This window comes from Miscanthus floridulus, chromosome 15 (assembly GCF_019320115.1).
Source record: "Miscanthus floridulus cultivar M001 chromosome 15, ASM1932011v1, whole genome shotgun sequence".
Classification (NCBI taxonomy): Eukaryota; Viridiplantae; Streptophyta; class Magnoliopsida; order Poales; family Poaceae; genus Miscanthus; species Miscanthus floridulus.
Genome location: NC_089594.1, coordinates 9,565,012 through 9,637,100, shown reverse-complemented (window position 1 = coordinate 9,637,100; position 72,089 = coordinate 9,565,012). Strand labels below are relative to the sequence as shown.

At 43.3% G+C, this 72,089-nt stretch overlaps 2 protein-coding genes and 2 pseudogenes across 2 annotated transcripts in view; 3 read left to right on the top strand and 1 right to left on the bottom strand.

Annotated features, from left to right (window-relative positions):
• The window catches only part of LOC136506824 (sister chromatid cohesion protein PDS5 homolog C-like), a 6,517-nt gene extending 1,346 nt beyond the window's left edge, over window positions 1-5,171 (top strand). The window contains exons 3-14 of the mRNA XM_066501734.1: window positions 1-116; window positions 377-503; window positions 583-771; window positions 1,373-1,423; window positions 1,505-2,344; window positions 2,690-2,785; window positions 2,869-2,951; window positions 3,377-3,428; window positions 3,564-3,632; window positions 3,713-3,747; window positions 4,335-4,406; window positions 4,495-5,171. The exon at window positions 1-116 is cut by the window's left edge and continues 66 nt beyond it. Coding sequence (XP_066357831.1) covers window positions 1-116; window positions 377-503; window positions 583-771; window positions 1,373-1,423; window positions 1,505-2,344; window positions 2,690-2,785; window positions 2,869-2,951; window positions 3,377-3,428; window positions 3,564-3,632; window positions 3,713-3,747; window positions 4,335-4,406; window positions 4,495-4,891 — 2,127 coding nt within the window. The 3' untranslated portion in view covers window positions 4,892-5,171. The remainder of the gene's footprint in view (window positions 117-376; window positions 504-582; window positions 772-1,372; window positions 1,424-1,504; window positions 2,345-2,689; window positions 2,786-2,868; window positions 2,952-3,376; window positions 3,429-3,563; window positions 3,633-3,712; window positions 3,748-4,334; window positions 4,407-4,494) is intronic.
• A 13,422-nt stretch (window positions 5,172-18,593) lies between these two features.
• On the top strand, window positions 18,594-25,064 carry LOC136506823 (sister chromatid cohesion protein PDS5 homolog C-like; annotated as a pseudogene).
• Window positions 25,065-38,521: 13,457 nt separating this feature from the next.
• Window positions 38,522-43,846, top strand: LOC136506961 (sister chromatid cohesion protein PDS5 homolog C-like; annotated as a pseudogene).
• Window positions 43,847-45,384: 1,538 nt separating this feature from the next.
• LOC136506960 (uncharacterized) lies at window positions 45,385-46,354 on the bottom strand. The gene is made up of 2 exons (XM_066501835.1): window positions 45,842-46,354; window positions 45,385-45,393 (listed from the first exon to the last, which is right to left on the bottom strand). The coding sequence occupies exons 1-2, from the start codon at window positions 46,352-46,354 to the stop codon at window positions 45,385-45,387; spliced, it is 522 nt and encodes a 173-aa protein (XP_066357932.1).
• Window positions 46,355-72,089: the final 25,735 nt, after the last annotated feature.

Here is a 72,089-nt window from a genome sequence, read left to right as displayed (position 1 = left end):
AGGAGGGTTTCGATCCTTGATTCTGTTGCAAGGGTTCGTTGTTGTGTTCTGATGTTGGATCTTGACTTGGACCATATGATACTGGACATGTTCCGTCATTTCTTCAAAACCGCCTCGTAAGAAACTTCCTTCACATTCATTTTTAATCATAATTTTGCATACACTTGGTGCCATGTTTTTTAAGATCTGACAAATGGACTGGGGTAATAATGTAATTGTGACATCTTTAAAGCCCAAAGAAGGATTTCATTGCTGTGATGGTAGTCATAGAATGCATGTGTTATATATGTTCCTGTCGTGCATGAATGCTATCCTTATTTATCTAGTGTGGATTTTTTATTTCTCTTCTTATTCATTCCCTTTTTGTATATTTCAGCACCAGGCATTCAGAACAAGTCACCCACTGTATGGAAATTATAATGATGTTTGTAATTCAGGAGAGCGATGATGTCCATGCTGAACTGGCATCGTGCCTGCTTCAGAACCTTAAAAAAGAAGAACAAGTAATCCCATCCCTCTGTTGTTTGCATTAACAGCTAGTTATTGTCACCTTTTACTAAAATCTCTGTCCTTACTTTACAGGAAACTCTCCCAGCATCTTTTGGACTTGCAGAGAGGGTACTAGGCCTATGCAGGGACAAGCTCAAACCAGTGCTTCATGAGTTACTTAAGGGCACTCCCTTGGATGAATACAGCAATGTTGTTACAATGTTGTTCCAAGATGCTTCAGATGCTGGAGAAAACAATGTTGATGCATCAGGAAAAGACATGGTTAGTTAAATCACCAGTATATTACAAATTGAGTTTATGGACTGATGAATACATGTTGGAATTTTGTTGGCCTAAGTATTAGTTCTTTTTTGTGGCATGGTTGATCTATTTTTAGATGCGTAATCAAATGAGAAAGGCTGCTTTTGTAAGAGTTTGACAGAAAAGGGTGCTATTTCTTCTGTTATTGAGATACTGGTAGGAGAGGAACATGTGATCTATACTGTTATTACAGACACGTATTCAGTTATGGGTGGTATTGAATGCATCTTGACTTAAAATTCAGGCCATTCTTCAAAAAGGGACGTGGTCAGAATTTTTAAACCCTGCTATCTGGAAAGGGAACTATATTAACCATAATATAACATGTGAAATTTCAAAGAAACATTTTTGTTATGTACTGATTCCTTTGGATAGTGTATTGTGCACAGATATGATGGTATGTATAGTCATGTTGGATTCTGGTACTATCAGTAGCATGATCCACCATTATTTTTAATGCATATAATCTCTTCAATGTGATAGTACTAAGAGTCCCCCCCCACCTCCTGGTATGAATATGTTTCAATTGTGTGCTAAGTTTGTCTAAAATATTGTTATGCAGGCAGCTGAAGGTAAACTTTCTGAAAAGTCTGTTCCTGAAGAGTCACCACAGGTATACATCTACAGATGTTCAGTATCTAATGTTCTATAGAGTGAGGTAGATACCACAAGTTTATATTTTCTTATTTTTCAGGAAACTTCAAAGGTGGACCAAAATGTCATTTGCCTAGGCCAAGAAGGTACTAGTCCAAGCAGTACTCCCACAACTGCCATTAGCAATGGTGCTGCTCCAGTTGACAATGTCAAGTCTCCAGATGGACCAGATTCTTCAAAACAGAAGCAAGAACTGACTTCTGGTGACGAGCAGACACCAGATTCTTCTAAACAGAAGCAAGAACTGACTTTTGGCGATGAGCAGACACCGGATTCTTCTAAACAGAAGCCAGAACTGACTTCTCTCGACAAGCAGGCGAAAAGTTCTGAGCAATTGATATCTTGTGACAAAGAAGTACGAGAACCAGTGATTGTTAAAACTGAAAAGCTATCTGATGTCAATTCAAAGAAAGATCACAAGCTTGGTTCTTCCATTGGATCTGAGATGAGTGAACAATCAAAGGTTGTTAAAGACAATGAGAGTCTAGTAGCATCTGAGTTATCCCCAGAGACAAATGATGGTGATAAAAAGCAGCTATCAGAGACTGGCAATATAACTGCTGAGGAATCATCAAAACCAACTGATACTAAGCCTGCTGTGGTTAAGCCAAAGAGAGGCCGACCTCCAGCAGCAAAGTCTCAGGAGAAAAAGCCTGTTGGAAAGAAACATGCATCGTCAGACCTAAAATCTGCAAAACTTGATCCCGTCACTGATTCTGGAGGGAGAGCTACAAGGCAACTGAATAAAGATGTTGCGAAGTCTTCATCAACTAAGGCTGCTGAAGGAGAATCTGGCAAGAAGCAACATAAAACCAGTATGAAATTGCAGAAAGAAGATGCTGTCTCTGATAAAGACACCGATGAAGATATTCGTTTGAAGGTAGCTTTCTTGTTCTCAATTGACTACAGTACATGCATTAAAGTTGTTTCTCTGTACTTAAGCCATGCTTATATCTTACTAGCTGAAGATTGGGTTTCTATAGTGATAGTGCCTATTTATAGTTTCATGTTTACATGCTTTTATTCTCTATAATAAGATAGTCGATAGGCAAAGCATTACTAACGGTTGGCCAGTAACTCAACTGGTCTTTTCAACGGATTAACTTATATCACCCTTGGTTGTCGTTCATCATGTTTTTGACCTTTTCTGTTTACACTCTTTTTTTCCTCCTAATGTGGTCTTCCACAATGACTTGACTTTTTTTTATCAATTATCATAATTCAGGAAATGGTGTCCCCAACAAGGATCGATAAATCAAAAGGCCAACAAGAGGATAGTGGGGCGTCATCAAAAAGGAAACGTTTGCAGGAAGCTCAAGAGGTATGCATGCTTGACACACAGTGAATTGTCTTCAACCTTATTTCTGTTTCAGTTTATCAGAACCTTTTCTGTTGTGTTGGCAGACCCCTCTATCAAAGAAAAACAAAATGCTTGATGAAAACCTTATTGGCTCAAGAATCAAAGTTTGGTGGCCAGATGACAAAATGTAAGTCTGATGATCAACATGTGCTTCTTATCAGTATAATGGTGTTCTTACAGTAGTTAATATATATTATTTTTTGCACCAATGTTTTTTTTGTCTGTGGCAATGCCATGGATATTTCTATAGTGAAGCATTTGGTTATTTGTGAGCATATATTTATTGCTGACCACCTTCTGGATGCACTGTGGTCGCTATTTCTGAAGGCTTCCAAGTCTGCATTGTGGTTGCTATTTGTTCCTTTTTTATATACAAATAATATGTGCTTGGTGAATTATTCTTCTGGTTGGAACTTTACACCTATAGTCTTTCTTTTTGTTTTCTTAAATCTTCTTTTTGATAACAGTGTTGACAGCTGAAAATGACATTTGCTCCATGAGTTATGCTAGCATGCAGTTTTGTTGGTTTTGAAATTATTTCTTGATTTGCAGGTTCTATGCGGGTGTTGTTGAATCATTCGAGGCTTCTTCAAAGAAGCACAAGGTGCCCATTCACACTTCATTTGTTCCTTAAGTGTTTAGCCTGTCTGAATGAGAAACACTATTAGCGATGGAATTGTTATTTTTCTCTTAAACAAAACTGACTATGATGTTTGGACCCTTTCCTCTTGGCACTCAGGTTTCTTATGATGATGGTGATGTTGAGGTACTAGTGCTTAAGAAGGAAAGATGGGAGTTCATTGCTGAGGTATTTCCATTAGGTTTGAATTTGATGCAGTTATATCTATCCTCCTCTGTTCCTTTTCTGATTCATTTGCCATCCTGCAGGAACAAGACACTGATCCTTCTGCGTCATTTAATATGTAAGAAAAATATCTGCTTTGCGCCTTCTGTATGTTCTGTGTTTGAGATGACAATTATAATTATGCCAGAACGTTAAACAATATAATATGTGATCGTGTGCACAACTGCAGTTTCCCCTACCTCGTATTAAGAACTGCCTTCTGCCTAATGGGTTACTAGTTTCAAAACTCAAAAACAAAGCAGCGGTAGCATGCACACGCTTGATTTTTCAAACAACCAGTGTTTGTCTCATATGTTTTAAGCTTTTATGTGAATTCTTCTATGTGCTTTTGTCGTCCTTATCTCTGACTTAACCTGTTTAGCATGCCTTTAATCTGTTTGATTGTCTAGCTATAATTTTGCTATTTGGTGGTAACCACCAAATGGGAATTCTGAAGTCAATTTATTCCTAATGTGTCTTCTTTTTTTATATCCGTGGAGTTACTTTCTATCCTGATTGATGAACTTTGATTCTTTTGTTCACCCCCCCCCACCCACACACACTGTTCTATGTCAATGTTACCTGATACTCCCATTCATTGTTTAGGTCATAACTTAATGCCAAAGGTTTCATTTGTTAAATTATGAGTCGTTTCTTGTAAACCAGGCGACGTGGCAGAAAAGCTAAAGGGAGCTCGGGTCAACAAATGAAGGAAGGAAAAACAGGAACGCCTCAAAGGTAAAGTGTTTACTATTATGGATGTGCTATCTTGATACATTGTACACTCAGTAGCTTATGTGAAACTACTTAACTGTTTTATGCACAATGGCAGTGATGTTAAGAATCCTCCCAAGAAGAGAGGGCGTCAAAAAGGCGTGCGCTCCAGCAATAATATGCCAAATGCTGGTATCTTTGTGACTCCATCCAGACTGAAGGGAAAAAGTACTGAGAAGGATACTCAAGGGACACCTAAGATTGGCAGCAACTCTAAGAAGGAAGGTGCAAAGCCCTCTCGATCTACTGGAAAGGCTAAGGATGCTGTTGTCAAGGCAAGCAGCAAGGATGAGCCTGATAGCACCGACAACTCAAAGGATGATGCTGGCAGTGAAGACAAGAATTCAAAAAATGAAGTGAAATCCAGTGAAGCTATCGATGGATCCAAGACTAATGGTCTTTCAACCAAAAGGAAGCCTCTGGAGAATGAAGGTGAGTCATCAGAGTAGGAGAAGGGGTCTGCTAAAACTACTACCAGAAAGGAGCGCAGAAGAAAGAGCCGCAACTAGTTGCTCTGAAGCTATGCAGCTCATCATCTCAGGGTATTCCGCCCTTGCAGTCTGAAGTCTCAAGATGTTGGCATGGACATGCCATGTATGCTTTTATATTCCCTGGACCGTTACCAACTTAGCGCTTTGGTGACTCTGGATAAGATATGTCTATATGTTCTTCAGAGGAAAATGACTGACAGATGGCGCTTTTTTACTTCACATTGAAGTTTTGTACCAATGTGCTTCTTGGTGCTCATCCGATGTACATTTGAGCTGGAAGTGGCAAGATTGCAGGCACAACACAGGATATGCACATGTGGGGTCACGGCAGAATTCTGCTTTCGTGTTCAGCCATCAGAGTTGTAGTGAAAGAAAGACATTCTTTTTTCCTGATAAATCATGTCCAAATAAAGGAAAACATCTTCTGGTTATGCAGCTTAGGCATCATTAGCACTTATAAGGTGGATATAGTTACATCCAAATTGAAAGTCCCAACTTCTATGTAACATCTGGCATAAGGGACTGGGGGCAGAAAAATGAAAGTGTTCTTGTAGTAACTTATAGGAAAATATTCTGTCTAAGCTTCTAGGTCTGGATGTACATTATTGATTGCAATTTTTTTCTTTATATCTTCCGTACTGATTTCAGGGATCTCGAATGCTGATTTCATTTAATTCTTTTGTCACTATGCTTTGAGAATTATATGTTATTAGATCTCTACCTTTCTACCTTGATTTTCGCAAGTGTCTGTCTTTGGGATTATATTAGGTTGATGCCCCCATACACTTTTTGATGTTTATTATACTCAAGATAAGGAAAGAAAAGGAGATACATTGGTGATCACACTTTGTTCTGTGATATAACATGTTGTTACTTTGGTTCTTTCTGTTGTCCAACTTTTATTTTCCATTTTGAACAATTTCAATATTTTGTTTCAGAGAGAAGAAAAGATATCTGGTCTCTGGTGTTAATAGCATGAGAATCACAAATAGCAAGGTACGATAATAACGTCAGGACCATACATATACATGTACTATATATATAGGAAACAACAGTAGGAGTAGCAAATAAGGGCCAAGACGATAGCACAAAGATGATGATTACATCATAGTAATGAACAGATACCACCAACACTTAGAATAGGCGGATCACACAAATACATGATACTTTTTTTTTTGAACTTAACAAATACTCCCTCTGTCCCAAAAAGGATGATGGTCATTATTTTTGGGATGGAGGGAGTACATGATACTACTACTACTTAGTGTAGCTTGATCTTGGACAAATTAAACACGTACAAGCTAGCTGCTTGTAAATTATTATTGAACCACCCCTGTGCTTCCTGTCTAGTTCTTCACCACCACCACCTCCTCCTCCTCCTCATCGTCTGTGACCTCCTTTTCGCATTCTCTTTGTGCGTCACGAATGGCCTGACCAAGATCATCAGTGGGCTCATCTTCTGCACCTACCTCTTCTTTAGCTTCCCCCATTGCAGTATCATTGAAGACACCATATTCAGCAATAATGTCATCATCGTCCCATTGTTCTTCTTCACCTTCTTCCATTACAACCCCGGTTTCTCCTTGCTTTGTCCAACAAATATAGTTTGACATGAAACCTGACTTCAACAAGTGTGAATGAAGACTCCTTGAGCTAGCATATTCCTTCAAATTCTTACATATGGCACATGGGCAGCACATGAAACCATCACGTTTGTTTGCCTCGACCACACGTAAGAAAGAATGCACGCCCTCAATGAACTCTTGTGAGCGGCGATCAGCATTGTATATCCAATGCTGGCTCATCTGCATTACATGACATACATACCATATTAAAACCTAGAACATAATTAGTTAATTATACGACATGCATGCCACCACACAAGGTATTAATTTATGAAAGTCTCGCTACAATGTAGACAATTCCAACTACCACTAAAAAACTAAAGCTAAAATGCACTTCAGCAGCATAAGGATTTCGCGACCAATCCCAACTAAAACAGACAGATCATGCGTTTGTTCAACATCTATGGGCTTCTTCCGCAGGATCACTGCCTCATCAGCCGCCGTAGCCGCCTGTGCAAGAGAGTTTTGCACGTGTTCAACATACTCTTCCTCCCAGTACCAGCCTGAATATCCAGTGCCATCCCACTGAAATTAAAACAAAAAATTAGAACTCTAATCACAATCATCATGAAAATAAGTATAAATTAACCATAATCATCAAATGCGATAAAATAACTCACATTGCGATCTGGACACTTGTAGAAGATACGACCCTTGTTGGGACACTCCTTCCTCACCCGGTACTCCATCACAATCTTCTCCTCACACTTGCCGCATGCAACAAGAGGGAGGTCCGGCCTCAGTCGCTTTGGAACCCGATGAGAGGCCGAGGACCCGAAAGCAGTTGCCATCTACTCTCTATACTCAATTTTAATATAATATAAATTTCTCATTTTATAAACAAATAAAATAAAAAAACTCTAAAATTCTCTATATCTCTAAACCATGAAGTGTGCTATGCATGCTAGAAATGAAAGCTGAATACTAGTTTTGAATAACTACTTTAACCTTCCTTCATCCAAATATGCAAACTTTTAAGTGATTTTGTGCTTAAATGGCTTACAAATAAAAAAAAATCCACCATAAAAAACCACATATATCTAGTCCACAAAATGAGATATGCTACTGATGAAACATGAGAGTATAAAGTTGGTAACCTTTAGAACCAAAGAATCGATGGAGGAATCGAAGAAATCTTGTGATTATCGGCGATGAGGAAGAAGAGAGGCCGGCGATGAAGCAAGAATACTAAGCTCGAAGTGGCTCGGGCTCGGGGAGGAAGAAGGGGTATATAGGAGGGGACCTTTAGTCCCGGTTGGAGATAGCAACTGGGACTAAAGGTCACTTTCTAGTCCTGGACGGAGCCTCCAGCCGGGAGTAGACTTTTACTCCCGGTTGGAGGGACCAACCGGGAGTAAAAGTTAACCTTTAGTCCCGATTGGTAGCTCCAACCGGGACTAAAGGTCCCCTGCAGCAAAAGCCTGCCGCAGTAGTCATTGGGCAGGGTCCTTTAGTCCCGGTTGGAGCTACCAACCGGGACTAAAGGTTTCTCTAGTCCTGGGTGCAAAAAATACCGGGACTAAAGCCAAATTTCGAAGTGGATCAAAGGTCGTTTCTCTACTAGTGTTACGCTTCTCCCTAACCCGGTCGTGTCATCTCTAGCTGCCTGAATCGGCCGTACGCCGGAGGTTCGCTGCGGTTGTCCGTCAGCGCCGCCACGAGGATCTCCGTCGTGGCCAGCCCACTACAGTGGCTCTCGTCCTCTCGTCTTTTGTTTTAGCTGCGCCATGGTGCCGTGATGCTTATCGGCTCGTTGGTTGCGATGAGGATACACATGACGCACCGGAACACCGATTCGATCGCCAGTTCTTGTCGCCGTCTCTGTCCTCGACGCCGGCAGCGCCTTCTCTGCCTCCGCTTTAATCGGGTAGCCGACCAAGTCTCGGTGAGCACCTCGGAGCCGTCCTGTCCCTTGGGCGTGTGCACAAGGTCAAGAGGGACATGTAGATGTCATGCAGGTCTCGTCGCCGGCGAGAACCCGCTGGTCAATGCTGTGTACCCACGGCCAATGCGAGGACGCCTAGGGCCCGTGGCTGGCACCCATGGCCATGCCCAAGTCGACGCCGAGGCCCAGTGACGGCGCTTCGCCAAGATGATGATTACACCTGCACCCATAGTAATGGGGACGTTGCATGTGTCAGGGGTTTTCTGCTCAAATCTTGTCCACGTGGATGACCACGTCAGCTTCTAACTCTTCTTGTGTCTATTTTGGACCTAGATGAGATCACTTAAATAGATTAGGGAGCTAAACATGCGAGTTTAATAGTTTTGGGGATCCAAATGAGAACCACTGAATACTTTAAGGACCGATCGTGCAATTTACTCTTTTAGATACGTAGATTTTGCTATATATCTAGATATACACTTACATCTAGATACATAGTAAAATCAATGGATCTAGAAAAGCCAAAACATCTTATAAGTTGGATCGGAGAGAGTAGCAAATATGTCCAAGACGATAACACCAAGATGACGATTACACCTGCACCCATAGTAATGAGCAGACTTAGAAATACTACTACTACTACTACTACTACTTAGGGTAGCTTGATCTTGGACAAATAAAACACAGGCTGCTTGTAAATTATTATTGAACCACCCCTTTGCTTCCTGCCTATTTCTTCACCACCACCTTCTCAGCCTAGTATGTGACCTCCTTTTCGTAGGCAAAGCCAAAAGCTTGGTACTAATTGATGAGGGCTTGATGATATGCGCTGTTCTTAGCATTGATGACCTCGGTAATGGCATACATTTGGGGGAAACGCTCAGGACACTTGGCCATCTCCTCGTAAGAGAGTTCTCTCATCATGCCTGGATTTTCCTTAATGTAATCGATGTAATTATCGGGCAAAACTACCCTGACCACCTTCTTCTTGCCGGCGACGGCGGGCACCTGCGTGGTCTTCTTCCTCTCCAACCAGTGATCCAACGCCTCCGGGACAAGCGCGCTTCTCCCTCCACAGACGCTCCGCCTCCCATAACTCCTCCCTCAGCTTCAGCATCTCACCCTCCTTCCACAAGCTATCACCCTCCTTCTTCTTCTTGAGGGCGGTAGCGTCGTCCTCCGATGGGCTAGTGGCCTCCTTCCTCTTCATCCCAGCCCTAACACATTCCGTCCTGCAGTCGAAATAGATTAACAGACAGAGGGCCATGAATAATTAAGGAAGGCGAGGAGGCGGAGGAAATTGAATTGGATACGTGTGCGATAGTGATACGGATACGGATATGGGTGCGTGAGGGTCTCCGAAAGTTCTAGGATTGGATTGCCGGCCGGGCTGTATATCTACTGCAGCTGCGGCTCTCCTTTCCTTCCCATCTCCGTGTCGCGTCCTCTCCTCGCAGTTAATATAATCCAGCTGAATCATCTTTTTCGAGAGGGAGATCGATCGATCGATCCATCGATCGCGGGCGATAGGGTCCCATCGTCGGTACCACAAGAGGAAGGCGGCGGCGGGCGCTTCCGCATCGTCGGAGGCCGGTGACTCTGTCCCTATACACAAGAGGAAGAAGAACCAGCCGAGCGCGTCGGACTCGGACTCGGATGAAGCAAAGATCCTGAAGCTGGAGGAGGCGGGCGCGTCTGATGAAGGCAAGATCCTGAAGCTGAAGGAGTTTGTCGCTGCGAACCGGGCGGCGTCAGTGGCGAGGATTCCCTTCTTCACGGCGCCGATGGTGGAGGAGGAGGAGGCGGCAGCCCTGGCCCTGGCATAGCCGGACGGTAAGACGAAGAAGATGAAGAAGGTGCTGATCAAGAGGGTTGTGCCGGCGCGGGTCATCGAACATTTCAAGGCGAGGCTCTTCACGATTATCCCCCCGACGAGTGTATTCTCACCGAAGACAAGCTCGCCAAACACTCCCAGCACTTCCAGAAATCCTACACCGAGAACATGGATCTCATGAACAAGATGCGGGCTTGGTAGAAGGCACTCCTTGAGCAGTACGATAAGTTTGGCTATGCCGTTGACGAATCGGAGGCCGAGGTCACCGACGACGAAGACGATGACGACAACATGGTGGTGAAATAAATGGCTAGTTTGACACAGATAGGAGGTTTATTTTTGACACAAATTTCATTTACAATTTCGGCGAAATATCGCCGAAATTTCCAAAATATCGCCTTTTTCGCTGAGGCCCGAAAAAAATTTATATCGGTTAAACTCATCTTCCGCTCCAAAATTACACAAACCACATTAAAATGACCCTCCATATCCTCTAGTCTTATCAAAGCTCTAAATTTCATCAAATTTATTTAATTTCCTCACTCACACATTTGATGGCACTAGCATATGCACCTCGCCCACAGTCAGTCCACTGTATTACCGCGGTGATATATTGTGTTATTTCATTGATGTTATATAAATTTGTGATGGATGATGGACTAGAGAGTTTTTCTAGTGAAATGACGTCAAATTTTTTTAAAAGTCATTTTGAATTTATTTAATTTTGACCCGATATTTCTGAAATTTCATATTTATCATCGGGACCGAAATTTTTTTCCTACAGGTTACTTTGCCTTTTGACTAATTAATTAGGTTTGCTCCCGTGTGTTGCTATGGAAAGATCCATGGTATCCTCATCGATGGCAGTAAAAATGATTGTCACTGTCAACTCATTATGCAGACCAGCGACGCTGGCTTCGGTCACATGCTGATGGTGATAATCATTTTGACCTCTGGTTCCATTACAAGAGGCGGTGGAAATACAATTGCGAAAATGTTTTTTTATTGTAGTGTATAAGAGTCGAGCTTGGCTTCCTGCGGCACCCACGTTGAGGGTCAAGCTTGAGAGGCTTGTTAGCACACGAAACGATCACCAAAAGACTCGCCTCAATGAGGACGTAGGTTGCCGACAAGCAACCGAACCTCGGGGATAAATCTTATCTATCTCTGCCCCCGATGATTTGCACTACTACATTGTACTTTACATTCTTGTACTTAGCTTGTGCAGTTGCTGCTGCTTGAGTAGCTCTCTAGCTGTAGTAGTATCTCTAGTTGTGGTTGAGTAGCTAGTTTAGTTGCTACTCTTGTTTAGCTCAACTAAGAGTAGTCACTAGCCTCTGCTTGTTTGAATGATCTAGTAGTAGTGCGCAGTGTTCGCCTAAATGGCCTAAACAGCCGTTTAAAAGGCCAGTAAACGGTGGTAAACTGTCTTGTTTAGGGGATAAACGGAAATTAAACGGTTGACCGTTTAAATGGTCAAAAAACGGGGAAAACGGTCTAAACGGCCTAAACGGAACATAGATAAATAGCATTAAACGGGCTAAACAGCTGTTTAAATGGCTGTTTAGGCGAACACATGGTAAATATAGTTAAGTTTTGTATGGATAAATTTGTATAGTTAAGTTTATTATATTTATAAATGTGTACACTTGATATGTTACATGCATAAATATCTATATTTGGTTCTTTTCACATGCATAAATATATATACATACCAAAATAATTGATTTTTACTCGGATAAATATGTATAAATACTAGAATACTTGATTTTTTACATGCACATATATAATTATATGTATTTTTTTAAAGTACAAAACCGTTTAGACCGTTTAACTTTGTTTAAACACCATGTAAACAGCCTAAACGCTAAACGAAGGACGACCGTGTAAAGACCGTTTACCGTTTAGGAAAACATTGGTAGTGCGTGTTTTGCTACTAAAATTATTCATAAGGCTTGCTTTGTGGCGAGTAGACTAGACAAATTAGTGGCTATTAGAATTGTGTTTTATTCTAGCCATTTTCTCTTAGCATTGTGAGTTTGTAGAGAAACTTTTAATAGGCTATTCAACATCCCTGCTCTAGTCATCTAGATCCTTTCACATACTTTGACGATGGCAACGACAAGATCATCGGTGCAGGAATTCATTCCATAGGAAGAAAGTCAATTTGTGATTACTAAATGTAAGGACCAGGATGTTCGTGTACACTGCAGCATGTATATAGTAACTCCTTGTCATCGGCCTCACTGTCGATGACCATGGAGAGGAAATCAAGCATTCAACTTAATGGTTCAAGGGTTGGAGGTGTTGGGTCTACATCCTTTGTTGTACTCAACGATCAAACCACCAATGTTTTTTCGTAGATTCATATGTTTTTTGTTCTAGTTCTAGAATGTTGGGTATTGCGATATGTCTAAGATTTTAAGGTTGGTGGACGAATTTGGCATACATATTGTACTCTGGCTTTGCCTGACTCTATTAATCTGGAGAGATGCATCGACCAAAACCACTAGGAAAGAAGACGATGGCAGGACTTGGATAGAATATTCGTTAGCGGGAGAAGCACAAACCATACTAGAATTGGCCTGACAAGAATATTTGGTGGGCTAGGGTTGAATCAAAAGGAAAAAGAAGAAGAAAATAATAAGGTTTTGTGGATTAGGACCAAGGGGTTTCAGCCCAAAACACAATGTAGCAAATTCTATTTTTAATTTTTTTGTAAACTTGTTTTAATGTTTAAATTCAAACCTTTTTGAACAAAATAAGTTTTTAAAACTCATTTATAATCATTAGCATTTTACAATTGACAACCAAATTTTTTGAAATAGGTTTTGATGTTTTGAAATAAAATTTTAATAATTCACTTTTGAATAGAATTAAACATATTTGTAACCTAACTAAGTTTTTTAATAATTAATGTTTCATACAACAAAAATGGATACAGGCAGCACAAATGCAACCACTTTGTAGCCTATGTCAAGATTAATTCAATTTATAAAATATCATTAAATCTAACTTGGAATATGACTTGATAGTGCATTTGTTTTGTATTCTATATGTTACTGTGTTAGTCCAAAATAGAGAAGTTTAATTTACGATAAAACTAGATTACATTTCAGGTCCGAGGGAGTAAGGTTCGTATTAAGGGTGAGTGTGTGCTATTTTAAAGCTTTATTTTTCTAGGCCGTATAGTATAACAAACCCCCATCTTATTTACATGGCGTATTCAAACAAAAAAGTGTTTGGGAGTACACATGAGCACAGATTCGCTCATTGTGCCACGAGGAGTCAAAAAAAGAATGTGGCTAGGTTCAAATTGGACGGGCAATGAAAGATGCAAGCTAAAAAGTTTGGGAGTTGAATATGGAAAGGTATAGAGTAAGTGCGTGAGGCTTGGGCCAAAGATTAAAAGATTATCTGGGCTGGATCAAGAGGCCCAAAGTTATGATCGAACCCTAGAAGCTTACTCATTTCGCAACCCTACCCTATATATCGCCACCTACCCACCCATATATAATAGGCATACGCAACACCTTCCCTACCGCCGCCGGTCCGCCGCCATCCGCAAGTCTTCATCTTCTTATTTGTTCCGCCATATGTGAGCAATTTCTTCACCTTCCCTACTGTCGTCGATCCACCGCCATCCGCAAGTCTTCATCTTCTTCTTTGTTCCGCCATATGTGAGTGATTTCTTCAGCTTCCCTATCCGCCGGTCCGCTGCCATCCGCAAGTCTTCATCTTCTTCTTTGTGTCCACCATATGTGAGTGATTTCTTTCATTCTACTCGAAATAGTTAACTAGTGATGTGTGTTCTAATAGAGAATTGCACGCAACAAGAGAAGGAGAACTAAATATTGATGTTTGGTCCTTGCAATAGGGAGGAATGGTTCGATGGTGCCACATGAGATTTGCGAACAATGGGACTATATCGATCTTGCCTATTTGGTGGCTAAGATGCTCGACCATGTTACCTGCCTATCTGGTATGATGAGATATATGAGGTTGTTTGATTCTACACCGCCACCGTTTACCATGTAACAAACTAGCGATGACACAACAAAATTAAGGTTCATGTTTGGTTATTGAAAAAGTTGAGACAACCATGCAAAAAGAAAGTAGGAATTCACCACAGAGTGTGGCTTTGGTTTTCGACACCACAGCCACAGCGTCACCGCACATGAAGCGTGGCAGGCTGTGGCCGTAACCAAATAGCCCCTATATGCCCCGAGGTAACTATTCATATACCACAAGCAATTCACATAATTTTGTGATTATATTTTTTCCTTTATGTTGGTTTCCCATATGAAAAGGGAGCTCTTATGAAAAGAGAGCTCTTTTGTTAGCATTGTAAAAAATCACTAAGGTTTAAAGTAATATATGTCGCAATGCAAGAGAGACTATAATGGATACTAGCCTTTTAAGGACGTTGTGTAAAAAGTGGTAGCTAGTACGAGTTGTAAGCAATCTACAAAATAGTTCCACAATGTTATGACATGACCTTTAGAGAAGTTGATACGTTTGGATTCATTTTGGTTCATGTTATTTCTTGTTCCCCTTTCAAGAAATAGACTAAGTACAACATTTCATCAGCTCATCAAGCTAAAAACAGTGAGTCATGTTACTTTTATACATTTCACATTGTTATCGTTGTGCAAAGGCACACTGCACTTATTTCATGCATACATATAAAAAATGTTACATATACCACATCAGTTATGTTAAAAAACATATGTATGCAATTTATTTTTGTTGGTCACCATGTTACTCCTTTTTCATGTCTACATATTACTCGATCGACTGTTGGCATCGCTGTAAAATAAAAAAGAGCAAACAAATATACCATCATGATTTATTTTTTAATGTGAGTGTAATTATCAATGATTTCGATGCATCATTTGAAGTTGTAAGATAGATGAGGAAGGGAGGATATGGTTATTAGTTTTTTATGTGTTTCGTATAATGAGTTTAGGAATACAACATACCTTAGCTTATTTTTCTTACTATTATTTATATTTTCATGAAATGAGCTGAGAAATGTTTTCATAAACAGGGAGAGTGTTTTCATCCAAGATAATGAGAACAATGACATTATTAGGAACACAACATATCTTAGTATATTTTCTTGTGTGCTTTATTTCAAATTCTCTATTGTTGTTGTGGAGTCTTTGGTGTTTTGCTTTGTTTAGACTTAGTGAGCGGTTATATGTGTGGGAATCATTATGTCCATTTTCAGCACTCACATAGGATACAAAAAATGTTCCAAATAGGGCAAGGAGAAAGAAGTTGGTGGCTCAGGTATCAACTATAAAGGACATGTTAGAGATTTTTTTCTAAAGTTACAAGACCTATGAAACAAATATGAAGTTGTGGCATATAGGGTCTTTGCAACATTTATCTTAAAAAAATCACATAAATCTTTCGAGTGCTGGAATTAAGAGTCTCAAAGAAAATTTGATGTTTACAGCTAAAGCTAGGGCCTTGGCACACCCAACATAGTTATTATCGTGACACGTGTTTGGTTTGGGGACGTCTTGAGGGATGGGATAGTCTCATCCGTGACTGTGGGATGTGATAGTCCCATTATGCATTTGGTTGAAAAGGATAGTCCATTTTTATTTTTTTTCTTTGGTTGGACTGATCGAGGATTGGGATGAACACAATTTCCACATTGCCGGTCACCGTGAAACGTGGGGTCCACTCCACAATCTCTCATCCAAATATTTTCTTCCTTCCAAATCCTCTATACACTATTGCCGCCCTCCGACACGCCTTCCCACCCCACTCGTTGAAGCTACCTCTGCAAAGCCACCTGCTTGAGCTTAGTTCTTAGCACAACTGCCCCCATTAGCACCCCTTCATGTTTGCCCTTGCATGCCCACCACATCGCCTACCTCGAGAACTCCCATGCTGCAAGCCACATATTTGTCATTGGGGCACCACCCCACCTCGGCACCTGTGCTTGCCTCAAGCCCCTCAATGCCTCCGTGCCAACCCGCACCCTATCCTTGTACTTGGCATGGATGGAGGAGCTATGGCGCCCACAAGGGATGAGCCCGTCCGCTCAATGTGTGTTGGGGGGGGGGGGGGGGGGGGGGCTCCACATAGGGCCAGACATCCTCTTCCCTAGTTGCCCATAAACTAAACAATCTTCAAAATGGGATCGACCTATCCCATCTCCCTTGTCCCAAAAAAACTAAAACTAAACATATGGCTAGTTAGAGCCATTAAATGTTTTAGATAGTACTACAAAATAGATTTAACATAAACCATGGACATTATATATCACTGTCATTTTTCCTTATAATCATTCACGGAATACACATCTAAAAATCTTTTATTGCATCCTCCTCCCTAGTTGCCTCTAAACTAAACAACCTCAAGCCCCTAAACTAAACAACCTTCAAAATGGGATCGACTTATTCATCTCCCGTGTCCAAAAAAACTTAAAACTAAATATATGCATGGTTAGGTAGAGCCATTCAATGTCTTAGATAGTATTACAAAATAGATTGAACAAAAGCCATGGACATCATATATCACGACCATTTTTCTTATAATCATTCCTTGAATACACTTCTAAAAATATTTATTGCTAATATAAAAAATATGCAATTGGCTAAAAGCTCTCATTTAAGGCTCTATCTGGATCTCTTAGCTAATAGCTAATTGTTAGCTGGAGGAACCAGCTAATTGTTGGCTGTGTGGTAGGTACGACACTAGCTAGACTATTAGCTAAGATCTAAACAGGACCACATGTAATCTGGGTGGTAGGTAAGCTCTCATTTTAGGCTCACTAGTATAGAAACAAGCTTTAGTCCCGGTTCTCAACCCCCTTTAATCCCGGTTTGGAACCGGGACTAAAGGTCTTGATTTTTAGTACCGGTTCCTCCAACCGAGAGTAGAGGTGTTTATTGGATGAAAAAAAGTTGCAGCTGTGGAGATCCCACTTCAGCTCTTGCATGCGTTACCATCTCACCTACCACCACACATCTAACTTAGATAAGATACGCTTTCCTTTTAAATTCAGTTTGGAGACACCTTTAGTGAGACATAAACCGGAACTAAATGTATCTTTAGTCCAGGTTCGTGTCTCAAACCAGGACTAAAAGTCACACTTTTAGTCCGGGTTCATGTCTCAAACCAGGACTAAATATTCTCGCACTGACGTGCCTCTGACACACCTCGGTAGCCGTTTGGACAGGGACCTTTAGTCCCGGTTGGAGCTACCAACCGGGACTAAAGGTTTCTCTAGTCCCGGACACGAAAAATACCGGGACTAAAGCCAAATTTCGAAGTGGATCAAAAGTCGTTTATCTACTAGTGGCTCTGTCTGGATCTCTTAGCAAATAGCTAATTGTTAGCCGGAGGAACCAGCTAATTGTGAGCTGGGTAGTAGGTACGACACTAGCTAGACCTATTAGCTAAGGATCTAAAACATGACCACATGTAATCTGGGTGGTAGGTAAGATATTAGCTGTGGATCCAAATGTGCCAGGTAATCTAGGTGGTAGGTAAGATACTAGCTAGACTAATAGCTAGAGATTTAAATGGGATAGAGTTAATCTGGGTGGTAGGGAAGACACTAGCTAGACTATTAGCCACAGATCCAAATTAACTGGACCACATGTAATTTGGATATCGTATAAGATACTAATTAGACTATTAACTATAGAGATCAAACGAGATCAAATATGATTTTTAGCAGCTACAATTGTTAACTCTAAAGATCAAATAGCATCTAACCCCAACACTTCATATTAATTAAAACATTTAAAAAAACAATTTATTCAAAATGAGCGTTCACAATAAAAGTAAACAAAAAGAAAAAAAATGTCAAAAGCCTTACACAAACCTCTAAAACCCTACAATTTAAACATTCACACTTATATTTTCAAACGATCCCAGACATTTTTTTTTCGAATTAACCCTGGTATATGAACCCTATCTGCCGCCAAGTTTTCCCTTCCATATATCCTTTGAATTCGAAACGCCAACCCAACTTGTGTGACCTGTCTCGTTGCAGTCTTTGCAGCCGGTATTTTTGGTAAACTGGTTGAAGGGGCCTCAACAGTCCTGCCCCTGCTCAACCTCAGCCAACCCAGATGTTCCCGTTGCACGATTCGAATGGCGGCGAATCATGAAAAATTGGAAGGTGGGAGAGGTCTAGTGCGAACGCCTCCTCCACTGCCGCCGCGCCACCACCGGCGTCTCGTCGGCTATATAAACCCTACCCCTGCTAGTTTGCCATCGCCACCAGCCCCCTCGCCGAAACTCTAAACCCATCTCCCCGTAGGTCTCTCGCCCCCTGCACGGACGATGGCAGAGGACGCACCGCCTCAGCCCTGTGATGACGCCGGAGGAAGTGCAGGCTGAGGCCGAGCTGCGGATGCGCGACATAGGCCAGCGCTTTGGCGCTATCCCGGAGGACCACGACGAGCTGCTCCGGTTACTCGAGGTGAGCGCGGCCCCAGCTATCCTGCTCTGTTCCGTTGTTTTCGTCATTCAGGCTTGTCGAGATGTAGCTTGCCTTGCAATTGTTTATCGTTTTGGTTTTTTTTTTATGAAACCTGCATTAGCCGGTGGCTCATCCAGCTTAGGATGGGAGAAAATGGTTCTCTGTTGATTGATTAATCTGTTCGGTTTTAGTAGCTGGAACAGTCGAACGAAGATAGAGCTGGCCTTGTAATTATTTAGGTTTTATTTGGATATATTTTTTTATAATGCAAAGTATGCTCTAGTTGGCCATTCATCTAGATTAGGATGGAAGGAAAAAAAGCTGCTTTGTTGGTTGATGAGGCCATGTGATCCTGAGTAGTTTGGTGGAGATATTGCTTGCATTGCAATGGTTTAGTGTTTGCTCACTGATTGAGCGCCCTTGCGCTGAAGATGAACGGGGCTAAGCGATCTGCCGAAGCTGTGGGATGTCAAAAATGCATCGGTAGGGGAGCGTTCCGCCTTAGAGGGAAGCAAACGCGAAAGCGGGGGTCGACGAACGGAAGCGAGAATGTCGGCTTGAGTAACGAAAACATTGGTGAAAATCCAATGCCCCGAAAACCCAAGGTTCCTCCGCAAGGTTCGTCCACCGAGGGTGAGTCAGGGCCTAAGATCAGGCCGAAGGCGTAGTCGATGGACAACATGTCAATATTCCTGTACTACACCCTTGTTGGTACGGATGGTTTAGTGTTTTTTTTTGGTTTATGATGTGTGATGTATGGCCTATCTAGTTGGTACTTCATTTAGCTCAGGACTATATACAAGATTTGCCATTTTCTTATTAGAGTTGGAATTGCTTGTTCGTTTGTGCAGGAAGCCGTATTCTGGTTGTCCGGGTGGATCAATCTCCGCCCGAGAGCATGTACAATGCTCTTCGCCCCACTATGGCTGTTTTGATTACAAATGAGCTACTGGAGCACCCAGATCCCAACGTGAAGGTTGTTCTCACCTCTTGCTTAACTGAAGTTACCAGGATTACCGTGCTAGAGGGCGCCCCCTATGATGATGTTATGAAGGTGAGATTTGTTGCCCTTCTTGGTATGGAACGATGGTGTCTATAGGTACTGACCATTGCAATTTGCCTTGTTGCAGCACGTGTTTAAGAGAATTGTGGAGACTTTTGGTGACTTGGATATGAACAGCCCCTCCTTTTCAAGGAGGGTTTCGATCCTTGATTCTGTTGCAAGGGTTCGTTGTTGTGTTCTGATGTTGGATCTTGACTGGACCATATGATACTGGACATGTTCCGCCGTCATTTCTTCAAAACCGCCTCGTAAGAAACTTCCTTCAATCATTTTTATCATATTTGGCAGACACTTGGGCCATGTTTAAGATCTGACAAATGGACGGGGGGGAATAGGTAATTGTGACATCTTTAAAGCCCAAGAAGGATTTCATTGCTGGAGGTAGTCATAGAATGCAGTGTATATATGTTCCGGCGTGCATGAATGCTATCCTATTTATCTAGTGTGGATTTTTATTTCTCTTATTCATTCCCGTAGATTCACAGCACCAGGCATTCAGAACAAGTCACCCACTGTATGGAAATTATAATGATGTTTGTAATTCAGGAGAGCGATGATGTCCATGCTGAACTGGCATCGTGCCTGCTTCAGAACCTTAAAAAAGAAGAACAAGTAATCCCATCCCTCTGTTGTTTGCATTAACAGCTAGTTATTGTCACCTTTTACTAAAATCTCTGTCCTTACTTTACAGGAAACTCTCCCAGCATCTTTTGGACTTGCAGAGGGTACTAGGCCTATGCAGGGACAAGCTCAAACCAGTGCTTCATGAGTTACTTAAGGGCACTCCCTTGGATGAATACAGCAATGTTGTTACAATGTTGTTCCAAGATGCTTCAGATGCTGGAGAAAACAATGTTGATGCATCAGGAAAAGACATGGTTAGTTAAATCACCAGTATATTACAAATTGAGTTTATGGACTGATGAATACATGTTGGAATTTTGTTGGCCTAAGTATTAGTTCTTTTTTGTGGCATGGTTGATCTATTTTTAGATGCGTAATCAAATGAGAAAGGCTGCTTTTGTAAGAGTTTGACAGAAAAGGGTGCTATTTCTTCTGTTATTGAGATACTGGTAGGAGAGGAACATGTGATCTATACTGTTATTACAGACACGTATTCAGTTATGGGTGGTATTGAATGCATCTTGACTTAAAATTCAGGCCATTCTTCAAAAAGGGACGTGGTCAGAATTTTTAAACCCTGCTATCTGGAAAGGGAACTATATTAACCATAATATAACATGTGAAATTTCAAAGAAACATTTTTGTTATGTACTGATTCCTTTGGATAGTGTATTGTGCACAGATATGATGGTATGTATAGTCATGTTGGATTCTGGTACTATCAGTAGCATGATCCACCATTATTTTTAATGCATATAATCTCTTCAATGTGATAGTACTAAGAGTCCCCCCCACCTCCTGGTATGAATATGTTTCAATTGTGTGCTAAGTTTGTCTAAAATATTGTTATGCAGGCAGCTGAAGGTAAACTTTCTGAAAAGTCTGTTCCTGAAGAGTCACCACAGGTATACATCTACAGATGTTCAGTATCTAATGTTCTATAGAGTGAGGTAGATACCACAAGTTTATATTTTCTTATTTTTCAGGAAACTTCAAAGGTGGACCAAAATGTCATTTGCCTAGGCCAAGAAGGTACTAGTCCAAGCAGTACTCCCACAACTGCCATTAGCAATGGTGCTGCTCCAGTTGACAATGTCAAGTCTCCAGATGGACCAGATTCTTCAAAACAGAAGCAAGAACTGACTTCTGGTGACGAGCAGACACCAGATTCTTCTAAACAGAAGCAAGAACTGACTTTTGGCGATGAGCAGACACCGGATTCTTCTAAACAGAAGCCAGAACTGACTTCTCTCGACAAGCAGGCGAAAAGTTCTGAGCAATTGATATCTTGTGACAAAGAAGTACGAGAACCAGTGATTGTTAAAACTGAAAAGCTATCTGATGTCAATTCAAAGAAAGATCACAAGCTTGGTTCTTCCATTGGATCTGAGATGAGTGAACAATCAAAGGTTGTTAAAGACAATGAGAGTCTAGTAGCATCTGAGTTATCCCCAGAGACAAATGATGGTGATAAAAAGCAGCTATCAGAGACTGGCAATATAACTGCTGAGGAATCATCAAAACCAACTGATACTAAGCCTGCTGTGGTTAAGCCAAAGAGAGGCCGACCTCCAGCAGCAAAGTCTCAGGAGAAAAAGCCTGTTGGAAAGAAACATGCATCGTCAGACCTAAAATCTGCAAAACTTGATCCCGTCACTGATTCTGGAGGGAGAGCTACAAGGCAACTGAATAAAGATGTTGCGAAGTCTTCATCAACTAAGGCTGCTGAAGGAGAATCTGGCAAGAAGCAACATAAAACCAGTATGAAATTGCAGAAAGAAGATGCTGTCTCTGATAAAGACACCGATGAAGATATTCGTTTGAAGGTAGCTTTCTTGTTCTCAATTGACTACAGTACATGCATTAAAGTTGTTTCTCTGTACTTAAGCCATGCTTATATCTTACTAGCTGAAGATTGGGTTTCTATAGTGATAGTGCCTATTTATAGTTTCATGTTTACATGCTTTTATTCTCTATAATAAGATAGTCGATAGGCAAAGCATTACTAACGGTTGGCCAGTAACTCAACTGGTCTTTTCAACGGATTAACTTATATCACCCTTGGTTGTCGTTCATCATGTTTTTGACCTTTTCTGTTTACACTCTTTTTTTCCTCCTAATGTGGTCTTCCACAATGACTTGACTTTTTTTTCAATTATCATAATTCAGGAAATGGTGTCCCCAACAAGGATCGATAAATCAAAAGGCCAACAAGAGGATAGTGGGGCGTCATCAAAAAGGAAACGTTTGCAGGAAGCTCAAGAGGTATGCATGCTTGACACACAGTGAATTGTCTTCAACCTTATTTCTGTTTCAGTTTATCAGAACCTTTTCTGTTGTGTGGCAGACCCTCTATCAAAGAAAAACAAAATGCTTGATGAAAACCTTATTGGCTCAAGAATCAAAGTTTGGTGGCCAGATGACAAAATGTAAGTCTGATGATCAACATGTGCTTCTTATCAGTATAATGGTGTTCTTACAGTAGTTAATATATATTATTTTTGCACCAATGTTTTTTTTGTCTGTGGCAATGCCATGGATATTTCTATAGTGAAGCATTTGGTTATTTGTGAGCATATATTTATTGCTGACCACCTTCTGGATGCACTGTGGTCGCTATTTCTGAAGGCTTCCAAGTCTGCATTGTGGTTGCTATTTGTTCCTTTTTTATATACAAATAATATGTGCTTGGTGAATTATTCTTCTGGTTGGAACTTTACACCTATAGTCTTTCTTTTTGTTTTCTTAAATCTTCTTTTGATAACAGTGTTGACAGCTGAAAATGACATTTGCTCCATGAGTTATGCTAGCATGCAGTTTTGTTGGTTTTGAAATTATTTCTTGATTTGCAGGTTCTATGCGGGTGTTGTTGAATCATTCGAGGCTTCTTCAAAGAAGCACAAGGTGCCCATTCACACTTCATTTGTTCCTTAAGTGTTTAGCCTGTCTGAATGAGAAACACTATTAGCGATGGAATTGTTATTTTTCTCTTAAACAAAACTGACTATGATGTTTGGACCCTTTCCTCTTGGCACTCAGGTTTCTTATGATGATGGTGATGTTGAGGTACTAGTGCTTAAGAAGGAAAGATGGGAGTTCATTGCTGAGGTATTTCCATTAGGTTTGAATTTGATGCAGTTATATCTATCCTCCTCTGTTCCTTTTCTGATTCATTTGCCATCCTGCAGGAACAAGACACTGATCCTTCTGCGTCATTTAATATGTAAGAAAAATATCTGCTTTGCGCCTTCTGTATGTTCTGTGTTTGAGATGACAATTATAATTATGCCAGAACGTTAAACAATATAATATGTGATCGTGTGCACAACTGCAGTTTCCCCTACCTCGTATTAAGAACTGCCTTCTGCCTAATGGGTTACTAGTTTCAAAACTCAAAAACAAAGCAGCGGTAGCATGCACACGCTTGATTTTTCAAACAACCAGTGTTTGTCTCATATGTTTTAAGCTTTTATGTGAATTCTTCTATGTGCTTTTGTCGTCCTTATCTCTGACTTAACCTGTTTAGCATGCCTTTAATCTGTTTGATTGTCTAGCTATAATTTTGCTATTTGGTGGTAACCACCAAATGGGAATTCTGAAGTCAATTTATTCCTAATGTGTCTTCTTTTTTTATATCCGTGGAGTTACTTTCTATCCTGATTGATGAACTTTGATTCTTTTGTTCACCCCCCCCCACCCACACACTGTTCTATGTCAATGTTACCTGATACTCCCATTCATTGTTTAGGTCATAACTTAATGCCAAAGGTTTCATTTGTTAAATTATGAGTCGTTTCTTGTAAACCAGGCGACGTGGCAGAAAAGCTAAAGGGAGCTCGGGTCAACAAATGAAGGAAGGAAAAACAGGAACGCCTCAAAGGTAAAGTGTTTACTATTATGGATGTGCTATCTTGATACATTGTACACTCAGTAGCTTATGTGAAACTACTTAACTGTTTTATGCACAATGGCAGTGATGTTAAGAATCCTCCCAAGAAGAGAGGGCGTCAAAAAGGCGTGCGCTCCAGCAATAATATGCCAAATGCTGGTATCTTTGTGACTCCATCCAGACTGAAGGGAAAAAGTACTGAGAAGGATACTCAAGGGACACCTAAGATTGGCAGCAACTCTAAGAAGGAAGGTGCAAAGCCCTCTCGATCTACTGGAAAGGCTAAGGATGCTGTTGTCAAGGCAAGCAGCAAGGATGAGCCTGATAGCACCGACAACTCAAAGGATGATGCTGGCAGTGAAGACAAGAATTCAAAAAATGAAGTGAAATCCAGTGAAGCTATCGATGGATCCAAGACTAATGGTCTTTCAACCAAAAGGAAGCCTCTGGAGAATGAAGGTGAGTCATCAGAGTAGGAGAAGGGGTCTGCTAAAACTACTACCAGAAAGGAGCGCAGAAGAAAGAGCCGCAACTAGTTGCTCTGAAGCTATGCAGCTCATCATCTCAGGGTATTCCGCCCTTGCAGTCTGAAGTCTCAAGATGTTGGCATGGACATGCCATGTATGCTTTTATATTCCCTGGACCGTTACCAACTTAGCGCTTTGGTGACTCTGGATAAGATATGTCTATATGTTCTTCAGAGGAAAATGACTGACAGATGGCGCTTTTTTACTTCACATTGAAGTTTTGTACCAATGTGCTTCTTGGTGCTCATCCGATGTACATTTGAGCTGGAAGTGGCAAGATTGCAGGCACAACACAGGATATGCACATGTGGGGTCACGGCAGAATTCTGCTTTCGTGTTCAGCCATCAGAGTTGTAGTGAAAGAAAGACATTCTTTTTTCCTGATAAATCATGTCCAAATAAAGGAAAACATCTTCTGGTTATGCAGCTTAGGCATCATTAGCACTTATAAGGTGGATATAGTTACATCCAAATTGAAAGTCCCAACTTCTATGTAACATCTGGCATAAGGGACTGGGGGCAGAAAAATGAAAGTGTTCTTGTAGTAACTTATAGGAAAATATTCTGTCTAAGCTTCTAGGTCTGGATGTACATTATTGATTGCAATTTTTTTCTTTATATCTTCCGTACTGATTTCAGGGATCTCGAATGCTGATTTCATTTAATTCTTTTGTCACTATGCTTTGAGAATTATATGTTATTAGATCTCTACCTTTCTACCTTGATTTTCGCAAGTGTCTGTCTTTGGGATTATATTAGGTTGATGCCCCCATACACTTTTTGATGTTTATTATACTCAAGATAAGGAAAGAAAAGGAGATACATTGGTGATCACACTTTGTTCTGTGATATAACATGTTGTTACTTTGGTTCTTTCTGTTGTCCAACTTTTATTTTCCATTTTGAACAATTTCAATATTTTGTTTCAGAGAGAAGAAAAGATATCTGGTCTCTGGTGTTAATAGCATGAGAATCACAAATAGCAAGGTACGATAATAACGTCAGGACCATACATATACATGTACTATATATAGGAAACAACAGTAGGAGTAGCAAATAAGGGCCAAGACGATAGCACAAAGATGATGATTACATCATAGTAATGAACAGATACCACCAACACTTAGAATAGGCGGATCACACAAATACATGATACTTTTTTTTTGAACTTACACAATACTCCCTCTGTCCCAAAAGAGATGATGGTCATTATTTTTGGGATGGAGGGAGTACATGATTACCTACATACTTAGTGTAGCTTGATCTTGGACAAATTAAACACGTACAAGCTAGCTGCTTGTAAATTATTATTGAAACCACCCCTGTGCTTCCTGTCTAGTTCTTCACCACCACCACCTCCTCCTCCTCCCCTCATCGTCTGTGACCTCCTTTCGCATTCTCTTTGTGCGTCACGCAATGGCCTGACCAAGATCATCAGTGGGCTCATCTTCTGCACCTACCTCTTCTTTAGCTTCCCCCATTGCAGTATCATTGAAGACACCATATTCAGCAATAATGTCATCAATCGTCCCATTGTTCTTCTCTTCACACCTTCTTTCCATTACAAACCAACCCGGTTCTTCTCCTTGCTTTGTCCAACAAATATAGTTTGACATGAAAACCTGACTTCAACAAGTGTGAATGAAGACTCCTTGAGCTAGCATATTCCTTCAAATTCTTACATATGGCACTATGGGCAGCACATGAAACCATCACGTTTGTTTGCCTCGACCACACGTAAGAAAAGAATGCACGCCCTCAATGAACTCTTGTGAGCGGCGATCAGCATTGTATATCCAATGCTGGCTCATCTGCATTACATGACATACATACCATATTAAAACCTAGAACATAATTAGTTAATTATACGACATGCATGCCACCACACAAGGTATTAATTTATGAAAGTCTCGCTACAATGTAGACAATTCCAACTACCACTAAAAAACTAAAGCTAAAATGCACTTCAGCAGCATAGGATTTCGCGACCAATCCCAACTAAAACAGACAGATCATGCGTTTGTTCAAACATCTATGGGCTTCTTCCGCAGGATCACTTGCCTCATCAGCCGCCGTAGCCGCCCTGTGCAAGAGAGTTTTTGCACGTGTTCAAACATACTCTTCCTCCCAGTACCAGCCTGAATATCCAGTGCCATCCCACTGAATAATAAAACAAAAAATTAGAACTCTAATCACAATCATCATGAAAATAAGTATAAATTAACCCATAATCATCAAATGCGATAAAATAACTCACATGCGATCTGGACACTTGTAGAAGATACGACCCTTGTTGGGACAACTCCTTCCTCACCCGGTACTACCATCACAATCTTCCTTCTCCTCACACTTGCCGCATGCCACAAGAGGGAGGTCCGGCCTCAGTCGCTTTGGAACCCGATGAGAGGCCGAGGACCGAAAAGCAGTTGCCATCTACTCTCTATACTCAATTTTAATATAATATAAAATTTCCTCATTTTATAAACAAATAAAATAAAAAAACTCTAAAATTCTCTATATCTCTAAACCATGAAGTGTGCTATGCATGCTAGAAATGAAAGCTGAATACTAGTTTTGAATAACTACTTTAACCTTCCTTCATCCAAATATGCAAACTTTTAAGTGATTTTGTGCTTAAATGGCTTACAAATAAAAAAAAAATCCACCATAAAAAAACCACATATATCTAGTCCACAAAATGAGATATGCTACTGATGAAACATGAGAGTATAAAGTTGGTAACCTTTAGAACCAAAGAATCGATGGAGGAATCGAAGAAATCTTGTGATTATCGGCGATGAGGAAGAAGAGAGGGCCGGCGATGAAGCAAGAATACTAAGCTCGAAGTGGCTCGGGCTCGGGGAGGAAGAAGGGGTATATAGGAGGGGACCTTTAGTCCGGTTGGAGATAGCAACTGGGACTAAAGGTCACTTTCTAGTCCTGGACGGAGCTCCAGCCGGGAGTAGACTTTTACTCCCGGTTGGAGGGGACCAAACCGGGAGTAAAGTTAACCTTTAGTCCCGATTGGTAGCTCCAACCGGACTAAAGGGTCCCCTGCAGCAAAAGCCTGCCGCAGTAGTCATTGGGCAGGGGTCCTTTAGTCCCGGTTGGAGGCTACCAACCGGGACTAAAGGTTTCTCTAGTCCTGGGTGCAAAAAATACCGGGACTAAAGCCAAATTCGAAGTGGATCAAAGGTCGTTTCTCTACTAGTGTTACGCTTCTCCCTAACCCGGTCGTGTCATCTCTAGCTGCCTGAATCGGCCGTACGCCGGAGGTTCGCTGCGGTTGTCCGTCAGCGCCGCCACGAGGATCTCCGTCGTGGCCAGCCCACTACAGTGGCTCTCGTCCTCTCGTCTTTTGTTTTAGCTGCGCCATGGTGCCGTGATGCTTATCGGCTCGTTGGTTGCGATGAGGATACACATGACGCACCGGAACACCGATTCGATCGCCAGTTCTTGTCGCCGTCTCTGTCCTCGACGCCGGCAGCGCCTTCTCTGCCTCCGCTTTAATCGGGTAGCCGACCAAGTCTCGGTGAGCACCTCGGAGCCGTCCTGTCCCTTGGGCGTGTGCACAAGGTCAAGAGGGACATGTAGATTGTCATGCAGGTCTCGTCGCCGGCGAGAACCCGCTGGTCAATGCTGTGTACCCACGGCCAATGCGAGGACGCCTAGGGCCCGTGGCTGGCACCCATGGCCATGCCCAAGTCGACGCCGAGGCCCAGTGACGGCGCTTCGCCAAGATGATGATTACACCTGCACCCATAGTAATGGGGACGTTGCATGTGTCAGGGGTTTTCTGCTCAAATCTTGTCCACGTGGATGACCACGTCAGCTTCTAACTCTTCTTGTGTCTATTTTGGACCTAGATGAGATCACTTAAATAGATTAGGGAGCTAAACATGCGAGTTTAATAGTTTTGGGGATCCAAATGAGAACCACTGAATACTTTAAGGACCGATCGTGCAATTTACTCTTTTAGATACGTAGATTTTGCTATATATCTAGATATACACTTACATCTAGATACATAGTAAAATCAATGGATCTAGAAAAGGCCAAAACATCTTATAAGTTGGATCGGAGAGAGTAGCAAATATGTCCAAGACGATAACACCAAGATGACGATTACACCTGCACCCATAGTAATGAGCAGACTTAGAAATACTACTACTACTACTACTACTACTTAGGGTAGCTTGATCTTGGACAAATAAAACACAGGCTGCTTGTAAATTATTATTGAACCACCCCTTTGCTTCCTGCCTATTTCTTCACCACCACCTTCTCAGCCTAGTATGTGACCTCCTTTTCGTAGGCAAAGCCAAAAGCTTGGTACTAATTGATGAGGGCTTGATGATATGCGCTGTTCTTAGCATTGATGACCTCGGTAATGGCATACATTTGGGGGAAACGCTCAGGACACTTGGCCATCTCCTCGTAAGAGAGTTCTCTCATCATGCCTGGATTTTCCTTAATGTAATCGATGTAATTATCGGGCAAAACTACCCTGACCACCTTCTTCTTGCCGGCGACGGCGGGCACCTGCGTGGTCTTCTTCCTCTCCAACCAGTGATCCAACGCCTCCGGGACAAGCGCGCTTCTCCCTCCACAGACGCTCCGCCTCCCATAACTCCTCCCTCAGCTTCAGCATCTCACCCTCCTTCCACAAGCTATCACCCTCCTTCTTCTTCTTGAGGGCGGTAGCGTCGTCCTCCGATGGGCTAGTGGCCTCCTTCCTCTTCATCCCAGCCCTAACACATTCCGTCCTGCAGTCGAAATAGATTAACAGACAGAGGGCCATGAATAATTAAGGAAGGCGAGGAGGCGGAGGAAATTGAATTGGATACGTGTGCGATAGTGATACGGATACGGATATGGGTGCGTGAGGGTCTCCGAAAGTTCTAGGATTGGATTGCCGGCCGGGCTGTATATCTACTGCAGCTGCGGCTCTCCTTTCCTTCCCATCTCCGTGTCGCGTCCTCTCCTCGCAGTTAATATAATCCAGCTGAATCATCTTTTTCGAGAGGGAGATCGATCGATCGATCCATCGATCGCGGGCGATAGGGTCCCATCGTCGGTACCACAAGAGGAAGGCGGCGGCGGGCGCTTCCGCATCGTCGGAGGCCGGTGACTCTGTCCCTATACACAAGAGGAAGAAGAACCAGCCGAGCGCGTCGGACTCGGACTCGGATGAAGCAAAGATCCTGAAGCTGGAGGAGGCGGGCGCGTCTGATGAAGGCAAGATCCTGAAGCTGAAGGAGTTTGTCGCTGCGAACCGGGCGGCGTCAGTGGCGAGGATTCCCTTCTTCACGGCGCCGATGGTGGAGGAGGAGGAGGCGGCAGCCCTGGCCCTGGCATAGCCGGACGGTAAGACGAAGAAGATGAAGAAGGTGCTGATCAAGAGGGTTGTGCCGGCGCGGGTCATCGAACATTTCAAGGCGAGGCTCTTCACGATTATCCCCCCGACGAGTGTATTCTCACCGAAGACAAGCTCGCCAAACACTCCCAGCACTTCCAGAAATCCTACACCGAGAACATGGATCTCATGAACAAGATGCGGGCTTGGTAGAAGGCACTCCTTGAGCAGTACGATAAGTTTGGCTATGCCGTTGACGAATCGGAGGCCGAGGTCACCGACGACGAAGACGATGACGACAACATGGTGGTGAAATAAATGGCTAGTTTGACACAGATAGGAGGTTTATTTTTGACACAAATTTCATTTACAATTTCGGCGAAATATCGCCGAAATTTCCAAAATATCGCCTTTTTCGCTGAGGCCCGAAAAAAATTTATATCGGTTAAACTCATCTTCCGCTCCAAAATTACACAAACCACATTAAAATGACCCTCCATATCCTCTAGTCTTATCAAAGCTCTAAATTTCATCAAATTTATTTAATTTCCTCACTCACACATTTGATGGCACTAGCATATGCACCTCGCCCACAGTCAGTCCACTGTATTACCGCGGTGATATATTGTGTTATTTCATTGATGTTATATAAATTTGTGATGGATGATGGACTAGAGAGTTTTTCTAGTGAAATGACGTCAAATTTTTTTAAAAGTCATTTTGAATTTATTTAATTTTGACCCGATATTTCTGAAATTTCATATTTATCATCGGGACCGAAATTTTTTTCCTACAGGTTACTTTGCCTTTTGACTAATTAATTAGGTTTGCTCCCGTGTGTTGCTATGGAAAGATCCATGGTATCCTCATCGATGGCAGTAAAAATGATTGTCACTGTCAACTCATTATGCAGACCAGCGACGCTGGCTTCGGTCACATGCTGATGGTGATAATCATTTTGACCTCTGGTTCCATTACAAGAGGCGGTGGAAATACAATTGCGAAAATGTTTTTTTATTGTAGTGTATAAGAGTCGAGCTTGGCTTCCTGCGGCACCCACGTTGAGGGTCAAGCTTGAGAGGCTTGTTAGCACACGAAACGATCACCAAAAGACTCGCCTCAATGAGGACGTAGGTTGCCGACAAGCAACCGAACCTCGGGGATAAATCTTATCTATCTCTGCCCCCGATGATTTGCACTACTACATTGTACTTTACATTCTTGTACTTAGCTTGTGCAGTTGCTGCTGCTTGAGTAGCTCTCTAGCTGTAGTAGTATCTCTAGTTGTGGTTGAGTAGCTAGTTTAGTTGCTACTCTTGTTTAGCTCAACTAAGAGTAGTCACTAGCCTCTGCTTGTTTGAATGATCTAGTAGTAGTGCGCAGTGTTCGCCTAAATGGCCTAAACAGCCGTTTAAAAGGCCAGTAAACGGTGGTAAACTGTCTTGTTTAGGGGATAAACGGAAATTAAACGGTTGACCGTTTAAATGGTCAAAAAACGGGGAAAACGGTCTAAACGGCCTAAACGGAACATAGATAAATAGCATTAAACGGGCTAAACAGCTGTTTAAATGGCTGTTTAGGCGAACACATGGTAAATATAGTTAAGTTTTGTATGGATAAATTTGTATAGTTAAGTTTATTATATTTATAAATGTGTACACTTGATATGTTACATGCATAAATATCTATATTTGGTTCTTTTCACATGCATAAATATATATACATACCAAATAATTGATTTTTACTCGGATAAATATGTATAAATACTAGAATACTTGATTTTTTACATGCACATATATAATTATATGTATTTTTTTAAAGTACAAAACCGTTTAGACCGTTTAACTTTGTTTAAACACCATGTAAACAGCCTAAACGCTAAACGAAGGACGACCGTGTAAAGACCGTTTACCGTTTAGGAAAACATTGGTAGTGCGTGTTTTGCTACTAAAATTATTCATAAGGCTTGCTTTGTGGCGAGTAGACTAGACAAATTAGTGGCTATTAGAATTGTGTTTTATTCTAGCCATTTTCTCTTAGCATTGTGAGTTTGTAGAGAAACTTTTAATAGGCTATTCAACATCCCTGCTCTAGTCATCTAGATCCTTTCACATACTTTGACGATGGCAACGACAAGATCATCGGTGCAGGAATTCATTCCATAGGAAGAAAGTCAATTTGTGATTACTAAATGTAAGGACCAGGATGTTCGTGTACACTGCAGCATGTATATAGTAACTCCTTGTCATCGGCCTCACTGTCGATGACCATGGAGAGGAAATCAAGCATTCAACTTAATGGTTCAAGGGTTGGAGGTGTTGGGTCTACATCCTTTGTTGTACTCAACGATCAAACCACCAATGTTTTTTCGTAGATTCATATGTTTTTTGTTCTAGTTCTAGAATGTTGGGTATTGCGATATGTCTAAGATTTTAAGGTTGGTGGACGAATTTGGCATACATATTGTACTCTGGCTTTGCCTGACTCTATTAATCTGGAGAGATGCATCGACCAAAACCACTAGGAAAGAAGACGATGGCAGGACTTGGATAGAATATTCGTTAGCGGGAGAAGCACAAACCATACTAGAATTGGCCTGACAAGAATATTTGGTGGGCTAGGGTTGAATCAAAAGGAAAAAGAAGAAGAAAATAATAAGGTTTTGTGGATTAGGACCAAGGGGTTTCAGCCCAAAACACAATGTAGCAAATTCTATTTTTAATTTTTTTGTAAACTTGTTTTAATGTTTAAATTCAAACCTTTTTGAACAAAATAAGTTTTAAAACTCATTTATAATCATTAGCATTTTACAATTGACAACCAAATTTTTTGAAATAGGTTTTGATGTTTTGAAATAAAATTTTAATAATTCACTTTTGAATAGAATTAAACATATTTGTAACCTAACTAAGTTTTTTAATAATTAATGTTTCATACAACAAAAATGGATACAGGCAGCACAAATGCAACCACTTTTGTAGCCTATGTCAAGATTAATTCAATTTATAAAATATCATTAAATCTAACTTGGAATATGACTTGATAGTGCATTTGTTTTGTATTCTATATGTTACTGTGTTAGTCCAAAATAGAGAAGTTTAATTTACGATAAAACTAGATTACATTTCAGGTCCGAGGGAGTAAGGTTCGTATTAAGGGTGAGTGTGTGCTATTTTAAAGCTTTATTTTTCTAGGCCGTATAGTATAACAAACCCCCATCTTATTTACATGGCGTATTCAAACAAAAAAGTGTTTGGGAGTACACATGAGCACAGATTCGCTCATTGTGCCACGAGGAGTCAAAAAAAGAATGTGGCTAGGTTCAAATTGGACGGGCAATGAAAGATGCAAGCTAAAAAGTTTGGGAGTTGAATATGGAAAGGTATAGAGTAAGTGCGTGAGGCTTGGGCCAAAGATTAAAAGATTATCTGGGCTGGATCAAGAGGCCCAAAGTTATGATCGAACCCTAGAAGCTTACTCATTTCGCAACCCTACCCTATATATCGCCACCTACCCACCCATATATAATAGGCATACGCAACACCTTCCCTACCGCCGCCGGTCCGCCGCCATCCGCAAGTCTTCATCTTCTTATTTGTTCCGCCATATGTGAGCAATTTCTTCACCTTCCCTACTGTCGTCGATCCACCGCCATCCGCAAGTCTTCATCTTCTTCTTTGTTCCGCCATATGTGAGTGATTTCTTCAGCTTCCCTATCCGCCGGTCCGCTGCCATCCGCAAGTCTTCATCTTCTTCTTTGTGTCCACCATATGTGAGTGATTTCTTTCATTCTACTCGAAATAGTTAACTAGTGATGTGTGTTCTAATAGAGAATTGCACGCAACAAGAGAAGGAGAACTAAATATTGATGTTTGGTCCTTGCAATAGGGAGGAATGGTTCGATGGTGCCACATGAGATTTGCGAACAATGGGACTATATCGATCTTGCCTATTTGGTGGCTAAGATGCTCGACCATGTTACCTGCCTATCTGGTATGATGAGATATATGAGGTTGTTTGATTCTACACCGCCACCGTTTACCATGTAACAAACTAGCGATGACACAACAAAATTAAGGTTCATGTTTGGTTATTGAAAAAGTTGAGACAACCATGCAAAAAGAAAGTAGGAATTCACCACAGAGTGTGGCTTTGGTTTTCGACACCACAGCCACAGCGTCACCGCACATGAAGCGTGGCAGGCTGTGGCCGTAACCAAATAGCCCCTATATGCCCCGAGGTAACTATTCATATACCACAAGCAATTCACATAATTTTGTGATTATATTTTTTCCTTTATGTTGGTTTCCCATATGAAAAGGGAGCTCTTATGAAAAGAGAGCTCTTTTGTTAGCATTGTAAAAAATCACTAAGGTTTAAAGTAATATATGTCGCAATGCAAGAGAGACTATAATGGATACTAGCCTTTTAAGGACGTTGTGTAAAAAGTGGTAGCTAGTACGAGTTGTAAGCAATCTACAAAATAGTTCCACAATGTTATGACATGACCTTTAGAGAAGTTGATACGTTTGGATTCATTTTGGTTCATGTTATTTCTTGTTCCCCTTTCAAGAAATAGACTAAGTACAACATTTCATCAGCTCATCAAGCTAAAAACAGTGAGTCATGTTACTTTTATACATTTCACATTGTTATCGTTGTGCAAAGGCACACTGCACTTATTTCATGCATACATATAAAAAATGTTACATATACCACATCAGTTATGTTAAAAAACATATGTATGCAATTTATTTTTGTTGGTCACCATGTTACTCCTTTTTCATGTCTACATATTACTCGATCGACTGTTGGCATCGCTGTAAAATAAAAAAAGAGCAAACAAATATACCATCATGATTTATTTTTTTAATGTGAGTGTAATTATCAATGATTTCGATGCATCATTTGAAGTTGTAAGATAGATGAGGAAGGGAGGATATGGTTATTAGTTTTTTATGTGTTTCGTATAATGAGTTTAGGAATACAACATACCTTAGCTTATTTTTCTTACTATTATTTATATTTTCATGAAATGAGCTGAGAAATGTTTTCATAAACAGGGAGAGTGTTTTCATCCAAGATAATGAGAACAATGACATTATTAGGAACACAACATATCTTAGTATATTTTCTTGTGTGCTTTATTTCAAATTCTCTATTGTTGTTGTGGAGTCTTTGGTGTTTTGCTTTGTTTAGACTTAGTGAGCGGTTATATGTGTGGGAATCATTATGTCCATTTTCAGCACTCACATAGGATACAAAAAATGTTCCAAATAGGGCAAGGAGAAAGAAGTTGGTGGCTCAGGTATCAACTATAAAGGACATGTTAGAGATTTTTTTCTAAAGTTACAAGACCTATGAAACAAATATGAAGTTGTGGCATATAGGGTCTTTGCAACATTTATCTTAAAAAAATCACATAAATCTTTCGAGTGCTGGAATTAAGAGTCTCAAAGAAAATTTGATGTTTACAGCTAAAGCTAGGGCCTTGGCACACCCAACATAGTTATTATCGTGACACGTGTTTGGTTTGGGGACGTCTTGAGGGATGGGATAGTCTCATCCGTGACTGTGGGATGTGATAGTCCCATTATGCATTTGGTTGAAAAGGATAGTCCATTTTTATTTTTTTTCTTTGGTTGGACTGATCGAGGATTGGGATGAACACAATTTCCACATTGCCGGTCACCGTGAAACGTGGGGTCCACTCCACAATCTCTCATCCAAATATTTTCTTCCTTCCAAATCCTCTATACACTATTGCCGCCCTCCGACACGCCTTCCCACCCCACTCGTTGAAGCTACCTCTGCAAAGCCACCTGCTTGAGCTTAGTTCTTAGCACAACTGCCCCCATTAGCACCCCTTCATGTTTGCCCTTGCATGCCCACCACATCGCCTACCTCGAGAACTCCCATGCTGCAAGCCACATATTTGTCATTGGGGCACCACCCCACCTCGGCACCTGTGCTTGCCTCAAGCCCCTCAATGCCTCCGTGCCAACCCGCACCCTATCCTTGTACTTGGCATGGATGGAGGAGCTATGGCGCCCACAAGGGATGAGCCCGTCCGCTCAATGTGTGTTGGGGGGGGGGGGGGGGGGGGGGGCTCCACATAGGGCCAGACATCCTCTTCCCTAGTTGCCCATAAACTAAACAATCTTCAAAATGGGATCGACCTATCCCATCTCCCTTGTCCCAAAAAAACTAAAACTAAACATATGGCTAGTTAGAGCCATTAAATGTTTTAGATAGTACTACAAAATAGATTTAACATAAACCATGGACATTATATATCACTGTCATTTTTCCTTATAATCATTCACGGAATACACATCTAAAAATCTTTTATTGCATCCTCCTCCCTAGTTGCCTCTAAACTAAACAACCTTCAAGCCCCTAAACTAAACAACCTTCAAAATGGGATCGACTTATCATCTCCCGTGTCCAAAAAAACTTAAAACTAAATATATGCATGGTTAGGTAGAGCCATTCAATGTCTTAGATAGTATTACAAAATAGATTGAACAAAAGCCATGGACATCATATATCACGACCATTTTTCTTATAATCATTCCTTGAATACACTTCTAAAAATATTTTATTGCTAATATAAAAAATATGCAATTGGCTAAAAGCTCTCATTTAAGGCTCTATCTGGATCTCTTAGCTAATAGCTAATTGTTAGCTGGAGGAACCAGCTAATTGTTGGCTGTGTGGTAGGTACGACACTAGCTAGACTATTAGCTAAGATCTAAACAGGACCACATGTAATCTGGGTGGTAGGTAAGCTCTCATTTTAGGCTCACTAGTATAGAAACAAGCTTTAGTCCCGGTTCTCAACCCCCTTTAATCCCGGTTTTGGAACCGGGACTAAAGGTCTTGATTTTTAGTACCGGTTCCTCCAACCGAGAGTAGAGGTGTTTATTGGATGAAAAAAAGTTGCAGCTGTGGAGATCCCACTTCAGCTCTTGCATGCGTTACCATCTCACCTACCACCACACATCTAACTTAGATAAGATACGCTTTCCTTTTAAATTCAGTTTGGAGACACCTTTAGTGAGACATAAACCGGAACTAAATGTATCTTTAGTCCAGGTTCGTGTCTCAAACCAGGACTAAAAGTCACACTTTTAGTCCGGGTTCATGTCTCAAACCAGGACTAAATATTCTCGCACTGACGTGCCTCTGACACACCTCGGTAGCCGTTGGACAGGGACCTTTAGTCCCGGTTGGAGCTACCAACCGGGACTAAAGGTTTCTCTAGTCCCGGACACGAAAAATACCGGGACTAAAGCCAAATTTCGAAGTGGATCAAAAGTCGTTTATCTACTAGTGGCTCTGTCTGGATCTCTTAGCAAATAGCTAATTGTTAGCCGGAGGAACCAGCTAATTGTGAGCTGGGTAGTAGGTACGACACTAGCTAGACTATTAGCTAAGGATCTAAACATGACCACATGTAATCTGGGTGGTAGGTAAGATATTAGCTGTGGATCCAAATGTGCCAGGTAATCTAGGTGGTAGGTAAGATACTAGCTAGACTAATAGCTAGAGATTTAAATGGGATAGAGTTAATCTGGGTGGTAGGGAAGACACTAGCTAGACTATTAGCCACAGATCCAAATTAACTGGACCACATGTAATTTGGATATCGTATAAGATACTAATTAGACTATTAACTATAGAGATCAAACGAGATCAAATATGATTTTTAGCAGCTACAATTGTTAACTCTAAAGATCAAATAGCATCTAACCCCAACACTTCATATTAATTAAAACATTTAAAAAAACAATTTATTCAAAATGAGCGTTCACAATAAAAGTAAACAAAAAGAAAAAAAATGTCAAAAGCCTTACACAAAACCTCTAAACCCTACAATTTAAACATTCACACTTATATTTTCAAACGATCCCAGACATTTTTTTTTCGAATTAACCCTGGTATATGAACCCTATCTGCCGCCAAGTTTTCCCTTCCATATATCCTTTGAATTCGAAACGCCAACCCGACTTGTGTGACCTGTCTCGTCGCAGTCTTTGCAGCCGGTATTTTTGGTAAACTGGTTGAAGGGGCCTCAACAGTCCTGCCCCTGCTCAACCTCAGCCAACCCAGATGTTCCCGTTGCACGATTCGAATGGCGGCGAATCATGAAAAATTGGAAGGTGGGAGAGGTCAAGTGCGAACGCCTCCTCACTGCCGCCGCTGCCACCACCGGCGTCTCGTCGGCTATAAAACCCTACCCCTGCTAGTCTTGCCATCGCCACCAGCCCCCCTCGCCGAAACTCTAAACCCATCTCCCCGTTAGGTCTCGCCCCCGGGCACGGACGATGGCGGAGGACGCACCGTCTGCAGCCGCTGTGATGACGCCGGAGGAAGTGCAGGCTGAGGCCGAGCTGCGGATGCGCGACATAGGCCAGCGCTTTGGCGCTATCCCGGAGGACCACGACGAGCTGCTCCGGTTACTCGAGGTGAGCGCGGCCCCAGCTATCGTGCTCTGTTCCCATTGTGTCGAGATGTAACTTGCCTTGCAATTGTTTATCGTTTTGCCTAGCTATCGTGCTCTGTTCCCGTTGTTTTCGTCATTCAGGCCTGTCGAGATGTAGCTTGCCTTGCAATTGTTTATCGTTTTGCGTTTTTTTTATGAAACCTGCATTAGCCGGTGGCTCATCCAGCTTAGGATGGGAGAAAATGGTTCTCTGTTGAATGATTAATCTGTTCGGTTTTGAGTAGGCTGGAACAGTCGAACGAAGATAGAGCTGGCCTTGTAATTATTTAGGTTTTATTTGGATATATTTTTTATAATGCGAAGTATGCCCTAGTTGGTCATTCATCTAGATTAGGATGGAAGGAAAAAAGGCTGCTTTGTTGGTTGATGAGGCCATCTGATCTTGAGTACGTAGTTTGCGTGGAGATATTGCTTGCATTGCAATGGTTTAGTGTTTTTTTTTTTGGTTTGTGATGTGTGATGTATGGCCTATCTAGTTGGTAGCTCATTTAGCTCAGGACTATATACAAGGTTTGCCATTTTCTTATTAGAGTTGGAATTGCTTGTTCGTTTGTGCAGGAAGCCGTATTCTGGTTGTCCAGGGTGGATCAATCTCCGCCCGAGAGCATGTACAATGCTCTTCGCCCCACTATGGCTGTTTTGATTACAAATGAGCTACTGGAGCACCCAGATCCCAACGTGAAGGTTGTTCTCACCTCTTGCTTAACTGAAGTTACCAGGATTACCGCGCTAGAGGGCGCCCCCTATGATGATGATGTTATGAAGGTGATATTTGTTGCCCTTCTTGGTATGGAACGATGGTGTCTATATGTACTGACCATTGCTATTTGCCTTGTTGCAGCACGTGTTTAAGAGAATTGTGGAGACTTTTGGTGACTTGGATGATATGAACAGCCCCTCCTTTTCAAGGAGGGTTTCGATCCTTGATTCTGTTGCAAGGGTTCGTTGTTGTGTTCTGATGTTGGATCTTGACTTGGACCATATGATACTGGACATGTTCCGTCATTTCTTCAAAACCGCCTCGTAAGAAGCTTCCTTCACATTCATTTTTAATCATAATTTTGCATACACTTGGTGCCATGTTTTTTAAGATCTGACAAATGGACTGGGGTAATAATGTAATTGTGTTAAAGCCCAAAGAAGGATTTCATTGCTGTGATGGTAGTCATAGAATGCATGTGCTATATATGTTCCTGTCGTGCATGAATGCTATCCTTATTTATCTAGTGTGAATTTTTTATTTCTCATCTTATTCATTCCCTTTTTGTATATTTCAGCACCAGGCATTCAGAACAAGTCACCCACTGTATGGAAATTATAATGATGTTTGTAATTCAGGAGAGCGATGATGTCCATGCTGAACTGGCATCGTGCCTGCTTCAGAACCTTAAAAAAGAAGCACAAGTAATCCCATCCCTCTGTTGTTTGCATTAACAGCTAGTTATTGTCACCTTTTACTAAAATCTCTGTCCTTACTTTACAGGAAACTCTCCCAGCATCTTTTGGACTTGCAGAGAGGGTACTAGGCCTATGCAGGGACAAGCTCAAACCAGTGCTTCATGAGTTACTTAAGGGCACTCCCTTGGATGAATACAGCAACGTTGTTACAATGTTGTTCCAAGATGCTTCTGATGCTGGAGAAAACAATGTTGATGCATCAGGAAAAGACATGGTTAGTTAAATCACCAGTATATTACAAATTGAGATTATGGACTGATGAATACATGTTGGAATTTTGTTGGTCTAAGTATTAGTTCTTTTTTGTGGCATGGTTGATCTATTTTTTGATGCGTAATCAAATGAGAAAGGCTGCTTTTGTAAGAGTTTGACAGAAAAGGGTGCTATTTCTTCTGTTATTGAGATACTGGTAGGAGAGGAACATGTGATCTATACTGTTATTACAGGCCTGTATTCAGTTATGGGTGGTATTGAATGCATCTCTTGACTTAAAATTCAGGCCATTCTTCAAAAAGGGACGTGGTCAGAATTTTTAAACCCTGCTATCTGGAAAGGGAACTATATTAACCATAATATAGCATGTGAAATTTCAAAGAAACATTTTTGTTATGTACTGATTCCTCTGGATAGTGTATTGTGCACAGATATGATGGTATGTATAGTCATGTTGGATTCTGGTACTATCAGTACCATGATCCACCATTATTTTTAATGCATATAATCTCTTCAATGTGATAGTACTAAGAGTCCCCCCGCCCCCCCCCCCCCCCCCCCCCCCCACCTCCTGGTATGAATATGTTTCAATTGTGTGCTAAGTTTGTCTAAATTATTATTATGCAGGCAGCTGAAGGTAAACTTTCTGAAAAGTCTGTTCCTGAAGAGTCACCACAGGTATACATCTACAGATGTTCAGTATCTAATGTTCTATAGAGTGAGGTAGATACTACAAGGCAACTGAATAAAGATGTTGCAAAGTCTTCATCAACTAAGGCTGCTGAAGGAGAATCTGGCAAGAAGCAACATAAAACCAGTATGAAATTGCAGAAAGAAGATGCTGTCTCTGATAAAGACACCGATGAAGATATTCGTTTGAAGGTAGCTTTCTTGTTCTCAAATGACTACAGTACATGCATTAAAGTTGTTTCTCTCTACTTAAGCCATGCTTATATCTTACTAGCTGAAGATTGGGTTTCTATAGTGATAGTGCCTATTTATAGTTTCATGTTTACATGCTTTTATTCTCTATAATAAGATAGTCGATAGGCGAAGCATTACTAACGGCTGGCCAGTAACTCAACTGGTCTTTTCAACGGATTAACTTATATCACCCTTGGTTGTCGTTCATCATGTTTTTGACCTTTTCTGTTTACACTCTTTTTTTCCACCTAATGTGGTCTTCCACAATGACTTGACTTTTTTTATCAATTATCATAATTCAGGAAATGGTGTCCCCAACAAGGATCGATAAATCAAAAGGCCAGCAAGAGGATAGTGGGGCGTCATCAAAAAGGAAACGTTTGCAGGAAGCTCAAGAGGTATGCATGCTTGACACACAGTGAATTGTCTTCAACCTTATTTCTGTTTCAGTTTATCAGAACCTTTTCTGTTGTGTTGGCAGACCCCTCTATCAAAGAAAAACAAAATGCTTGATGAAAACCTTATTGGCTCAAGAATCAAAGTTTGGTGGCCAGATGACAAAATGTAAGTCTGATGATCAACATGTGCTTCTTATCAGTATAATGGTGTTCTTACAGTAGTTAATATATATTATTTTTTGCACCAATGTTTTTTTTGTCTGTGGCAATGCCATGGATATTTCTATAGTGAAGCATTTGGTTATTTGTGAGCATATATTTATTGCTGACCACCTTCTGGATGCACTGTGGTCGCTATTTCTGAAGGCTTCCAAGTCTGCATTGTGGTTGCTATTTGTTCCTTTTTATATACAAATAATATCTGCTTCGTGAATTATTCTTCTGGTTGGAACTTTACACCTATAGTCTTTATTTTTGTTTTCTTAAATCTTCTTTTTGATAACAGTGTTGACAGCTGAAAATGACATTTGTTCCATGAGTTATGCTAGCATGCAGTTTTGTTGGTTTTGAAATTATTTCTTGATTTGCAGGTTCTATGCGGGTGTTGTTGAATCATTCGAGGCTTCTTCAAAGAAGCACAAGGTGCCCATTCACACTTCATTTGTTCCTTAAGTGTTTAGCCTGTCTGAATGAGAAACACTATTAGCGATGGAATTGTTATTTTTCTATTAAACAAAACTGACTATGATGTTTGGACCCTTTCCTCTTGGCACTCAGGTTTCTTATGATGATGGTGATGTTGAGGTACTAGTGCTTAAGAAGGAAAGATGGGAGTTCATTGCTGAGGTATTTCCATTAGGTTTGAATTTGATGCAGTTATATCTATCCTCCTCTGTTCCTTTTTCTGATTCATTTGCCATCCTGCAGGAACAAGACACTGATCCTTCTGCGTCATTTAATATGTAAGAAAAATATCTACTTTACGCCTTCTGTATGTTCTGTGTTTGAGATGACAATTATAATTATGCCAGAACGTTAAACAATATAATATGTGATCGTGTGCACAACTGCAGTTTCCCCTACCTCGTATTAAGAACTGGCTTCTGCCTAATGGGTTACTAGTTTCAAAACTCAAAGACAAAGCAGCGGTAGCATGCACACGCTTGATTTTTCAAACAACCAGTGTTTGTCTCATATGTTTTAAGCTTTTATGTGAATTCTTCTATGTGCTTTTGTCGTCCTTATCTCTGACTTAACCTGTTTAGCATGCCTTTGATCTGTTTGATTGTCTAGCTATAACTTTGCTATTTGGTGGTAACCACCAAATGGGAATTCTGAAGTCAATTTATTCCTAATGTGTCTTCTTTTTTATATCCGTGGAGTTACTTTCTATCCTGATTGATGAACTTTGATTCTTTTGTTCACCCCCCACCCACACACACACACTGTTCTATGTCAATGTTACCTGATACTCCCATTCATTGCTTAGGTCATAACTTAATGCCAAAGGTTTCATTTGTTAAATTATGAGTTGTTTCTTGTAAACCAGGCGACGTGGCAGAAAAGCTAAAGGGAGCTCGGGTCAACAAATGAAGGAAGGAAAAACAGGAACGCCTCAAAGGTAAAGTGTTTACTATTATGGATGTGCTATCTTGATACATTGTACACTCAGTAGCTTATGTGAAACTACTTAACTTGGCAGTGATGTTAAGAATCCTCCCAAGAAGAAAGGGCGTCAAAAAGGCGTGCGCTCCAGCAATAATATGCCAAATGCTGGTAGCTCTGTGACTCCAGCCAGACTGAAGGGAAAAAGTGCTGAGAAGGATACTCAAGGGACACCTAAGATTGGCAGCAACTCTAAGAAGGAAGGTGCAAAGCCCTCTCGATCTACTGGAAAGGCTAAGGATGCTGTTGTCAAGGCAAGCAGCAAGGATGAGCCTGATTGCACCGACAACTCAGAGGATGATGCTGGCAGTGAAGACAAAAATTCAAAAAATGAAGTGAAATCCAGTGAAGCTATCGATGGATCCAAGACTAATGGTCTTTCAACCACAAGGAAGCCTCTGGAGAATGAAGGTGAGTCATCAGAGGAGGAGAAGGGGTCTGCTAAAACTACTACCAGAAAGAAGCGCAGAAGAAAGAGCCGCAACTAGTTGCTCAGAAGCTATGCAGCTCATCATCTCAGGGTGTTCCGCCCTTGCAGTCTGAAGTCTCAAGATGTTGGCATGGACATGCCATGTATGCTTTTATATTCCCTGGACCGTTACCAACTTAGCGCTTTGGTGACTCTGGATAAGATATGTCTATATGTTCTTCAGAGGAAAATGACTGACAGATGGCGCTTTTTTACTTCACATTGAAGTTTTGTACCAATGTGCTTCTTGGTGCCCATCCGATGTACATTTGAGCTGGAAGTGGCAAGATTGCAGGCACAACACAGGATATGCACATGTGGGGTCACGGCAGAATTCTGCTTTCGTGTTCAGCCATCAGAGTTGTAGTGAAAGAAAGACATTCTTTTTTCCTGATAAATCATGTCCAAATAAAGGAAAACATCTTCTGGTTATGCAGCTTAGGCATCATTCACTACTGGAAACAGAGACTTTGCCAAGTGCAAAATTCTTTGCCGAGTGTCAAAAATCGGGCACTCGGCAAATGCCTTCTTTACCGAGTGCTGCACTCGGCAAAGAATTGCACTCGGCAAAGATTTCTTTGCCGAGTGCCGGGAACTCGGCAAACACGGGCACTCGGCAAAGGACTTCTTTGCCGAGTGCCAGACTCTCGGCAAAATCTCTACGCTCGGCATAGGCTGCTCGTGAAATGGCGTCGTGTCACGGCCTTCTTTGCCGAGCGCCAACCATCAGGCACTCGGCAAAGATTTGTTTTTTTTTTGTTTTTAATTTCTTTGCCGAGTGCCCCAGATCTGGCACTCGGCAAAGATTTAAATTTTTTTTAAATTCTTTGCCGAGCGTCTCAGATTTGGCGCTCGACAAAGAATTTTTTTTTATTTTTAAAATACTTTGTCGAGTGCCCCCTGTACGGCACTCGGCAAAAATTTAATTTTTTTTATTATTTCTTTGTCGAGTGCTCCTGTGGATGCACTCGGCAAAGAGAAAATTTTTAAAAAAAATTTAAAACATTCTTTGCCGAGTGCCTGATGGTTGGCACTCGGCAAAGACACCCTTTGCCGAGTGCCATGCCCCGGCACTCAGCAAAGTTTTTTTGTTTTTTTTTTGTTTTTGGCCTCCAATTTTTTTGTGCAGCCTTTTTAAAGCACCAGGAACTCCTAGTTACAATTTGGGGATTTTTTGTGGCTTTTTGTTATATTTAGTTACTTTATTTCGTTTACTTGAATTTGTCCGGAAATTAGAAATTTGAACTGCACGTGGTACGAATAATGGAGTTTAATGATTCGAAAATTGATAGTCATGTTAGTGAGTGTTGTGAGAGGCCGTATCCAGGAACGGACCCGAAATTTTGGATATTTTGTACACGAAACATGTCCGCGAAATTGCGTGTGAAGTGTTTATAAATTCTATAAAAAGCAAACGAAGTTCGAAAATCATGAAACTTGTTGAGATGTCGTGATATCATATGTGCAGGCTGTGATAAAAATTTTAGAAGATTTCATGCATGTTATCACGTACGATGCTTACAAACCAGGACATCTCCACTAGGAGTTCCTCGTGTTTTAAAAAGGCTGCACAAAAAAATTGGAGGCCAAAAACAAATAAAACAAAAAAACTTTGCCGAGTGCTGGGGCATGGCACTCGGCAAAGGGTGTCTTTGCCGAGTGTCAACCATCAGGCACTCGGCAAAGAATGTTTTAATTTTTTTTTAAAATTTCCTCTTTGCCGAGTGCATCCACAGGAGCACTCAGCAAAGAAATAATAAAAAAAATTAAATCTTTGCCAAGTGCCGTACAGGGGGCACTCGGCAAAGTATTTTAAAAATAAAAAAAATTTCTTTGCCGAGCGCCAGATCTGAGACGCTCGGCAAAGAATTTAAAAAAATTTTTAAATCTTTGCCGAGTGCCAGATCTGGGGCACTCGGCAAAGAAATTAAAAACAAAAAAAAACAAATCTTTGTCGAGTGCCTCCCTGATCCGGCACTCGGCAAAGCCGCGGACTTAGCGGATTTTGACCGACCGGGCAGTCACAGCCAGCCACCCCGCGCCCACGCCTGCCCGCCCCCGCCTCCGCGCCGCGCGCCGCGCCCACACCGCCCCGCTCGCCCGCGCCGCCCACCAGTCGCCCGCGCGCCCGCGCCACCCGGCCGCCGCGCTTGCCCACGCGCCCCGCGCCGCCCAAACCGCCACGTGCCCGCGCGCCGGCCGCCCGCGCCGCATTGCCCTCGCTGCCCATGTGCCCGGCCGCCCGCGCGTCGTGCCCTCGGCCGGCCGTGCCCCCGGCCGGCCCCTTCCCCTGGCCGCGCGCCCCGCTGCCGTCGCGCCCTGCCACCGGCCGCGCCGTGCCTCCCGGCCGGCCCTTCCCCAGCCGCGCCGCCCGCTGCCCGCGCGCCAGGCCGCGCCGTGCCCCGGCTGACGCTTCCCCCCGGCCGTGCCGCCCTGACCCCGGCCGGCCCTGCGCCCCGGCCGCGCCTTTTTTCCGACCTTGCCCTGCCCCCAGCCACGCCCTGTGGACCACCCGCCCCAACGCCATCCGTGCTCGACCCCGTCCCCGACTCCGCCCGATCCCGACGCCGCTCGCCCCTACCCCGTCGCCCGTCAGGTATGCCTTCTCACTTATTATTGTCGAGGTAGTGGTAGTTGTAGTAGTATTAGTTGTACTAGTGGTAGTATTAGTACAACTAGTGGTAGTATTAGTAGTAGAATTAGTGGTAGTAGTAGTAGAAGTAGTGGTAGTAGTAGTAGTACAACTAATGGTAGTAGTTGTAGCAATAGTGGTAGTAGTAGAAGAACCAATGGTAGTAGTAGTAGCAATAGTGAAAGTAGTAGTACAAGTAGTGGTACTACTTGGATATATTCTTCTGCATGGATTGATATCCAAACTACATGGCTTCTGTTGAGCCATTGTGCTTGTCGGCCATCGTGCCGTTGTTTTTTGCAGGTTTTGGAAACCTCACCGTGCAGGGGAGGTTCTGTCGAATTTTTTTGTAAATGACAGTATTTTGTTCCATTTTTGTAGAGAAGAGCCCGTCAGAGTTGAGTCAGAGTTCTCGCCACCATGTCGGTCTGCCTGCACCGCGTCGTCTCGCCACTGCACCGACCCACCACGGCCTCGCTAGCCTGACTCCGTCGCCACCCTAGGTATAACCCCTCTTTTCGTATCATTGTCGTAGATCGCGTAACCCAGTTAGGCGTCTCCCGTTCGAAAGAGATACGGTTGGAGGTATGTAGATCTTTGCATATCTATGACCGTATCTATTTCGGATTGTCCATGCTTTTTGGACAGCCCGCGGATGCGTAGATGGGTTAGTTTCCATGTTCTGCTCTAGTCCGAGACAGAGTTTCGGCATCACCTCCCTGTTGTTCTCCGGATACACACTCTTCTTTGGCAGGACATGTATCTGGAGAACAGCGGGGAGGTGCTGCCGAAATTCTGTCTTGGATAGGAGTAGAGCATGGAAACTAACCTCATCTATGCATCTGCGGGTGGGATTAGGACCTATCCTCACCTATTAGACAGTAGGAACACCATGTAGATGCAATTGATGGTTACATTACTTGCCGATACATATGTTAGAGGATGGATGACTGTCAGTGGATGTACACGGGCTGGAGAAGTCAGAGTGATTACACCACGGAATGGATGAACAAGACCGATGCTTTCTTGAACAGTGCATTTGGCAACGCTGCTAAAGGACATTGCCTAGTTTTGTGTCCCTGTAGCAAATGTGGAAATAGAAGAAGGGTAAACAAGGTGGAAATGGGTAAACATCTTGTGAAGAATGGATTTACGCCGGACTACACCCGGTGGGTCCACCATGGTGAAGCCCATCATATGAGAGATGAGGTGGTGAGACCACGGGTGGAGGCTTTTGATGCTGATGCCAGGGTAGCAGACATGTTAGATGACTTTCACCAAGGACAGTTCGATGAGGGACGTGAGAAGGAGGAGATGGAAGCAGCCGCACAGGCGTTCTATGATATGATGGACTCGGCACAGAAACCCCTTCACAATCGGTCAACGGTGTCTCAACTGGATGCCATTGGACGCTTAATGGGGTTAAAGTCCGAGTTAAACTTAAGTCGACCTGGCTTCGATAAGATGTTGGCCATGATTGGCACCTTGCTTCCGGAGGGCCACATTCTGCCGAAGAGCATGTACGAGTCACAGAAACTCCTTCGAGCACTTAAGATGCCGTATGAGTAGATACATGCTTGTCCAAAAGGGTGCCTCCTATTTAGGAAAGAACACGAGCATGCAAAGTTTTGTCCAAAGTGTAAATCCTCCAGGTACCTGGAGGTAGACTCTGATGATGGCCAGAAGAGGCAACTTACGATCCCCATGAAAATCCTACGGTACCTTCCGTTCCTACCGAGGATCCAACGGCTATACATGACCGAGGAATCCGTGAAACAGATGACATGGCACAAAAATGGCAAATGGTACAATCCTGACAAGATGGTACATCCATCCGATGGTGAAGCTTGGATCCGCTTTGATGACAAACATCGTGACAAAGCAGATGAGGCTCGTAATGTACGTGTCGCATTGGCAACAGATGGGTTCAATCCTTATGGAATGATGGCTGCCCCATACACATGTTGGCCCGTCTTTGTTATCCCCCTTAATCTCCCCCCCCCCGGTGTCTCCTTTCAACGACATAACGTATTCTTGTCGTTGATAATTCCTAGACACCCGGGGAGTAATATGGGTGTGTTCATAGAGCCCGTGTTTGATGAATTGGTCCGTGCTTGGGACGAAGGGGTATGGACATACGATCGAGCTACAAAGACAACCTTCAAAATGCACGTTTGGTACCACTACTCCCTGCATGACTTCCTGGCGTATGGGATATTCTGCGCCTAGTGTGTTCACGGGAAGTTCCCATGTCCAATATGCAAGGAAGGTGTGAGGTTTATTTGGTTGCAGAAGGGTGGCAAGTATTCGTCGTTTGATAGACATCGTCAATTCCTACCTCTTGACCATCCATTCAGACAAGACATCAAGAACTTTACGAAAGGCGTCAAAGTGACAAACCCTGCACCGCGGATGATGAATGGTGCCGAGGTTCATGCTCAGATAGGTGCTCTCGTGCCCAATGAAGAAGGTGGTTTTGTGGGATATGGTGAGCAGCATATGTGGACTCATATCTCGGGCATGACAAGGCTCCCCTATTTCGATGACCTTCTTCTACCACATAACATTGATGTAATGCACACTGAAAAGAATGTCGCCGAGGCACTTTGGGCAACACTCATGGACACTGAAAAGTCTAAGGACAACCCAAAGGCTAGAGTAGACCTGACAACATTGTGCGATAGACCAAATCAAGAGATGGAACCTCCTAGTTGTGGCAAGACCTAGAGAAGGCCTAAGGCTGATTTCGTCTTGAAAAAGGACCAAAGGAGGGAAGTACTTGAATGGATCAAGAAGCTAATGTTCCCTGATGGGTATGCAGCAAATCTAAAGAGGGGAGTTAACTTAGGCACTCTGCGAGTCAACGGGATGAAGAGTCATGACTACCACATATGGATTGAGCGGCTTCTTCCGGCGATGGTTCGAGGCTATGTCCCGGAGCATGTCTGGCAAGTGCTAGCAGAGTTGAGCTACTTATTCCGCCAGCTTTGTGCCAAGGAGCTCTCTCGGACCGTCATTGATGACTTGGAAAAAGCGGCACCCGTGTTGCTCTGTAAGTTAGAGAAGATCTTTCCACCCGCCTGCTTCTTGTCGATGCAGCATTTGATTGTGCACCTCCCATATGAGGCACGGATGGGGGGGCCCATGCAGAACCGTTGGTGCTATCCAATCGAGAGATGTCTGAAGACTCTTCGCAAAAAATGTAGAAATAAAGCCAGAATTGAGGCTTCCATTGCAGAGGCATACATTCTAGAGGAGGTGTCAAACTTCACAGAGAAACACTACACTGAGAAACTTCCTAACGTTCATAATCCACCCCCTCGTTACAATGCTGGCGAAAATGAATCGAACCTCAGCCTTTTCCAAGGGCAACTTGGAAGCGCAAGTGCATCGACCACTAAGCAATTGAAAAATGAAGAGTGGCGTAGTATCATGCTATATGTGTTGACCAACCTTGTCGAGGTGCAACCATTCATTCGGTAAGTTCTAAACGAACTTGTTTCATTTTGCTGTATGTCCTTGTTTTGTCGTCTAACCCCCTTGTTTCTCGTTGGTACAGGGAATTTCTTCGTCAATCCTGGCATGGATCAAGGCAACCTACCCCGCAAGAAAATGATACCCTTCTTTCACGGGGTGCGGGACCAGGGAGCCCCGATTTCATTTGTTGGTTCAAACAGAAAGCCCAAACTGATGCGCCTATAAGTGATGAGTTAAGACAGGTTGCAAATAGCTGTGCCATTAGGGTCAAGTCATTTACCGGTTATGACGTGAATGGATATCGTTTTCACATAGCAAGCTACGAGCAGAGTCGGCCCAATCGACAAACCACAAACAGTGGAGTTGTTATGCCCAGCACTGATGGACTCGACTATTATGGAAGAATTGAAGAAATCTATGAACTATCATTTTATGGTTCCAAACCTCTTACTCCTGTCATATTCAAATGCCACTAGTTTCATCCTGGTGTAACGAGACGGACCCCTAAGCTTGGGCTAGTCGAGATTTGACAGGATTCCGTCTATCTAGGAAAAGATGTCTACATTGTGGCTCAACAGGCCGTCCAGGTTTATTATACGTCATACGCGTGCAAAGACGCCGAGCATCTTAAGGGTTGGTCTATTGTGCACAAGGTATCGCCACACGGTAAACTACCTGTCCCAAACGATGAAGATTACAACTTCAACCCAAACACATATGATGGAGAGTTCTATCAAGAAGAGGGGCTACAAGGGAGGTTTGACATAGACTTAACCGAAGAGATAGGAATGGAAGTAGATAATGAAAGGGATGATGACGAGGACGCTGGAGATGAGGTGCGAAATCTGAAGGACATACAAATGCTTGAGCGATTACATTTCGGCAATGACAATGAAGACAACATTCCTCCTTCGGATAGTGTTGATGAGTTGGACAATGTTGATAGTGATGACGAGACCTATGATCCAGCTAATTTCAATCATGAAGATTATTTCTAATACATGTAATATTATGTTTTTTGTAATTATGTTTTGTTCATTTTTGCATATATTTCTAATACATGTAATACTATGTTTTTTGTAATTATGTTTTGTTTATTTTTGCACCTATTTCTAATTACGTCTTGTTTTTCTTTTTTATTGTAGGTGATTGAACAAAGATGGCGGGCGACCGTCATAGGTCTGTGAACTCGATTTACCAAAGACCACGCCGGTCGCAGGAGGGGGCGGAGGGGGCGGCAGAGGGATCGAACAGGAGGAGGAGGACCGCTAGCCACAGGAGGGGGCCGTCTCCTCCCACGCCACGTGAGGAGGACCGCCAGCCGCAGGAGGAGGTGGCGCCCATGGACGAGTCAGACGAGGAGTTGGTTCGGCAGACAGAGGAGGAGGAGGAGGTGGAGGAGGAGGGGGGGAGGCGGCAGGCACGGGTTCCGCTTCCTCCAACTCCTCTTCGAGTGTCTACTTGCGAGGTCCCGCGAGCCTCCCACAGGTTTCGCTTCCTCACCAACGCCCAGTGATTCGCCCCGAAGGATAAAAGTAAGTAACTGTATATGTTATCACCACTACTTCATATGATATGATGAAAAAAACTAATAATTTTTCTTAATTACTTGTGCAGGAACTGGGTGGTTGTGTCGGGTGGTAGCGCACGGCTAGTCAACGACATCCTAGGTCTTCTATGCAGGCAGCACTTCCCCGGCATTGTCACGTACACATCGAAGACGGAGCCGGCCTACTCGTTTGACCACTACGTCGTCGCCTCCGATGTGGAGTACCCCAACAAGGCGGCGCGGGTGAAGGCAGAGTTTTGGGTAAGTCTCCCTTACACAACATTGCTCAATACGTCGCATTCATTGGACTTTTCTTGAAATAATGAATCAATACATCACTTTTGTATGCAGACTTATTACAGATGCGAGGAGGGATTTGAGGCCAGGGCGGAGCAGGCGACTACCAAAGCCTGTAAAAAACTCGTCACCGACATGCATCATGAGGCGCGCATCCAGGCCATCGTAACCTACTACGGGTCAAAGCTTGGAGAGAGGAAAACCAAGAAAGACGCAAGAGAGATGCAGCTGACCCGGGAGCAGTACCTTGAGGTAAATGAAGAACATCAATATTGATTCGATTTGAGATTAAGTTGGTTTAATTTGATCTTCTTATATGTCCAATACTTGATGACGTGTAGGTGATTCCCTGGTGGTGCCAAGCGTATCCCGAGTGCTGGGCGATGATGGTGGACAGGTGGTTCACGGAGGAGTACCTCAAGATGCACAGGGATGCCCGGGACCGTCGTTTACTGATGCAAGGTCCAGCACACCATCAAGGCAGCCGCAACCTCGCCGGATACAAACAAGCATGGTACGCGAATTGATTTATCTATTGTCACGCTCAGTTCTGTCTGATTTCTAATCATCGTGCTGTCTTTCTCGCAGTCGGCGTCACATAGTGGCTAGGCTTGCTCGGACTTCCAGGCATGGTGTATGGCCCACAAGGGTAAGGCGACGTCCGACGTCTCCTTACACCTGGAGGACCCGCCCGAGGCATACACGAACCCGAGCGTCCACTCCCGCATCAGTGAGTACACTGAGGTGGCGAGGTCGCTCCATGGGGCAGACCACGATCCGAGCACCCAGGACTTCGATGGAGAGGCTGTCATGAGGGCGGGGCAAGGCAAGAAGCATGGGCGGTTCTGGCTTGGCGACAGCGTCATCGACACGGCCTCTACTCCCTCTCTCTCCCAGATCCAAGCACGGAGCACGAGCGAGAGCCCGGCCATTCACACATGGCCGACCGCTGCACAGCACCGGGTCGACGCACTCGAGGTTATTCCTGTTTTACTCGTCATACATTGATCTTTACACACCTTAATTAGCTTTGCATTACTGAAACATTGGAGTGAAATATTGTAGGCCCGGCTGGAACAAGAAATGAAGGAACGTCAGGAGCTGGGGGCCCAGTTGGAGGCCGAGCGGGCCGAGCGGCAGGCCCAGGCGCAGAGGCTGATGGACATTACGGATTTCCTACAAGGGCTTGGGCAACGTATGGGCTTGTCTCTGCCACCTGGGCTGTTGGTTCCACCTCCGCCTCCGCGTCCTGCAGCTGCAACTACTCCTGTGAGTATCAAAGTTTTTTACTTTCGCTTGTGCTTTGCTTGTATGGCCTCTATCGTCCTAGATTAGCTATCAAAATAATCTTGTCTCACATGCAATCTTTTCTTCTTTGTGCAGTCTCCATCTGACGGTGGTTCGAATAATCCACCTCATGCACCTACGAATGATGCATCTGGGCCTTCACCACAGTCGCAGTGGCCGAGATGAGTGCATGTTGTATTTTTTACATTTGTTGTTCACTTGGTGATAGACTTGTGATGCACTTGTGGACTTTGATGGACTTGTAAACTTATTTGGATGGACTTGAGCACTTATTATTATATATTGTGATGGATGTGATATGGGCGGATGGATGTGTGGATGTATGTTTGTATGAATGTATTTGTCATGATGGAATGCAAAAAAAAAATTTTGCCGTTTTGGGTCACTTTGCCGAGTGTTGCACTCGGCAAAGGACCCCTTTGCCGAGCGCAACGGTCACAACACTCGGCAAAGCTGGCAAAATGGGCGACCAGGAATTAGATTTTCCAGCTTTGCCGAGTGCTGTGAGTATAACACTCGGCAAAGAAATTTAAAAAAAAAATTAAACTTTGCCGAGTGCCTGCCGTGTTGGCACTCGGCAACGAGTTTAAAAAAAAATAAAAAAATCTTTGCCGAGTGCCTAGAGGGGTGGCACTCGGCAAAGAAAAATTTCAAAAAAAAATAAAAGCTCTTTGCCGAGTGCCTTCCGGGTTGGCGCTCGGCAAAGAATTTAAAAAAAAATAAAAAATCTTTGCCGAGTGCCTAGAGGGGTGGCACTCGGCAAAGAAAATTTTCAAAAAAAATAAAAGCTCTTTGCCGAGTGCCTTCCGGGTTGGCGCTCGGCAAAGAATTTTAAAAAAAATAAAAATCTTTGCCGAGTGCTTGGAGGGTTGGCACTCGGCAAAGCAATTTTTTTAAAAAAATTAAAAAAATCTTTGCTGAGTGCCTGCAGGGTTGACACTCGGCAAAGTGACCGTCAACGGGACCGGCGCTGTGACGGTCGCTTTTCTTTGCCGAGTGCCCGATAAAATACACTCGGCAAAGAGTGCTTTGCCGATCAATTTTTTGTCGTGTGTGCTTTGCCGAGTGCCGCACTCGGCAAAGGCTTTGCCGAGTGCAATATAGCCTTTGCCGAGTGCCTCAGGCACTCGGCAAAGAACCTGAATCCAATAGTGATTAGCACTTATAAGGTGGATAGTTACATCCAAATTAAAAGTCCCAACTTCTATGTAACATCTGGCATAAGGGTTACATCCAAATTAAAAGTCCCAACTTCTATGTAACATCTGGCATAAGGGACTGGGGTCGGCAGGTGCTGATCCTAGTTCAAAAAAATTTGAAAATTCAAATCCGCGGAATCTTGATCCGATCTTTCCTCCCTTGAACCCAGCTGAGCTACCGGTTGTAGTTACGTCCACGTGCGTCACGGGGAAAAGGTCGGACGAGAAGATCCACGAGCTGCGTGAGATTCCTAAGCTAATCTCTATTGGGCCTAGAAAATTCTTTCGGCCCACGCCGGGCTTGTGTAGTCTGTTTGCGAGAACTAGAACTAGGAAACCCTAGAGGCAGCCACCAAAGCATACCGCAACTTCACCCTTCGCGGAAGCAAGGCGCATCCCTAAGCCGTATCCTGTGACACAGCCAACGAAAAAATCTTTTGCCGACGTTGTTCGGGAAGGAAAGCACATGGCGGCTCAGGAGGGTTTCGGCGGACGAGGCGGAGGAAGGTTCAATCCGGGCTTTGATCCTGGCTTCAATCCAGGGTATGGAGGGAGAGGTGGAGGATGTGGTCGATTCCCGCCGCGTGGGAGAGGTCGTGGCCATGGTCATCACGGTGGACATGGCTATGGTGGCTTCAATGGAGGGTATCAGGGGGCAGGGCGAGGAGGCAGCTGGCACTACAACAACGATGGTAGGGGCCGGGGCTATGCTGGCCGGAACCATCAGCCGGTGCCGTCTGGCCCCAACCACGGCGTGCCGCCTCCCATGCCTCCTCACAACCATCACTCACAGCCCCATACGGGCGGCCAGACCACTACCACCGGACATGATCAGGCGCATCCAAGGAGCCAAGCACCTGTGCATGGGCATGGCATGGCTACAGTGCAAGGCACTGGAGCCAACCTGCAGGCGGCGCTAGGCATTGCCTCCAATCCAACCATGGGGGCACCATCTTCAACCATGACGGCACCGGCATCAGCTGATCTTAATCCGGCCACTGCCCCACCAAATTCCAACAATGCAATGATCCAGTGTGATGCACCAGAGTCATCCCAAAAAGGGAATCAAAAGAGCAAGGGTAAACCCTACTGCTATCGCTGCCATACCAAAGGGCATACAATTTCAGTTTGTACAACAGTTCTTAGCTGTGAGATTTGCTATGGGGATCATGTTAAAAAAGTTTGCCCAAATTTGAAGAATCTTCATTCTACTGCTATACCATGTGGTTATGCTGTTCAAGGTCTAGGATTCTATTTTATACCTGTTGCGGAAAATCCAAAAGTAATATCAGATGATAAATCAGCTGTGGTACATGTTCTGGAGGGTTCTCTTACTGCAGATCAATTGGTAGTAGAACTCGACAAACTACTACCTGGAAACAGTTGGGTGATTGAGGAGAAAGGCAATGATGCCTTTACCACTAATTTACCTTCTGCTGAAGTGCTCAATCACATGGTGAATTGGGGTCCGATGGATACCAAAACAGTGAAAGGAAAGATTCGTTTTCAGAAAGGGGCTAAAAATGATGTCTTCAAATATGAGATTGATAAGGTTTGGGTACAGTTTCGGGGACTACCAAGGGAACTGCGAGAGTTCCCTATCATTTGGACAATTGGCTCCATTCTAGGTGTCTCTCGAGCAGTTGATACTAAATTTACAAAGAAGTATGGCAGAGCTAGAATGAAAGTAGCCGTGCTGGATCCTGATCTCATCCCAAATCTTGTGGATGTAGTCATTGGGGACTTTGTCTATGAGCTACAATTCAGAGTGGAGAAGGATATGTCTGATGGTGAGCCACAAGTCATTGACATGGACTCTACCATGGACGAGGATAAAGCACTAGAGGAAAAAGGGCCGGAGAACATGGATCATGATGGTAAAAAGATGGAAGACCCGCCAGCAGGTCAAACATCTGAAAAGCAGCCTGATGCCTCAGTTGCATCGAGTGGACAGCACAAGAGTAAGGCTACCACTGTTGTTCTTACTGAGCAGGAATACCTTGCAGCCGTTGGGACCCAGGAGGTTTTTATGGGTACTGCAGAGGTACCCCATCATGTTGATAAGGAAGGCAAAGGTTCCAACTCTGTCAGGAAAAGTGATATAGTTAAGCCTGTGGTGCTACTTACCTAGACTGGGATGACTCCAGATGGATCTGCAAAGTGGAAAGCTAGCATGTGGCAATCCAAGATTGACTCTGGCACTTTGAATAAGACTAAAGCATTGAGTGGTGGGGTAGTGTCGCCAATGAGAGCTAGTAAAAGAAACACGTCTACTTCAGAGCAAGACTCGTTGGAGAAGGCAACAAAGTTAAAGGCACGTAGGAACATGGATTCTTCTTCTATCAAAGGTAAAGAACAACCACTTTCTTTTGATGTTTTTGATGATTCTTCTTTACTAGCTTATACTAGCACACTAGGTATATCACTTGGGGCTAATGAACAGGAAGTTACATTGTCTTTGCAACATCTTAGAGACATAGAATCAACCAGAATGTCTAAGAGTAACTTGTTAAAAGTAGATAACAATTCTTTGTTAGGGGATGCTTCAACTGTTTGTTCAGTAGATGAGGACCTAGACTTAGATGCTTTAAATCTCATTTGTGCCAAAATCTCTGAAGACCTAGGTGATGGCGGCTGTGACCCTTTGTGTCTATAGACCCCCATATCACATCTCAAGAAGTCTAGGTCCAAAAACAATAAGAAAAAACTAAAAAAAGAATCGCAATGAAAGGAATTTTCTGGAATAGCAACGGTTTTGCTGACACAAAAAAATATAAATTTCTTTCTGATTGAACAAAAGAGAAGAACCTAGAGTTCATAGCTGTATCGGAAACCGACAGAGCCAATTTTCCGCATTCCACTTTGAATAATATCTACGCTGGCAGAGATTTTCTTTGGCATTGCATGGCTCCAAGGGGTCGGTCCGGTGGCATGATTCCAGTGGTAAATCTCTTAACCTTTGACATTGGACAAATAGAAGAGGGGGACTTTTTAATTCGGTTTAAGTTGAGACACAAGGAGGATGATTTTAAGTTCAATTTAATCTCAGTGTATGGCCCAGCTCAAGCGGATCTTAAATCACATTTCTTATCCGAACTAGTCCGAGTATGTTCAAAAGAAACATTACCTCTTATTATAGGTGGTGATTTTAACATTATTCGTAGACCGGATGAGAAAAACAATGACAACTATAATGATAGATGGCCTTTTCTATTCAATGCTGTAATAGATACTTTAAACCATAGAGAATTAGAAATGGCAGGAAGGAAGTTTACTTGGGAGAATAATTTACAAAATCAGACCTTCAAGAAATTAGATAGAATTCTTGTTTGTACGGATTTTGAGTCCAAATACCCTGTTTCTAGTGTCCGAGCATTGAGCAGAGAGATTTCTGATCACACTCCACTGTTTTATAGCACAAATAGCCCATCTCTGGCTTACCAGCCACAGTTTAAGTTTGAATTGGGTTGGTTGCTCAGGGATGGATTTTGTGACATGGTGAGAGATGTGTGGCATAGTGTGCTCGTCGAGGGCAGCCCCTAGAGAGGTGGCAAGCGAAAATCAGAAAGCTCCGCCAATACCTCAGAGGATGGGCAAAAAATGTGAGTGGTGCCTACAAGAAAGAAAAGAAGACCTTGTTAAACAAACTCGATGAGCTAGATAAAAAGGCATAGAACTCTTTGCTTGATGAGTCAGAACTAACCTTAAAACACGTGTTAAATGAAAGGCTTGCTGAAATACTTCAAGAAGAGGAACTCAAATGGTACCAAAGGGCAAAGGTTAAGTACCTATTGGAGGGTGATGCTAACACAAAATATTACCATTTGTTGGCTAACGGAAGACATCGGAAAACTCGTATTTTCCAGTTGGAGGACAGTCACACTGTAATAGATGGTGATGCTCAGTTGAAGCAGCATATTACCAATTATTACAAGAGTCTTTTTAGTCCTCCGAAGAATTCTTTTATTGAGTTAGATGAACACTATGTTCATGACATTCCACAAGTCTCCAAACTAGAAAATGAGCACTTGACAGATGCCTTCTCGGAATCAGAAGTAAGGACAGCAGTGTTCCAAATGGAACATAATAAGGCACTAGGCCCAAACGGTTTTCCACTAGAGTTTTATCAGGTCTTCTGGGACTTATTAAAAGATGATCTGATGGCTATGTTTATGGAATTCCATGAGGGAACCTTGCCTTTGAATAGTCTCAACTTTGGAGCAATAATTTTGCTACCAAAAAAGAAAGATGCGAAAGTGATTCAACAATACAGACCAATATGTTTGTTGAATGTTTCTTTTAAAATCTTTACCAAAGTTGTAACTAATAGATTATCTACTGTTGCCCAGAAGATTATTAGACCAACACAAACAACATTCCTTCCAGGTAGAAACATTATGGAAGGCGCAGTAATAATTCACGAGACAATACATGAACTTCACTCGAAAAAACAAGATGGGATAATTTTCAAGATAGACTTTGAAAAGGCATATGATAAAGTAAAATGGAGCTTTCTACAACAAACTTTAAGGATGAAAGGTTTCTCACAAAAATGGTGCTCTTGGGTGAAGCAGTTCACATAAGGAGGAAATGTAAATATTAAGGTGAACGATCAACTTGGTTCATACTTCCAAACGAAAAAAGGTTTAAGGCAAGGTGACCCAATGTCACCAATACTATTTAATATAGTGGTAGATATGCTGGCTATACTGATTGCTAGAGCAAAGGAAGCAGGTCAGGTAGAAGGGGTCTTACCTCACCTTGTCCAAGATGGCTTGTCCATCCTCCAATATGCGGATGACACAGTAATATTTATGAGCCACGATGTTGAAAGAGCGAGAAACATGAAGTTAATTTTAAGTACTTTTGAGCAACTCTCAGGGCTTAAAATTAACTTTCACAAGAGTGAGATCTTTTGCTTTGGTAAGGCAAAGGATCATAAGGTGTTTTACTCGCAGCTATTTGGATGTGGGGTGGGTAAGTTTCCTTTCCGTTACCTTGGTTTACCTACACACACTAGGAAGTTGAGTAATAAAGATTGGCAGACAATCAAAAACAGAATTGAGAAGAAGTTAGTGGTTGGAAAGGCAAGTTGCTTTCGGTAGGAGGTCGCTTGGTTTTAATAAACTCGGTGCTCTCTAGCTTACCGATGTTTATGATGTCATTTTTTGAACTCCCAAAAGGAGTTTTGGAAAAGATTGACTATTTAAGATCAAGATTCTACTGGCAAAATGACCAACACAAGCACAAATATAGGCTGGCTAAATGGGAAATTTTGTGCCAACCAAAAATCCAAGGTGGCTTAGGTATTCAAAATTTGGACTTACAAAACAGATGTTTGTTAAGTAAATGGCTTTTCAAATTGCTAAATGAGGATGGCATGTGGCAAGAATTATTGAGGAATAAATACATAAAAGATAAGACTCTAGGGAATTGTACTAAAAAGCCAAATGACTCTCATATCTGGAAAGGCTTGATGAATGTTAAAGATACTTTCATGGGTTTAGGTTCATTCAGAGTGAAAGACGGATCACAAACTCGTTTTTGGATTGATGCTTGGTTGGGTGACCAGCCACTAAAAGATAGATTTCTTGAGTTGTTCAATATTGTGAGAAGAAAACAAGATTCGGTGGCAAGAGTACTTGCTTCAGTCCCACTTAACATTTCCTTTCGCCGCAATTTAGTGAGTAGGAATCTAAGGGACTGGCTTAGAATTGTTGCTTCTATACAAGATGTGAACTTACTGGGGGAAAGAGACACATTTGTTTGGGCTTTACATTCATCAGGTACCTTCTCGGTTAAATCTATGTATGCCAAGTTAATTAACAATGGTGTCAGAGTGTCACAAGATGTATGGAAGATCAAGATTCCTACAAGAATAAAGATATTCTTGTGGTACCTAAAAATAGGTGTAATCCTAACCAAAGATAACCTTGCAAGACGTAACTGGAATGGTGACAAAAGTTGTTGCTTTTGTCACTCTACAGAGACTATTTACCACCTTTTTTTCGAATGTGCTTATGCCAAATTTCTATGGCGCGCTGTACACTTATTATTTGGAATAGCACCTCCTCTCAACATAGACGATTTATTTGTTACTTGGTCTAAGATGGGTGGTGTTATTTATAACTCATTGTTATTAACGGAAGCAACGGCTTTATGTTGGACAATTTGGTTAACAAGAAATGAAGTGGTTTTTGACAAATGCAGACCAAAAACTTTTTTGCAGGTGCTCTTCAGGGGAACCCATTGGCTACGGCAGTGGGCAAGACTGCAGTGGCGTGATGATCTACGGGACAAGCTGACCCTTCTTGGGCAGCATTTGGAAACTTCAGCCCTGCATTTCTTTAGTTCTAGTGGATGGTTATCTACTAGGTTTTGTGGTCTTTCTTAGTCAGGACTTCTCTTCATGTTTTGTTTCCTAAAGTCTGGATGTGAGCTTCTCAACCTTGAAAGTGGTGTGCTGTGAACTTTGTAATAATGGGCCTGATTCTACCTTGGTAGATGAAGTCGGATATAAACTATCCTTTATCTAAAAAAAGGACTGGGGGCAGAAAAATGAAAGTGTTGTCCTGTAGTAACTTATATGAAAATATTCTGTCTAAGCTTCTAGGTCTGGATGTACATTATTGATTGCAAATTTTTTCTTTATATATTCCGTACTAATTTCAGGGATCTCGAATGCTGATTTCATTTAATTCTTTTGTAACTATGCTTTGAGAATTATATGTTATTAGATCTCTACCTTTCTACCTTGATTTTCGCAAGTGTCTGTCTGTGGGGTTATATTAGGTTGATGCCCCCATACACTTTTTGATGTTTATTATACTCAAGATAAGGAAAGAAAAGGAGATACATTGGTGATCACACTTTGTTCTGTGATCTAACATGTTGTTACTTTGGTTCTTTCTGTTGTCCAACTTTTATTTTCCATTTTGAACAATTTCAATATTTTGTTTCAGAGAGAAGAAAAGATATCTGGTCTCTGGTGTTAATAGCATGAGAATCACAAATAGCAAGGTACAATAATAACGTCAGGACCATACATATACATGTACTATATATATAGGAAACAACAGTAGGAGTAGCAAATAAGGGCCAAGACGATAGCACAAAGATGATGATTACATCATAGTAATGAGCCGATACCACCAACACTTAGAATAGGCGGATCACACAAATACATGATACTTTTTTTTTGAACTTAACAAATACTCCATCTGTCCCAAAAAGGATGATGGTCATTATTTTTGGGATGGAGGGAGTACATGATACTACTACTACTTAGTGTAGCTTGATCTTGGACAAATTAAACACGTACAAGCTAGCTGCTTGTAAATTATTATTGAACCACCTCTTTGCTTCCTGTCTAGTTCTTCACCACCACCTCCTCCTCCTCCTCATCGTCTGTGACCTCCTTTTCGTCATAGCCAAAGCCAAAAGCATGGTACTGATTGATGAGGGCTTGCTGATATGCGTGGTTCTTAGCATTGATGACCTTGGCAATGGCATAGCTTTGGCAGTATTCCTCAAGACACTCGGCCATCTCCTCATCAGAGAGTTCTCTCATCATGTCAGGATTTTCGATAATGTCAACGATGTAAGCATTGGGCATAATTATCCTGACCACCTTCTTCTTTTTGTTGTTGACCGCGGGCACCTGCGTGATCTTCCTCTCCAACCAGATCCAACGCCCCCGGGACAAGTTTCTCCTCCCACAGAAGCGCCGCTTCCTAGTACTCCTCCCTCAGCTTCAGCATGTCACCCTCCTTGAACAAGCTATCACCCTCCTTGTCCTTCTTGAGGGCACCATCGTCATCCTCTGATGTGCTGGCCTCCTTCCTCTTCGGGTTACGGTCATGGTAGTCACCGGCCTCCGACGACATGCTGGCCTGTTTCCTCTTCGTCCCGACCCCTGCCGACTGGGCCTCCACCCCGGGCTTGGTCACCAACAGACCGCCGGCCAAGATGTTAACCATCACCTCTGTAGCGGACCGTGACGCCTAAGAGGGGGGGGTGAATTAGGCAACCTAAAATTCTAACTCTAAACTATGGCCTCTTTTTCTAACTCTAGCAAAACCTATGTAAATGATAAACTATCTAAATGTGCAACTACGGTTTTGCTAGTGTGAGTAATACAATCAATGTAATTGCGGAAGCTAAAGAGCAAGGTAGAGATATGCAAACTCCCGTTGACGACTCCGGTATTTTTACCGAGGTATCGAGAAACGCGCAAGCTTCTCTCTAGTCCACGTTGGAGCCCTTCACAAGGAATCCCTCGCAAGGGCCACGCTTCCGGTCGGGTAACTCCGTGGATAGCCTCAGGCCTTCCCCACGCACAAGTGGGTCTCCGACGTGCCTTCCGGCAAGCCTCTCCCAGATTCTCCCCGCCGTCTTCACTATCAAGCTTCCGGCCGAAACGCCGTGGGCCTTGTTCCCTCTGGTACACGGTGGCGGCCACACCACAAACGCGGTTGGTGTGATCTCGCAAGACTACAAGCCCCTCCGATGTCCAACAATGGTGCGCGCAAACACCGAGTGGTAAGAGGTATGCAAACCTCACTAAACACTAGGCCTAAACCTAGAGCAAGCGCATAAGCGGTGGTCTAATCAACCTAAGCACTTCGCAGAAGCACCTACGCTAATCACCTAATGAATCACTAAGCACTATGCAAGTGGAGATCACTAAAATGGTGTATCAACACCCTTGATATGTTTCCTTAGTTCCACACACTTCAAATGGCCGGTTGGGGGTCTATTTATAAGCCCCACTAAGAAAGTAGCCGTTGGGGATGAAATCCCGCTTTTCTGCTACTGACCGGACACTGATTACGTCCTAACTGGACACGTCCGGTTGTCCCGACCGTTGGAGCTATGATCAACTGATCGGACGCTGCCAGCGTCCGGTCACCTGCCACCGGACGCGTCCGGTCGCAACTTCGCCGCTCTGGAACCTTTCTGTACTTGACCAGACTCTGTTGTCCTGCGTCCGGTCGATCTTGTTGTTCAGTGTCCGATCACTGTTTTTGCCGAGCCTCTTGATCGGAGCGTCCGGTCGCTTTCCTCCAGCGTCCGGTCCCCTCTGTGAGCTCGTATCTTCGCGATCTTACGTCTGGCTTGGTTCTTATCTTTGTGCTTGGACTTTGCTTGATATCTTGGGTCTTCTATTATGCTTCTAAGGTCTTACTTATGGTGTTGATCATCGGATCATCACGTCGCCTTCGTCCAAGTCACGTCTTGCACCCTATTGAACTACAAAACAATCACTCATAAATTCATTAGTCCAATTTGGTTGTGTTGGTCATCAAGCACCAAAATCCGAAGTAAATGGGCCTAGGGTCCATTTTCCTTACAATCTCCCTCTTTTTGGTGATTGATGACAACACGACCAAAACAAGCAAATAATAAAAATTTAGAATTTTTTAAAAACTAAAAGATCCTACTTGCTAGGATGCAATGGAAGAGGGATGCTAAAAGATACTACTTGTAAAACTAAAAAAATACTACATAAAAACTTATCTTGCCCTTGCAAATGTCTCCATGTGGCATTATGGATATTAGCCTTGCTTCCTACAAATTCTCCCCATTACATAGGCTAATCCATAATCCACTATCCTCCCTTTCTCGGACCATTACCACTTGAAAGCCATTACCAGTTGTAAATTATTATGATCTAGCTTATGGCCCTAAAAATTAATGCTTGCTTTTGGTCCTCTAAAATCTCCTCCTTTGAAATCAAACACCAAAAAGGAAGACATTAGTAGCACAAGGGAGGGTCAAACTTTGTGATCCTTTGTGTGTAGAGTGGAATAGGTCACAAAATTTGACTCTCAAATTATATAGATTAAGCTCCCCCTAAATATATACATACATACATATGGTAGAAAGCAAGGCATATGCATATTTGGCAAATTATTGCTCAAGGGAATTTAATCTATATAATGCATGGAGAAAGCATATAAATATCAAAATGAAATCAACATGATGATATCGGTTTAGAAATACCACATGTGGAAACCAATTTGATTTCTACCACTTGCAATAGGTGGTGGATATTTGAAGTATGATGCTTAACTCCAGGGACTCCTTTTTCCTTGCAATGAGACTACTACACACATGATAAGCTTGAAAAGGTGTTAGTCTCAAGGCATCCAACTTGTAGAGTAACCTCTCCCTAAATTTGTGCACACAAGTGTGGGATACTTGTAGAAGTCATGCACATTGATTTTAGAATCAATAATACCACTTGAAAGATGACATCTCATGAGTGTGAGAATTATTTTCGAAGATGATATTCGGGAGAAATTATCTACAATTTGAACTTTGGCACATATTAGATGAACAATCAAAAGACAAGCTATGTGCCATGCTCCTAAACAATTTTTAAACCATGTAGGTTTGCTCCAAGGGTTAAGAATGAAACCGAGCAAGCCTACCATAAGATATACCTAGTGTATGCATGACAAAAGATATAAGCATGCAAATACAAACATAGGCATGAAAAGTAACTAGATGCTTAAAGATACCAATTTGTAAGAAATATCACTTGTAGGAAATGTAAATTGATAGTACTTGAAGGAAATTGAATCTAGTTACCTAACATGGGAAGGGGAATTTGGGTCCATAGTATTCACTAACCCACTTGGCAATGATTTTGTCCATCATGATGCACCCCATGAAATACACCCATACTTTGCCAAGTCTCCAAATTCCCCGAAGTACATTGGACTTCTCACTACCCTTTCGGGATCCAAACCTTCTTGGTGCTCTTCATGTTGGAAATGACTTCCTTTGGCACCCAAAAGCGTTTGACCCCATTGTTGGCTTGCTTGTTCACCTTGATGGCCACCACCTTGTCATTTTTCTTCTTCTTTAACAAGTATGGTGTGGAGGCCTTCTTGTCCACCTTGTTGGTGTAGGTGTTGGAGAGCTTGCTTGTTTGCTTTTTCTCTTTCTTCTTTGCTCCTCCCCCATTCTTCACCTTGCACTCAGGACTTGTGACCTTCCTTGTGACACACGTAGCAAACCACGGTTTGTCCTTCATCAAGCTTCTTCACTCCCTTGACGGTGTTATCTTGATGAAGTTGGGCTTGCTCCGCCTTGCCTTTCACTTGTGTCAAGTCCTTGGTGAGGCGAGCCACTTCTTGCTTGAGTTGCTCATTCTCCATTGCAACCTCTTGTGTGCATGTATCTGCATCAACTTTCTCAACACAAACTTGGTTGCACAAGGGTGAGTCTAAATATAAATCATTGCAAGAAGTAGAGGCATCCTTTTTAGGCATGTTAAAGATAGAACTTTTCTTTTTAGATGCCTTGGTGGAGGTTGTACTAACGGCTTCAAGATTAGCAACTTTATTAGTTAGCTCATGACAATGTTTGCACATGGTTTCCATTTTAGCAAGCAAACTTTTATAAGCATCTTGTGAGCTAGCTAACTTTTCTTTTAGTTTTTTATTTTTCTTTACAAGTTGCTCATCGTTGATTGTGCATGCATTTGTTGTTGCACTAGCCTTAAGTTGCTCAATTTTAGTAGATAGTTCAACATTGAGATTACCAAATTCTCATATTGTTCAAGCAAAGTTTTGTATGCTTTTTGTGAACTATCTAGCTTTTCTTTTAATTTTTCGAGCTTCTTTTGTTGACTAGTGCAAACTTTAGCATAATTAAGATTTTGTTGCACAATTTCATCATAAGAAGGCATTTCATCATCACTATCACTCTCACTAGAGGATGAGCTTTCGTTACCTCGTGCCATAAGGCACATACGAGAAGAGCTTGATGTTGAGTGCTTGTGCCCTCGCCTCTTGTGATGGTGTTCTTCTTCACTTAAAGAATCATCCCATGACTTTATTGATGTGAGGGATTGGTTCTTGCATGCCTTCTTCTTTGTCTTGGGTGTGGGCTTATTTGGACAAACTTCCACAAAGTGCCCCAACTCACCGCATCCATAGCATCCTCTCTTTCTTTGCTCATTTCTTTCATTGGTGAAAATGAGATCTTGGATTTGGATGGGCACACCCTTGGCATTGAGCCTTTGGATCATCTTCTCCACCTTGTTGATAAGTTTGATTGATTCTTCATCAAGGTCGGAGGTGGAGGAGGAAGATTGATCATCATCACTTGATTCTTCATCATCATCCTCATCTTCTTCTTCATCTTCACTTGAGGAGCTTGAGCTTGAGCTTGTCTCAACTTGCTTGCCCTTCATCTTCTTTTTCTCGCAACATGCGAGAGCTTTGCCTTTGCTTGATGAAGAGGCTTCTTCTTGACCCATCTTATGTGACATTTCAAATGCCACTATCTTGCCAATGACTATGCCCGGGGTCATGGTGCTCAAGTCCTTCATGTTGTGAAGGATGGTGATAATGCTTGCATATTTCTTTTGTGGTAGCACTGAGATGATCTTCCTCATGATGTCCGCATCATCTAGCTTTGTTAGTCCTATTGAATGGAGCTCATTGATAATTAGATTCAAACAAGAGTACATATCATGAACAAGCTCAGCATCATTCATTATAAAGGAATCATAATTTTGTTTAGCTAGACAATGTTTTTGCTCACGGACATTTGATGTGCCGTGATGGAGCTCTTGAAGTTTTAATCAAATTTCATATGCCATATTTAAAGTGAACACTTGGTTAAACACATCCATACTAAATGATTCAAACAGGCAATTTTTAGCTCTAGCATTGAAATGAATTTCCTTTTCTTTACTCTTCGTGGGTTTATCGGGATTCTTAATGGGCTTCATCCCGTCACGAGTGGCTCTCCAAACTCCCAAATCAACCGCCTCAAGGTAGCAAGCCATTCTAGCTTTATAATAGGGGACGTTAGTGCCGTCAAAGTGTGGAGGCCTAGAGGTATCCATCCCAACCACTCTAAATGACGTCGGCTCAATGGCGGTTAAGCCAAAGGTCCAAATTGAGCCAACCGGCTCTGATACCACTTGTAGTGGACCGTGGCGCCTAAGAGGGGGGGGGGATGAATTAGGCAACTTAAAATTCTAACTCTAAACTATGGCCTCTTTTTCTAACCCTAGCAAAACCTATGTAAATGATAAACTATCTAAATGTGCAACTACGGTTTTGCTAGTGTGTTGCTATCTCTAACGCAAAAGGAGTAATACAATCAATGTAAATGCGGAAAGCTAAAAAGCAAGGTAGAGATATGCAAACTCCCGTCGACGACTTCAGTATTTTTACCGAGGTATCGAGAAGCGCGTAAGCTTCCCCCTAGTCCTCGTTGGAGCCCCTTGTAAGGAATCCCTCACAAGGGCCAAGCTCCAGGTCGGGTAACTCCGTGGATAGCCTCGGGCCTTCCCCACGTGCAAGTGGGTCTCCGACGTGCCTTTCGGCAAGCCTATCCCGGATGCTCCCCGCCGTCTTCACTATCAAGCTTTCGGCTGAAATGCCGCGGGCCTTGTTCTCTTCGGTACACGGTGGTGGCCACACCACAAATGCGGTTGGTGTGATCTCGCAAGACTACAAGCCCCTCTGATGTTCAACAATGGTGCGCGCTAGCACCGAGTGGTAAGAGGTATGCAAACCTCACTAAACACTAGGCCTAAACCTAGAGCAAGCGCATAAGCGGTGGTCTAATCAACCTAAGCACTTCGCAAAGCACCTACGCGAATCACCTAATGAATCACTAAGCACTATGTAAGTGGAGATCACTAAAATGGTGTATCAACACCCTTGATATGTTTCCTTAGTTCCACACACTTTAAATGGGCGGTTGGGGGTCTATTTATAAGCCCCACTGAGAAAGTAGCCGTTGGGGATGAAATCCCGCTTTTCTGCTACTGACCGGACGCTGATCACGTCCTGACCGGACGCGTCCGGTCGTCCCGACCGTTGGAGCTGCGATCAACTGATCGGACGCTGCCAGCGTCCGGTCACCTGCCACCGGACGCGTCTGGTCGCAACTTCGCCGCTCTGGAACATTTCTGTACTCGATCGGACTCTGCTGTCCTACGTCCGTTCGATCTTCCTGTTCAGCGTCCGGTCGCTGCTTCTGTCGAGCCTCTTGATCGGAGCGTCCAGTTGCTTTCTTCCAGCATCCGGTCACCTCTGTGAGCTCGTATCTTTGCGATCTTGCGTCTGGCTTGGTTCCTATCTTCGTGTCTGGACTTTGCTTGATATCTTGGGTCTTCTATTATGCTTCTAAGGTCTTACTTATGCTGTTGATTATTGGATCATCACGTCGCCTTCGTCCAAGTCACGTCTTGCACCCTATTGAACTACAAAACAGTCACTCACAAATTTATTAATCCAATTTGGTTGTGTTGGTCATCAAGTACCAAAATCTAAAGTAAATGGACCTTTGGTCCATTTTCCTTCGTCTCCTCCTTGGTCTTGAGGTCTTGGTCATCGTCGTGGCGTCGTCCCCCATCACAGCAGCCGCCATGGATAGTCCCCTAACCCCTTCTGTCCTGTTGAAATAGATTAATAGACAGGGACGTGTGGCCGTGAATAATTATGGAAGCCAGGACGGAGGTGGAGGAAATTGGATGTCGCATCGCACGTCGGCCTCGATACGGATACGGGTGCGGGCTTCCAAAAGCTCCTAGGATTGCGGGCTGGGCTATATATTTGCGACTCTCCTAGTCTCCTTGGGTCCTTCCCTTGCCATCTTCGTATCGCGTCCAAGCAAACCAGATCGTCTTTTTTTAGAAGAGGTAGATCGATCCGTCGATCGCATGCTGGCGATGGGGTCCCGTCGTCGATACTAGAAGAGGAAAGCGGCGGCACGCGCGTCCGCGTCCGTTTTGTTTTAGGCTGGCAGAAGACGACGGCGACGATGTGTGCCTGGACATCATTGTTGAAGACCAGTGCTAGAGCTTAGTCATCGCGGCAACTGTCTGCCATGACCTGAGCGCGGTGACCACGTTCCCACGTCGCGCGCCTGTGCGCGTCCGAGAGGCGGTTCTGGCGCCCTGCGTGGTCAGCCACAACCGCACACACATGTAATCTGTATATACATTGATGAGCTCAATACATGTTCGCTATTGGCTCCCATTCTACATGGTATCAGCTAGCGGGTTTGTTCCCCTGCTCTCCTGACCCACTCGCCACCATCGCCACTGGTGCTCACTGCACCGGTTGCTGTCTTCACTGCCCTTACCTCTCTTCTTCCTCTCGCACTCGCTGCGTCCTTCGCTGTCATGGAAACCAACCCCCTGTTTGACGGCGATCTCTCTGACGCCGCCTCCTCCACCTCTTCCTCCTCCGCCGAATCCTATACCGGCGCTGCCCCAACTGTCACCACTCCTTCCACCGCCGTTCTCCAGATAGTGAACATCAAGTCCCACGTTCCCGTCGTGCTCGAGCTCGCCGAGCCCAACTACGCCGAGTGGCGCACCTTCTTCGACGCGTTCATCGGCAAGTTCGGCCTTGCCGCCTACCTCTCCTCTCCCCCAACCGCCGAGCAACGCCGTGGTCCCGAATGGTGTCTCCTCGACTAGTGCATCCTCAGTTGGTTGTACAACTCCGTCGCCAAGGACGTCCTCGCCATCGTCGACGTCCCCAAGCCGAATGCCTACATCATCTGGACCACCATTGAGGCTCAATTCCGCGACAATGAGCTGCATCACGTCGTTTACCTCGAAGCTGAGTTCCGCAACATTGGCCAAGGCATCATGGACATCGCCCAGTACACCGGGAAGCTCAAGAAGCTCGTCGACGAGCTCCGGGACATCAGGCAACCCATCCAAGAAACCAGCCAGGTGCTTAACCTCTTGCGCGGACTCAACTCCAAGTACCGCCATGTTATCCCTGTCATCACGGCGAAACAGGCTCCACATACCTTCCTCTCCGCTCGCTCTTCCCTGCTCCTGGAGGAATACTACGATCGGGAGCACGCTAAGGCTGCTGCGCACCACGCCCTGGTGGCCACTGGCGGTTCCCGGCGCCCACCTCCACCAACCGTCGACGGCGGATTCAGCTCCACCAACAACGCCCCCGGCCTCCTTTGTCGGGCCACGGTGCCCCGCCTTGCTCCGACAATAGCCGAGGCTCCAAGAAGCACGGGCGCGGACGTGGGGGTCCACCCTCCAACTCCGCTCCGCGTCCTCCAGCCCCCGGATGGATGCCCGGCCTGAACCCGTGGACGGGCATGGTTCAGGCCTGGCTGATGCCATTCCGCGTCCCAGGGGCCGGCGTTCTCGGCCCACGTACCGACACTCCGGTCAATCAGGCCTACTTCGCCGGGCCTCCTCCACCATCCATCAGTGCGCTACCTGCCGCTACACCGGCCGACGTCTGGAATCACCAAGCTCTGCTTGCCGCCCTGGCCAACGCTGGCGTTCCACCGTCCGGGCCACAGACCGCCAAGTGGTACCTGGACACTGGGGCATCTTCCCACATGTCATCTATGTCCGGTAACCTCTCATCTCTCGTTCCTCTTTCTTCTTCCCCACCAATTACTGTTGGCAATGGTGCGTCGCTCCCGATCACTCACCGTGCATCATCCGCCATTGCCACCGCACGTTCACCCCTTATTTTGAACAATGTCTTGGTTTCCCCATCTCTTGTAGTCTTGTTAAGAACCTCATCTCTGTCCGCTCTCTTACTCACGATAACAACGTCTCCATTGAGTTTGATCTGCTTGGTTTCTCTGTCAAGGACCTCCTCACGAGGGCGGAGATTCTCCAATGTAACAGTCATGGGGAGCTGTATCCTCTGGCGGCCTTGTCACCTGCGGCTTTGGTTGCCACCACGCCTACTGTCGATCTGTGGCACCAGCGTCTCGGTCACCCAGGCCGCCAAACACTTGGCAAGACATTGCCCAACCTTGACTTCCACTCCACCAAGCTGTCGTCCCCAACCTGTGAAGCCTGTCAATTGGGCAAGCACGTTCGCCTGCCCTTTTCTTCTTCAGTTTCAGTGTCCTATGTTCCTTTTCAGCTTGTACACGCTGACGTCTGGACATCACCCATAGCTAGCTTTTCTGGGTTTAAGTATTATCTTGTGTTAATTGATGATTACACTTATTATGTATGGACCTTTCCTTTGCGTGCCAAGTCTGACGTTTTTCAGTGTATACAGTCATTCCATGCCTATGTCAGTACACAGTTTCAGCTTCCTCTTTTTGCTTTACAAACTGACAATGGCCGTGAGTTCGATAATCACGCATTGCGATCTCATCTCACTGCTCATGGTGCTGTTCTACGCCTCTCGTTCCCTTACACGTCCTCACAGAATGGAAAGGCCGAGCGGAACATCCGCATGATGAACGACTGTATTCGCAGTCTTCTCTATCACGCAAACATGCCCGAGGCCTTCTGGGTCGAGGCACTATCTACAGCTACTCACCTATTGAATCGCCGGCCATGTCAAACCAACTGTTCATTGACCCCCTTCTAGCTTCTCCTGGGCACCGCCCCCGATTACAGCCATCTTCGAGTTTTTGGATGCCTTTGCTTCCCCAATCAGGCATCCACTGCTGCTCACAAACTCAGTCACCCCTCCACTCCATGCGTTCTTCTTGGGTATCCTACGGATCACCGCGGGTACCGGTGTCTAGATCTTCGCAGTAGACGCGTCACCTCTCGCCATGTGGCCGGTGTTTGATGAAACTCAGTTTCCCTATTCTTTTGCTGAAATTCAGACAACACCGACAACAGCAAGATCATCTACAGTACCTGGATCGCCTGTCATCCTGCCCGCTGAGCCCATTCAGACTCACCCCTCCGGCGTGAGCACCACAACCACACCGGCGTCTGCTTCTTCCGTGGCACCTTCCCACCACTCAGTGCCACTCGCCGCCTCTTCCGGCCCCTGACCTTCACAGCCGTCGGCTG

Coding starts and splice junctions, on each gene's coding strand:
- LOC136506960 (XM_066501835.1), bottom strand. CDS start 46,354: ATGGCGTTGGGGCGGGTGGTCCACAGGGCGTGGCTGGGGGCAGGGCAA.